The sequence below is a fragment of the Galleria mellonella genome, unplaced genomic scaffold (assembly GCF_026898425.1).
Source record: "Galleria mellonella isolate WM207_F2 unplaced genomic scaffold, CSIRO_AGI_GalMel_v1 utg35081, whole genome shotgun sequence".
Lineage (NCBI taxonomy): Eukaryota > Metazoa > Arthropoda > Insecta > Lepidoptera > Pyralidae > Galleria > Galleria mellonella.
In genome coordinates, this window is record NW_026442083.1 from 1 (window position 1) to 68,320 (window position 68,320).

General features: G+C 39.8%; 3 protein-coding genes across 8 annotated transcripts; all 3 read right to left on the reverse strand.

Moving 5' to 3' along the window:
- Window positions 1-1,182: 1,182 nt before the first annotated feature.
- On the reverse strand, window positions 1,183-7,090 carry LOC128201127 (signal transducing adapter molecule 1). The gene is made up of 4 exons (XM_052896929.1): window positions 6,896-7,090; window positions 3,392-4,075; window positions 2,953-3,063; window positions 1,183-2,021 (listed from the first exon to the last, which is right to left on the reverse strand). The coding sequence occupies exons 1-4, from the start codon at window positions 6,936-6,938 to the stop codon at window positions 1,669-1,671; spliced, it is 1,191 nt and encodes a 396-aa protein (XP_052752889.1). The 5' UTR covers window positions 6,939-7,090; the 3' UTR covers window positions 1,183-1,668.
- A 2,302-nt stretch (window positions 7,091-9,392) lies between these two features.
- LOC113509259 (uncharacterized) lies at window positions 9,393-24,649 on the reverse strand. 6 transcript variants are annotated; one of them, XR_008253084.1, is made up of 9 exons: window positions 24,351-24,649; window positions 23,052-23,089; window positions 22,846-22,976; window positions 22,437-22,676; window positions 20,765-22,183; window positions 18,982-20,157; window positions 18,646-18,823; window positions 15,820-15,955; window positions 12,558-12,694 (listed from the first exon to the last, which is right to left on the reverse strand). XR_008253084.1 is itself a non-coding variant. In XM_052896927.1 (8 exons), exons 2-8 carry the CDS (start codon window positions 15,944-15,946, stop codon window positions 9,484-9,486), a joined length of 3,186 nt encoding a protein of 1,061 aa, XP_052752887.1. In that variant the 5' UTR covers window positions 15,947-15,955; window positions 17,436-17,708; the 3' UTR covers window positions 9,393-9,483. The 6 variants fall into 6 exon arrangements, 4 of the variants coding, with proteins under 4 accessions (XP_052752887.1, XP_052752886.1, XP_026748376.3 ...); XM_052896927.1 differs by lacking the exons at window positions 18,646-18,823; window positions 18,982-20,157; window positions 20,765-22,183; ... (2 more) ...; window positions 23,052-23,089; window positions 24,351-24,649 and adding exons at window positions 9,393-9,607; window positions 9,695-10,873; window positions 13,430-13,663; ... (1 more) ...; window positions 14,964-15,007; window positions 17,436-17,708 and having other exon boundaries at window positions 11,300-12,694; XR_008253083.1 differs by having other exon boundaries at window positions 22,846-23,089.
- Window positions 24,650-27,226: 2,577 nt separating this feature from the next.
- LOC113509252 (uncharacterized) lies at window positions 27,227-51,087 on the reverse strand. Its single transcript, XM_052896931.1, has 9 exons — window positions 50,738-51,087; window positions 35,007-35,182; window positions 33,436-33,583; window positions 32,802-33,255; window positions 31,659-32,718; window positions 30,479-30,969; window positions 29,055-30,275; window positions 28,379-28,574; window positions 27,227-28,013 (listed from the first exon to the last, which is right to left on the reverse strand). Exons 3-9 carry the CDS (start codon window positions 33,524-33,526, stop codon window positions 27,909-27,911), a joined length of 3,618 nt encoding a protein of 1,205 aa, XP_052752891.1. The 5' UTR covers window positions 33,527-33,583; window positions 35,007-35,182; window positions 50,738-51,087; the 3' UTR covers window positions 27,227-27,908.
- Window positions 51,088-68,320: the final 17,233 nt, after the last annotated feature.

Consider the following 68,320-nt stretch of genomic DNA (forward strand, 5'->3'; position numbering starts at 1 on the left):
TTATTCTTTTTAACTGATTAAACAAACACTAACAGTATATAAAGCATACTGTATTAGTGATTAAGTTACTATGTAAGTTTTTATGATTATTTGAGATGCCTAACAATATTTTGTTTAATTGTTTAAAAAAAAAAAAAAAAATCTTTCTAAATAGGTTTACTATTATATAAATAAATTTGTTAAACTTGAGAATTGAGAATGCTTCACATTCTCATAACATGTATAGAAAGTATCTAATAACTTTATTGTAAGCTAGAGATAAGTAAATATTTTGTTAACCGATTTGAGATGCTTCACGTTATCAAATCGAGGCGAAGTGTTAAGAATGTATAAGTTTATGCTTTTACTTACTCTCAGTCTATGGTAATAAAAATAATATATAGATATTGTCTGTGGAAAATAAGTGAATAAAGAAACAGCATTATAAAATTATTAGTTATTTTATTATTATATAAATAAATTTCCACAATAACACTTACAGTTCTGTGTGCCTCATTTCATGTCTAATAGGAGTTTGCTATTTCTGGTCCTAAGTTGTGTGGATGTACATTTATTTCCTGTTCAGTATTTATTGCCTCTAGCCCACTTCCCTTATATAATTCTTCTATATACCTTTCTCATCTATGCAACACTTCTTCCAATTTTATTATAGACAATAATATTATAGATTTTTGATGATATACGCTATATTTGATTTCCCTATGTTGGTATACTCATAGTCTTTTTCTATATCCTTTTCTTTTTGTTGTCTACATTTAAGTGTTATTTTATTTGATAATTTACGATATTCTGCCATACTGTTTTCATCATATTTGTTGCGTAGTTTCCTTCGAGTGTCCATTAAATTTATTATTTCAGTAGTTAATCATTTTTTTCTTGGTTTTATTTTTTTCTTTTTTAAAGCTTACCTCTACACTCAATCTTATACTATCTCTAATATTGCACCATCTATCATTAATATTTTTTTTAGAATTGTTATTATTTTCCATATTATTACCATATTTCCATATAATTTCTTAATCTATTTTTTAGCTTTTTTCTATATTGCACTTTATTATCCCCATTTGTTTTTAGCTTACTGAGATCAATACCTTTGGTTTTACTTCTCCTAGTGTTTTTATGAAATAGTATGTGTCGCTTAGACTTTTTTGATGTGTGTGTTTAGAAAATAAAACAACGGAAGAATCGAATGTTTACTTATATTATAATTTATTACACCACATACAAATGAAAAAAAAAAAAGTAACAGATTATATATTATCAACAACTACATTAACATAGGTACTCTTCATCATCATACTTTATATTTTTATCTCCCAGGTGTAGATTTCTGTTAATTTGACAAGAGTCTGTCGCGTCTCGGATCGATTTCTTCCCTATCGATCGTTTCAAGAATTAAAACTACACGCGATCGAGCCACATTTTATCTGTACGCTCGCTGGCCAGCTCCCGCGACGGGCGGCGCGGCCCGGCCGCGGAACACATGTCCGGAACGGTGCGGGCCGGGCGGCCCGCGTCCGTCGGTCGTTGGGTATATTTACAGCGTGCCGTTTCGGGGATACGGTATGTCAGAGAGGGAAAATAAAATGTCGTCGGTCGCCACGTTCTAAGCCTCAGGGATAGTAGAAGTGAACTAGGTATGTGCGGCGCAGGACGCGAGCGTGTCGATCAGCAGCGCGGCGGGTAGACGGGCGCGGCCGCGGGCGGCGGCGGCGGCGGCGCGCGCATCAGCTCGTGGTAGAGGTTGAGCGCGTCCACCAGGTCGGCGCTGAGCTGCGTGAGGCGCGCGTGGCGGCGGTCGGCGCGCTCGAGCGCCGCGTCCACGAGCGGGCCCATGGCGTGCACGCGCGCCTCCAGCCGCCGCAGCGCCGCGTCCGCCGCGCCCGCCGCCGCCTCCGGGTCCGCCTCGTGCAGCAGCGCCAGCGCCTCGTCCATGGCCGCCTCGTCGAGCGCCGCCGCCTCGTCCGCCGCGCCGCTCGCCGCCGCGCCGCCGCCCGCCGCGGCGCTGCCTCGCGCCTCCTCTGAATACGGAACGACACCGTACAAATTACTACATTCTACTTATCCAACTTAAAATTTCTCCACAACACGTTAACTATACATTATAATTCTAATTATTCTAATGATAATAAAATCCAAGAACGGATGAGAATGTGCGTATCTGTGCGTGCGTACGTGTAAGTGCTTTGAATGTATGCATCTAGCGCAAGCGTGCGTGCGTTCGTATGCCTGTGTATGTGATGTGCGCATGCGTGTGTGTGTGTGTGAATGCATATCATGTGTGTCTGTGCGTGTGTGTGCGTGTGTGTACATGAGTGTGCGAACGTATTTGTATGCGCGTGTGTGTGTGTGTGTGTGTGTGTGCGTGAGGCGCATACGTATATAATGTGTGCGAGTGCGCGTGCGTGTGTGAGAATGCGTGTGGGTATATGAGTGCATCCGTACGTGCGTGTTTAAGTGTGCAAGTGTGTGTGTGTGTGTGTGTGTGTGTGTGTGTGTGTGTGTGTGTGTGTGTGTGTGTGTGTGTGTGTGTACGTGTGTGTGTGTGCGTATGTTAATAAATGCGAAGATAGCGTAGTAATGATAAATAGGTAGACAAAGTCGTAGCAGAAGAATTATTTTGTATAGTTTTTGATATGGAACACTAATCTGCACAACTATAAATTATTAGAAATAAAAAAAATATTTTTTTTTACGTGCGCGTATGTGAAACATCTGAGTGCATGTGTAAAGTGCCCATGCATATGCGTATGTGTGCGTACGTGTGTACGCGTAGATGCGTATGTTAATAAATGCGAAGATAGCGTAGTAATGATAAATAGGTAGACAAAGTCGTAGCAGAAGAATTATTTTGTATAGTTTTTCATATGGAACAAATCTCCCACAACTATAAATAAATAATAAAAAAAAAAAAAAAAAAAAAATAAATAAAAGAAAGCAATGATAAATTACCAGGGCGTGGCTCCGTCAAATCAGATGTCACAAAATTAGCTGGAAACAATCCCTCGCCACGATCGTTGTAGCCTTTCCACCAGTTGGGATCGCTGGAGTCAGTCACGTGAACTGCAATCGAAACGGTTCCTTACTATAGTATTAGTGAGCAGTAGCGTAAGTGGCGATGAAAGTAGGTTAGTTAGCTCATTATGACGAATTTCACTAGAATTAACCATGATGGTTTCCAGGAGGAACTGCACGGAGGTTTATCTGATAGTGTGTATTGCTAGCAATGGGTCAGCTAGATCTCAATACTAACAGTCTGTTCCCCCATTGTACTCATATTGTAAATAAATGTACGACGAGTTCCAGACGAATCTTTTAGTAGAAATTACTTGGTGACTCGTACGAAGCGACTGTAACGGACAAACGAAAACGACAAAAACTATCCGAGTACCTATCTCCCCGGCCAGGAACGTCAGCTCGTTATCCTCGGCCGCCTCGAAGTCGTACAGCGCTCGTACTTTGCGCGGCGGGGCGGCCTCCGCGGGCTCGACGCGCGGGTACAGCGCCGAGCCGCCGCCGCCGCCGCCGCCGCCGCCGCCGCCGCCGCCGCCGCCCCCGCCGCCGCTCGCGCCGCCGCTCGGCGCCGCCGGCGGGCCCGACTCGCGCAGCGACAGCGCGATCGCGCGCGCCAGCTCGTCCTGCTCGCGCTGCGCGGCGGCGGCGGCAGCGGGCGCGGGCGCGGGCGCGGGTTCGGCGGCCTCGGCGCGCAGCTTGGCGTGCAGCGAGGGGATGAGGTCGAGCTGCGGGTCGGCGCGGAAGTCGCCCTCGGCCCACTTGCGCAGCAGCGCGCGCAGGCGCTGCGCCACGGGCGGCTGCGCGCGCGCCAGCAGGCGGCGGAACTCGGTCTCGAAGTCGCGCGACGCCACCTCGAGGTGGAAGAGGCGGCCGCAGTTGGCGACGCAGGCGTCGAGCAGCGTGGCGGCCAGCAGCTGCACGTGCGGGTCGTTGTGCGCGAGGCGGCGCAGCACGGCCCGCAGGCAGTCGCGCGCCGCCGCCGCCGACGCTCCCGCGCGGTCGCAGATCTCCAGGATCAGCCCCCACTCCTCGCTCGTGCTGTTCTCGTTCGTGGCGCGCTCTGCGGTCATTGACCCGCGTTAGTCTCGCCGGAGGGAAGTATTTGGTGACGGAATATTACATTCAGTTCGAAATAGTACTAAAATACGTATAAGTAGAAACCGATTTTGAGATGCTATCGCGATGGTGTAATGATTATCAGACGACACATGACGATGATATATAGAATAAAACTTAATTTTGAATTGGCATGTATAACACTTGCGAGCTAAATATTTATTTACAAATTATATTCCCTTTCTTGTATCTATGTGTGTAATGTATGTAAACCCACATGTATTTTTTTTTATTAACTGAATATAATAGTTCTTTTTATATCCCGAAAGTGACAAACAAACATACAACCAATCTGATATTAAATAGTCACTATAGTCAATGGATGCTTGCCTAGTATGTTGTGCATGCAGTTATGAAAAAATCAGCTACTACTTTCTGCATTACTAGCTCTATTTTAGATGAAAAACAAGTACAAGAAAATATTAGACAGAAAATTGTGCTCAACACACCTTTCTTGTATTTTTTTTTTTCTTAATTTTATGAAAAAATGTTCTTTGTGACATGGAGTAATTGTCATATTATCATATTGTTCATTTATTTATTTTTTTTTTCTTTCTGCTTTATATACATATTTTTATAATTATCCCAACTGATTGAAAATGTAGAGAATATGTTAACACTTACTAATATAATTATGTGATTCATAGACTTTAGTGAAACAAAACACTTGACTATAGAGAAATTTCCAATATATATAACACCAAAAATAACTTGAAAGAGAAGGTCAAGATTTTCTAATCATCGTCAGCATCAACAGCTGTTAACTGTTCACTGCTGAACATAGACCTCCCTCTGTAAGAGGGTTTCGCCAATAGCTGTTACACATGGCAGCCAGGTTTGCAACTGTAGTTAGACATTCAGTGATGTTTTAACAGGGATACTACTCTCCACCCCTCGACCAATAAACACTAGAATTGTTTAAATAATAAAATAGATTTTTATTCTCCTGAATAGTAGCAAATGTGAATTGTACTGTTTCTCAGTAGAGGCATACAATTATAAAATTGAGACTGTATGACAATTTATTATAATAAAGATAAGATAAATATATATTTATTTAACAAAGTATGTTTGAATAAGCACAGAATTTATCATTGATTCCTACACTAGGCTGAGCCTGATGCAGAACAAATTTAAATTAAAAATAATAACAGTATTTATACACTATCAGGACTTAATGCAATGAAAAATTTTCGCCGGTAAAATAGTACCTACATACGATGGTTTGTCCTGTTGGAAAGTACGCCTATATATAATATATTATATAAGTTTTTTAAAAATTTTATTTTACAATTATTCAGGTAAATCAATTTTATCCCCTTCAAAGTACTCCCCCTGTGACATAATGCACTTGTGCCAACGCCGTTTCCACTGTGAGAAGGCTCCTTGAAAGTCCTCTGGTTGTAGGTTTCTCAGCTGCCCCGTCGAAGCTTTTTTTATCTCATTTATGTCCCCCAAATGAAATTTCCACAGCCTTTAGAGATGAAGTACCAATTTGGTTTTTGGGAACAAGAAGAAGTCACACGGGGCCAAATCCGGCGAATAGGGGGGGGGGGGGGGTGTTCGGTCACCGTAATGGAATTTTTACTCAAAAACACACGGACAACAAGAGAGGTGTGGGCAGGGGCATTGTCGTGGTGAAGAATCCCACGCCCCTCTCGCGCCAATTCTGGACGAACTCGTGCCACACGAGCTTTGAGGCGTCTGAGCACATCGACGTAGATTTTCCATCAACTGTCTGGCCTGGAGGGACGAATTCTTGATGGACAATCCCCCGAACATCGAAAAAAACAATCAACATTGTCTTGACATTTGAGCGGGATTTTCTTGATTTTTTTGTTCGTGGTTCCCCGGATGTCTTATCGAATTAGATCGGCAAAAATTTCACGGCCATTCTTGCCGAGTTTCGAGAGAAACTTGATTACGACGCGCTGCTCTTCAAAATTAGCGGGCTCCATGCCGACGGGGTTTCGTTAAGGAGAAATAACTTTTTTTCACAGATGGCGTGACAAGCAATAATTCGCACCACTGGCGGTCAGACCAGAACTGAAGCATTGTTAGGGACATAAGGAAGGGGTCCTGCGCTTACCTGGCCTCCCCACTCCTCTTTCTCGCATTCCAGAACACTTTTATACGAACTTTCCGGACAGACCTCGTACCTGCTACTTTAGTGGTGACATTTCGACGCGAATTGCACCACGTCCTGATTACGACGGAACAACATGGTGCAATGTGTTTACAATTCCCATTTTGAATTTCATAGGCCTCTCTTCAATAAATTACACATATTGACATAGTACATCAACAATATTATGTAAAATACTAATGTAAAGTCTTTATATAATATTCGATTGGAATGTAAGATGATGAATCACGTTCGGTCTCAGTGACAGCGTATCGAATATCCTTACATTTCAACCTATCATAAATATTGAAGTACATAAATGATTAAATTACGGTAGCAATGAATCACTTCACTTCTCGCCGATAGTGACCTACAGATTTACAATAGGATCCACTGCTGAGGACTATTATTGTTAATAATTTAGCGTTTAAATGACTCATTGAAGTCATCGATAGACAGCTTTACACGACAACAGTCGGTACTGATAATAGGTCATTACCTGGCGCCTACTTAATCCGTCACAAAATTTTGTTAATTTAGAGTTTTTATAATCTTTAAGATAACTTTTATTGACTAATTAGTTTGTCATTGATTTCGTGATACCTACAATATACAAATAGAAAAAAAAATATTACGTACCGACATCTTGGTCAAACGGCGAAGAGGTACTAAATAAACCCATAATAGTAATTTATTTGTGCTTCATTAACAATAACAAATTAACGAATAGACACTCATTGAAATAAAAAGTGTATTTCATATATTTTTTATGATAGTTCGCGTTATCAATAGAAAACAAAGAAATATACAATATAATTGTTTATTTGACGTGACAATAAAGAAATACAATATAAATGATCATTTACCACAGAGCAAGTACCTAACACAGATTAGAGAGTCGAATCAGTGTGTAATCGTGTGACATTGACATGACTAATTGACATACGAACTGTAAAAAATTGGAAATAAAAATTTTGTTTATAAAATAATTATTTTTTATTTTTTATGGCAATAATTAACAATTATCAAATATATTTCAATCTATCTGAAAACTTATTTTGGAATAATAGCGTGAAAATGTGAAAATGTAAAATCTTAACGTATTTTTACATTCTTTATATTTTATTAAGTTGTAGTTTGTTTCTCACAGTAAATATATTTCGAAGCGTAGAATACACTTGCATTTCCAAAATATATAAAAGGTGGGTTGTAATAATTGTTTAAAATAAATAAATAATCGATACTGTTTAAAATTTTGTAAGAAGTGGGGTAAATAGAAATTTTAAAGAAGTTGACAGAAATGAAAAAATAGAGCGATGGAAGCGCTAAGGAGTGAAGAGAAACCGCCTAAAGTTTAAATGCCCAATATAAGATTAATAAATAAGAGTATCTACTGACGTACTTAAACTTATAGAAGTGACCCCTCTCGTTTCTATTCACCCCAACTTTGGAGAGAAAAAGTACATTTTAGATTTTAAGGATAATATTTAACAAAATTATAAAGATTATGATTTCGGATTGTATGCCGATTTTTGTACTGTTGCTTAATTATCAAATGTAGATCAATCAATCAAATTATTGTAATATAAATCAAATTCAGATAGGTTAACTTGAAAAATGAAATTAAAAATATTGTTTCAAGTTATTCATATTCACCCCGTTCTATGATTTACACAATATGTAGATTCTCACAAAAAATTAGAAATGACATAGAAAAGTCAGCAAAAATTATTCTTAATCTATTAGACACGGCAACTGACGTAAAGCATATAAGTAGATACATAATGGATATCTAAATAATTTGTAATTCTTGACATGTTTATAAAATTGTTGACTAAAGCGTTAATACCAGCACTCTAGTCCTTAATTATATATATATATATATATATATATTGTAATTTGTGTGCTCTAAGTAATGCAAATGAATTATCGATCTATCTATTTAAAAAACAATGTACATTATGTCTGAAATTAAGTATAATCATAGAAAAAGCATTAAATAAAATTGAATATTACGAGTATTGAATAACAATAATAAATATATTTCAATTAAAATGTATCACAAATCAAAAACAGAATGGAAGCTGTTTATAACAATTAAAATTGGTCTGAGTTGTTTTGCAGGGGACGAGAATCATTACAAGATGATCCACGTGCTACCACGGGAGGTCCTGTGACGGTGACTACTCCAGATAACATTAAATTAATGGAAAAAAAATTGTTCTACGAGACCGGCGCCTAAATTTAAATTTAATTTAAATTTAATTTAAATTTAAATTTAATTTAAATTTAAATATTACAAAAATTAATGAAAGGTGGGTGCTTCGAATTCTCAGTGCAATGCAAAAGCAATGTCGAGTACAATGTTGTGAGTAATTTTTTGGACCTTTGCTGCGCGGATCAAGAAGGTGTTACTCAATCAATTGTAATGAGTGATGAAACTATGGTCTTTTACTATAATCTGACATCTAAAAGAGATTCCATGGAGTGGCATTGGAAAGGAGAGGCCGTGTGAGCCCGAACTCGAATTGAAAAATCCAATCTGTCTAATTTTCTTGGGGTCTTTTATTTTAAGGTAGGGCCTTGCCAGTCGGTCAGTATGTAGTATACTTAGTAACACTTTTCATACATATCTAAATAGAGGAGATGAATATTATTGAGCGTTTTATAAAGGATACGATTATGTAGTATTATAGTGTTTTTTTTTTTATAACGAGAAAAAGCACAAGACTGAAAATTATTCTTAGTAGTTACTTAATTATATTAGTGTGAGCACGGTGTCTAAACATCTTCTGCTAGATTAGCAAAATAGTATATTTTTTCCCTTGCCACGATTGACTAATAGTTTAAGTAATAGTCGCAGGCGACCAGTCCATTGCTATCAATCAATTGGCTACCCAATATTTATATTCAATGGTGATATTAGTCAATCTTAGGATTGACTAATATCACCATTACACATCTAAGGCTTTAGATAAGTCACAAAAACGCCAATCGCATCTATTAAATTTTTTAAATATATGTGTAACAGCTTCACGTCGTATTCTTTTTCATTGTGTAGCAAGAGGAAGAGGTGAGTCATGAATATGAATTGATTCATACTTTTTTTAGTAAACGGACAAAATATTGCAGCGGGTAACACATTATCGTTTTTTTAATCTCAATAAAAAATAAAATAAAAAAAAACATATCAATGTCGCCTTGGAATCGTTTGAGGGTTCAGGAAATCATGGCGTCATTCCCAGAGTAGGTGATAGCGCAAGTGGGTTAGCGTCCAGATAAGCGGCAGTTTTGGATGACGTAGGCCGCTGCTCGGGCGCACGTCGCCAGCAAGAGAGTAGCACGCCGCGTCTGTAATATCCAACAGTTGTTATGTTACTCATTCTACTGTAGGTGTTTTGGTATTAGATAAAAAATGATTGTGAAATAATAACTAACGTTTTTAAAGAGGCATTTGGAGGGAGTGGTGGCCGTCCTCCTGCGCTGACGTATCGTAATACGCGCAAAGGTGACCACGTACCGTAGGGACGTTCACCTAATGTCACCATTTCTAGCATTAATACGCCGAGTGCCCAAACATCAGTCGCAGGGGAAAACACACCTCTATCTAAGCTTTCTGGCGCCATCCATAGCGCAGGAAAGAATCCTCGACGTCGACATGCATACTCTGCGGCTCCGTCGTATTCCATTGTCTCTCGAGCCATTCCGAAGTCTGCTAGTTTTAGTGATCGCCGAGCATCAATTAGGCAGTTAGAAGCTCGTACATCGCGGTGCACTAATTGTCGTTTTGTTAAGTATGCGAGAGCCAAAGATGCTTCTCGAGCTAGTTTCGTGAGCGCATATGATGATACATGCATGGCCTCTTCGGGAATCTCACCGTCGACGTACTCGACGAGATGACGGCGCTCACGCAAATATCCCCGTAGGTCACCAAAAAACACATATTCCATAAGCAACAACGGAGGTCCACCTGTGGCGCATACTCCAATTAGTCGTACGATATGTTCGTGTCGAAGTGAAGCAAGAGTGCACGCTTCACCCAAAAACTCAATTTCTTCGGCGGGCGCTGCATCGTCTCGTAGCGACTTAACGGCAACAGGTAGGATTGGACGATTTGGTGCACGAAGTATTGCAAATCGTACTCTCCCGAATCGACCGGCGCCAATCTCTTGATGAAATTCCAAAGCAGTCCTGTCTACAAGATGGTCAGCGAGTTTGGCCGCTGCGCGTTCGCCTGATGCTGACAGGCCGTCTATATTCTTATGATTGCGATTCTTAAAATTTTTCATTCTAAGATGTCGCGCTACGTAGATACATGTCATTGATAGTATGATAATGATTACAGATATGATCCAAAATAAATCATTACAGTGTTGTACAAAGTTATATTCCGAGTTGTTTGTAAGACAGGGACGAGGTCCATCAGGAGGTTCATATGAGGGGCACATAGAACGTGTCATGTAAGAGCAGCTGTTGATATCGCATACAGCCAGCGGGAGTCGCTCTGTACCCCGCCATTCTTCCACAAAAATTATCGGTTCGGCAGCCGCGTACTGATTCGCATATAAATTTTGCGTTACACCGAGCACTGATCCTTTAAGGCTCTCCCAAATTAGACTGAAATATACAAGAAAAATATCGGAATAAGTAATTCTCAATATAATTTAATATCTATAATTATATATAGTTACAATAGTGAAATCCTTCCCTGTGAGTGTCGTAACAGGTGACGGAGGGAATTTAATGGTCGAAAGATCATCACCAAAATTAACTGCATTTGCCAATCCGTGCCAAGCGCGGCAAAATTACTGGTAAAGTCCTTCCATTACTGGGAGGTCCATGTTCAGTAGTGGACAGTTTATGGCTGATATGATAATGATGAAAGTGGTTGAATGAATATAGTGTGCAGTGATAAGAAAGGTTAAATGCAGTTTAATAACATGCTAAAAATGTTTTTTCTGTAATCTCTCATCAGGAATATAGCACATGTAGAACAAATATACCTATATAACAGTAAATTTCAGTTAATTTGAAACTACATACTGAGTAACGTTACGAGCGTGCAGATCGTATTGATGTGAGGGATATTTTTCAATGAAATTATTGAAGCTGTTCAGCAGCAAAATCAATCCGTCGGCTAAAGGCGCAGCGAGCCGCGGCCATGGCCTATGTGGCCACAAGTCGTCAAGAGCTAGACGCATCGCCTCGTCGCTGCTGTTCATTCGTTTTGAGTTCAAGTCTCCTCCACGCCACCAAAATGATATCGTGTAGAGGGTCATTCGATCGTAACACGTTCGCTCCATTTCCTTAGGTACTCGGTCTCCATACCACTCTCGTAGTATCCAAATATACCCAGAGTCTCGCGTCATGTCTCTTACAAATGCCTCGCATACAATCGACAACGACTTCTTGACATCAGTATTTAAGAAAATGATGCGAGCGTTGGCTTCGCGCAGCGAGTCTAACGAATATTCAAGAGTATCGTGCTTAATAGGGATATTATAAAGTAACAAGTCACTGTTCGCGACTAAACCATCGATTAAACTACGAGCGAGGTGCGAGTCCTCCGAGAGTACGCCTAGACGTTTCCAACGGCAGTCGGCGAGGAGCCGCTGCAGTGCGGCGAGGAGGTGGCGCGGGTGGGCGCCGAGGCCGCGCGCGTGGCGCCCGAGCGCGGCAGGCGGCGCCGTGTCGTAGCACACTAGCGCGACGTCCGCGGCGGCGGCGAATTGTGCGGCGGCCGCCACGCCTTCGCCCGCCGCTAGCACGCCCAGCGTCCTGGACCACTCCAAGCTCCGGTTCAGCTGCTGCAGGAGTCGCATCGAATCATATTCGCTCTCACATTTTATATAATATTTCCAAACTTCTAGACGAAAACGGGTCATACGGCGTTCCATTATTTTTGTGATTTTTAAAACGGCATCATCGTACTCCTCGTTCTTGCATAAGAATACGACCGCTCTGTATGCCGGCGGGTACTCTCGGAACCAACTTTTAAATCTATCACTGTCGCTTAGAGCCCAGGCGCAGGCGGCTTCCGTAATATTAGCACTACGTGTTTCGAGTTCAAGTACTTTTCGCAGATCGCTTGCGAGTGGATTGAAGCGTTGCATTACATTATACAGGGGAGGAGCAAATTTTTGCAATGTATTCGTAGCTAACCGGAAAGAGCAATCGGATTCCAAAGAGCTCTCACAGAATGTTCGTTCAGATGTTACGGCTCGTACACTTCGTACACTTGGCACGTCTCCCCATATATTATAATCCAAGAAAAGGAATGAAGTGTTTCCTTGTAGTAAACGGACTAGTTGATGGCGTGGTTCTGCGTTTGAATCGAGTAGGCGGACGGTGAGCCGGGATCCGACGATAGTTCTTTCATGTAACGCAGTGATATTCCATTCGGGTGGAGCATATAGGACTGCAGATTCAGATCCATAGCTGGAAAGCAATAAAAAAATTAATATCGCATAATAAATTAAACTGAATTAGGATTAATTAATTTCAGGCATTTAGTTCCCATATAAGAGTTCATTTTGACGAACCTTACCGCCCCGCCTGCGCTATTGGTGTACACTGGCGGAGCACCAGTAAGGGATGATAGATGAGGATGGAGCAGGCCAGTTAGCCCATCGTGACAAATGCAACAATAAACCAATCATAATGTTTTCTAGGGAAACCGCAAGGAGGTCGACCTGATAGAGTTTATAACTAGCAATGGGGTTGCTAATCCCCATTACTAACAATCCCTTCCCTCCCTGTTTGTTTATTACCTCATAGCGCCAACGGCCAACGTTAACTAATCGCTATGAAATTCGGTATACATGAACTAAACGGGATGGAGAAGGATATAGGCTACTGTTCATCCTGATCAATATACATATTTCAGTTACGCGGACGAAGTCACGGTTTTACCCGTGTAATTACACGCTAGTAAGTACTATATAAAATTTCATTTGTTTAATCAAATTACATATTACAGGATAACGTTTATTTTTGGTCGTATAAGAATTTATAATACACGAAGTTTCTTTTTCTATACCCATAATATGTATGAGTAAATTTTTAGTTTTGCATACGATCAACGCCTTTGACGATTGAATGTGAACGAATTCTAGAACGGTAGTACACAGATGTGCACTAATGAAATATTTACGCTTTATATTTGTAAGTTACTTTTGTGAAAACATGCAGAGTCGCAGCAAACTCGTGTTGCCATAGAAACGAGGCCAGCGAGTGGCGCTCGCGCAGGGCGGCAGGGTGCGCGCGCGCGGCGCCAGGCGCACGAGCAGGCGGCGGCCGGCCCGCGCCGCGCCCGCGCCCGCCACGCGCACCCTCGCCCACCGGCTCATTTGATCCCAGAACTCCTCTGAGCCGCAATGCGCTGCGAACGCCGGCGCCAGTGACAGCCTACGGGGTCGTTATCAGAATAAAACGTGTTAAATTCACCCTTCCCAATGTGAGACAAGTTGAAACCCATACATTATTTAGGCAGCCAATAATTAGATTTTGTTAATGATACCACATTTCTTGGCATCACTACGGTGGAGTACATCATTATGGTATGCATATAAAACTATATAAAAATGCAGATATACACACTATATTTGATATAATAAATAAATAAATATATTTGTATTACAAAAAAAGAGTCCTACGTTCTATTTATAATATGGGTTCAAAAGAATCTGTTCGAGAATGTTTTAAATAGACAAATATCCTTACAGTTGCTCTCAATACATTTTTGAAAACATAATGTAAGGAAAAACTTTAAATCTTTTACCAAAGTAACTGACTATAATAATAAAAACTTACGCCATAAGGACAAATTACCGTTGCTACTGTGTTGACAGAAAAAGGTTGGTAATTCATTTATAGCAAATTGTGCCAGATTTTTTAATAAACTCTACTAAATAACATTTTAATTTTGTAATGAGTGAGTATACTGATTGTCACATTCAATTTGGTATCGATACTATTGCCGTAATTGCGTATTTTGAAACAAGTCGTGTTCACTTTAATGTCCAGATAGGTGGCGGCGTGGTGGGCTGGGTTGTTGGGCTCCCCATAATATGGTTGAACACAACGACGGCTGGCTCATCCGTCATACTGGTCTGATTAAGAATACTGTGATCGATCGTAGCTTGGTAGCTTATTATTTCCTTTCTTTTTATAAATACGAAGTTTGTGATAGTTATTTTATTCATTCATAATTTTTTTTTTTTATTTTTAACTTATATTTAAAAAATGCTGTGTAAGAAACACAGTTATTGTTTCCAGCTGAAATCGCAGTCCGAAGTGGACGGTAGTTTCATAAAAGAATGACTATTCAAAAATGTTTATTATTAAGTTTACTTGCATAAAAATTATTTATTATTATCGTTTTTAAGAATGAATGAAAAAGATCGAAATTCGCTACATTATATTTTCCTTCCTTATATACATGTCAACTCTCGTTAGACTAGATACAATGTTTTTGTAGGAGTTTCCTGGCAAGCTGTTTAGTATTCGCTGGATGTCCATAGCAAAGATAAACAAGTAGGTAATGATAGTACGTGTGGGCGATGTGGTGGAGCGAGCGCGCGCGGCGCAGGCGCAGGCCGCGGTAGCGCAGGCCGTGGCGCAGCGCGGCCAGCAGCAGCGCGGCGGCGGCGCGGCTCGGCGCGCGCCCGTCCCACCACACCGACACGCCGCGCTGCCGCCCCTGCACCAGCACGCGCCGCCCGGCCCGCTCGGCCCGCCCGCCCCCCAGCTCTACACAGTAAACCATTGATTTGTTCCAGTCAAAACAACACCCAGTGCACTTTTGATTGCAAGAGCAGAGCGACTTTAAATAATTGCGACAAAATTAATAATTTATGGGATACTAGCGAGCCACCCCGGCTTCGCACGGGTGCAATGTTTGTTTGTGTAACTTGTTAAACTGTTCAACATATTTTAGTAAGGCTGGTATTTTGGTGAATGGGAAAGTAGATACTGTAGTAATATTCTCTAAGATTTTAAAATGAACGGCTTGTAAAATTTATTTCACTTTTAATATAAAAACCATCTTTTAGGCTGAAATATTAAACTTTCGCTTTGAAAGATGGTATGGTATGGGAGCGTAGTTACAGGGCACGGCGCCGGCGGCGTAACATGTTTGTTATCAGGAATGTCTACGCGCGGTGCGTTATCCAACGATGTAGGTACACGGTGCTGTTTATATGTTTTTTTTTTTAAAGGGTGATGATGGAATAGTAATCCCGCCTGCGGCCTGCGTTATCGGTATACACTGGCGGGGCACCAGTGACTGATGATTGGTGGGGACGAAAAGACAGGTCAGTTAGCTCATCGTGTTGAATACACTTGCAATTCAGCACGATGGTTTCTAGGGGGGACCACGTGGAGGTCGACCTGTTTGGGTATATTGCTACCAATGGAGCCCTTAGTTTCCATTATTAACAATCCCTCCCTCTGTTTATATGTTCATAGGAGACGGTTCAATATCAATTTTTATTATTTAGATTGTCCGTTTATTTGTCATTTCGATTAGTATAACACAAATAGCATAATTCATAAGCTGTTACCATTGTTAAGTTTGACATCGAGTTGATGGCAGTAGTCGGTGTCGGTGTGGGGAGCGGCGACGGCCGCGGAGACGGCGGCGGTGGCGAGGACGACGAGCAGCCGCCCGGACGACATGCGGCCGCTCATCGCCGCATGCTGTGGATATTGATCGATTTACCAATTTTCATTATACATTATATTATTGTCAATCTCAGTACATATACATGTTATTTTCTCTCCTTTACATCTCTTCTTGGTTGCCCTCTTTCCAAGTACTGGTGTATATTTAATTGTGATTTAGTGTTCCGATTTATTTGTGATGAATTAGTTATTCCTCGAAGTTTATTGAACTACGATCAGTGGCTAAACTATTTCAGTCAAACTGTGAAAAAACTACTTTCGGCCTACCTTATTAGTATATCTAGCAATAGGCATACAATCAAAATTTTTGTAAACAAATCGGTGTCTTATATATCCACGTATCATTTACGCGAGTTAAGAAAACCAGTAAATTTCAAACAATTTTAATTAAATATATTTTCAAGATCAAATTTGTATACGCACACGAAACGAATGTTCAAATACATAAAGCGTGGAGGAACGAAGACATGTAGATATACATATTCGCCCACGAGAGGTTGAAGAAACCGAGTCCTGATACAGGTACTAAAGGGAGACTTTGTACAAAAGTCGATTGCTTGAGTACCTCTACTCATTTGTGTTTTAACCGTAAAGCAGTTGTGTTTGCATGGCTGTGTTTCGGTTTAAAGAGTGGCATATGGCGTGAATTTACAGTGTACAAAGGAATAACACCTAAGTCCTCAGGAATGGCAACTCATGGGGGGTATCATGGGCGAAACTGTATACTCTGTTTTGTCCATGGTACTACTCATGTCTATAGGCGACGGTTACCACTTCCCATCAGGTGGGCCGTTAGCTTGTTTGCCATTCTAAGTTGTATAAAAAAAGAAAAAAAAAACCTACTATACGTACTCGTATTCAATTTCGCGGATTGAATATTATCACATTTGGTTCTTTATACTGTGACTGTCATAGCATGGTGTCATTATGAAACTTCGTATTCTCACAGCATTTTTTTAACACTTATCTGATTGAACTTTCCATAACGTATGTGTGGACTTGTGTTTTGTTTAATATGGTGTAAATATTACATCGGAATCAGTCCATCATTGTATTTATTTGTTTGCAACACACAAACAAATAGACAATAACCACACAAATAGAGAATAACTTTAGAAAGCATCGTTTTCGGTTCAGTATTGCACGTACCATGTCCACAGCCGCAAATTATAATGTTTACAATCTTCAAATAACGTGCTATTCATTTTGACTTGTTTCAATTTATTAACGACTAGCGACCCGCCCCGGCTTCGCGCGGGTACACATTATATTACATCACATTAGAAGTTTCTAAATTTATTAGCGTTTCTCTACAATATTATGCATGTATTACACATATAAACCTTCCTCTTGAATCATTCTATCTATTAAAAAAACCGCTTCATAATCCGTTGCGTAGTTTTAAAGATTTAAGCATACATAGGGACGGACAGACAACGACAGCGACTTTGTTTTATACTATGTAGTGATGTAAAAATAATAATTTAGTACATACCTATTGCTGTTATCCTGCAATGATAAAGTACTTCTTTCGGAGACAGTAACTATTGATAATATTCATTTGTATGTATACAATACAATGAAGAAGCGTAGCGTTTATTTAATAATTATGAACAGTTTATACGTAGGTAGGTTGTCCATTCACCAGCTACCGTCACAGCCACTACATTATATGAAATAACTTTAAATTAATAATGGCGTCGTTTGCTAGTAGGTGATATTATTATTTAACTACAAGGATAATGTAGGAATTTCAATTTTCCTTATAATAATCACTATATAAGTAACTCGTAATATGTATATGGAAATTTTGGCGTTAGACAAAGTTAGAATTCATAAAATCTAGTTATTTCAGAAGTAATTAAGTAGGTAGCAAATAATTTATATTATATCATTGTAAATTACCTGTCCCGCAAGTGTATATAACGTTATCGAAGTAAAATAAATTGTCTATGAAAGCGTGCTTAAAATGTATTATTTCGTATAATAGCGCTTTATTACATACATAAATTATACATGTTTAGGAAATATTATTTAAACATCAAAATATTTTAATTTTCATGAAAAATATACAGTAAGTAAATTAATGTTTTGACAAATTTATTAATTAGGTACATACCTAGTACTCGCGATGTCGTCTCTGAAAGCGGGACATGTTGACTGGTTAGGATAAACAAGTGGCCTAAATTCTTCTTCATCCCAAATACCATGCCATATGTATATATGATATGATGGATATCAGCCGTTGATTGTCCACTGCTTAACATAGGTCTCCACCTTGGAGAGGTTTGCCAATAATTGCCACGCTTGACAAACGGTTTGGCAACCATATTTAGATTGTGGGGATGATTTGTACTTTGTACCGCCACTTTGTACGCGGGGATTACAGAAGAAAGAATGCTAAAGAAATAATATACTACTTCTACTTCTTGTATCGAAATAAAACATACACCAGTTCTTAGGTTAGACCTTCAGGAATACAATGAAACAATAAAAAACGCATTCAATTTGGTGCAACAGTATAAATAATATATATAAATAAATAATAAACACAAATTTTAAAATTATTGTTTTGGCTTATATTGCTCCTTTTAAAACCTCTTATACTTTTTTTTAATATCTTCCATGTATAGACAATGCCCATTTACAATTTTATTATATTAATAAGATAAAGTTCTAGAGAACTGACTATTCTTTTAACTAACTTTCTACTCCTTTTCTATAAAGTCAAATCTGTCAATGACTGTATCTTCTAGGGATAATGTCGCCGTTTCTAATGCTGGTGACAAAGCGAGCGGGTTCGCTTCGAGGTAAGCTGTTATTTCAGCTGCTGTCGGTCGATGGTCTGTTACGCGGCGCCAACACGACAGCAGCAATCCGCGTCTGTAATAAAGTACAACAGTTACAACAAGGGAGCAAATTCTCATTCATAATCGTTTCTCTTTTCCCTTAATAAAGTTTTCGCTTTCTTTTTTCGCTTGACTAATTTGATTATATTATGATATATTCAATGAATTCAGACTCTATAGAATGGAACTTACGTTTTTAGAGAAGAGTCAAGGGGCAGCGGCGGTCTCCCTCCTGCTATGACGTAGTGCAGTACCCGCTGAAGTGGCCAAGCGCCATATGGTCGCTTGCCCAGTGTCACCAATTCGAGTATCAATACACCAAGAGCCCATATGTCAGTCGCAGCGGAAAAAACGCCGCGATCGAGACTTTCTGGTGCCATCCAAAGTACGGGGAAAAAGCCCCGACGTCGACAGGTATATTCAGCAACTCCATCTTTACTCGTTGTCTCCCGAGCCATCCCGAAGTCTGCAAGTTTCAGTGATCGGCGAGCATCTATTAGACAATTCGAGGCGCGCACATCGCGGTGCACCAGTCGTCGTTGCGTTAAGTAAGCAAGCGCCGATGAGGCTTCTCGGGCCAGTCGCGTGAGGGCGCGAGCGGAAACATGTGTCGCCTCTTCGGGAACTTCATCGTGCACATGTTCGATGAGATGGCGACGCTCACGTAAGTATCTCAGTAGATCGCCAAAAAATGCATGTTCCATGAGCACTAATGGGGGCCCATCCATGGCACATACACCAATTAGCCGAACCACGTTTTTATGTCGGAGGGAGGCAAGGATACACGCTTCGCGTAAAAATTCGGTCTCTTCAGCCGGTACTGAGTTCTCGTGTAAAGACTTAACAGCGACAACAACAGTCGATCGATTTGGAGTACGAAGAATTGCAAACTGCACTCTTCCAAATCGTCCATATCCAAGGTCTTGGTGAAATTCTAACGCTGTGCGATCGACGAGATATTCCGCAAGCGCGGATACATTTTCTCTAGCTCCTAGTGGACGTGAAATACTTTGTTTAAATAATGTAGCTCTTAATCTTTGTGTCTTATATAATGCTAACACTCCGAATGTAAATGTAACCGTAGCTATGATCCATGCATTATCATGACAGTGTGGTGAAAATTCATCTTTATTAGAACTTGTAGTTAGACAATATTTGCTTCCATCCGAAAGTGTTTCTTCGGAACATATAAAACAGGCGTTACGTCTATTGTTGCGATCTTTGCCAATTTGCCACGCAACTATAGGACGACGCACTGCGCCATGCCACTCATCAACAAAAATGACCGGGTTAACATATGTGTATTTCTTTGGATGTAGTTCTTGTGCAATTCCATAAACTTGCTTGTTCAGATTCGTCCATAATAATCTGTAATGAAAACAAATAATATTGAGATATTATTATGAATATTATGTAAGCATTATAAAGATATACTGCCGTGTGATCTCGGCATAAAATAAGCCATCTCTTTCTATCCCGTGGGTGTCATAAGAGGCGACTAATGGAGCTTGTCGAGGCATGGGCAGCAGCGCCTATTTGAAAACATCTCCAAAGCCTAATTGCGGTTGCCAAACGTGGCAGGCGGGTTTGGTCCTTCTCTGCTGCACCACTTCTTAACCATTAACAATATCTGTGCATCACAGAATATCCTACGGTATCTCTTATTAGTGTTATAAGTACGTTATTGTTACTAAAGATCATATCAGTAAAGTAATAAATAAAGATATATCATCATATCAGTCTGTAATTGTCCACTGCTGAATATAAGGGCCCTTTAGGGCGTTTTGTCAGTGGTTGTCATGCTTGGTAGGCTTTAGAGATGTTTTAAGAGGAACGCTGCTGCCCTTTTTTCACCCTTCATTAGTCGTTTCTTGCGACACCCACGGGAAAGGAAGGGCCTATTTTATGTCGGGACCACGCGGGCATAGTAAGAATTAATGGTTATTTAGAGAAAATAAATTATCAAAATGAATACCCAGTAGTGCCATCACCATGTAGATCTTGAAGATTTCGATTGCACCGTTCAACAAAAGTATAGAAACTGTTTATCAGCAATATTAGTCCATCAGCTAAAGGAGCAGCTAGCCGTGGCCAAACGCTCCCCTCTTCCCACAATTCATTCAGTGCTTGTAGCATCTCATTATCATTGCCGTTGAAGTAGTTAGTTTTAATTGTGCCTCCTCGCCACCAATATGATATGGTAAAATGTTTCATTACTTTGTATTGCTTAGAAGAATCGACACACGTGTAATTCTTCGCATGCCACTCGCGTAATATCCAAATATGTCCAGTATCTCTTGTCATATCAAGATGGAGTGCCTCACATAAAATCAATGTTGCAGTCTTGGCGTCTGTGTTCACAAAAAAGATACGTGCTTTATCTTTTTGTAATATTTGCAAGTGATCTCGGATTTCAGAAAGAGAAGTGTTCATTTTTAGAGTAATGTTACGTATGGCCAATGTGCTGTTTTCAAGGAGTGTATCTATATAAACGGAAGCAAGGTGTGTGCCATCGGAGAGCACCGCAAGACGCCTCCAATTACAATTAAGGAGGATTTGTTGCAGGGCGAAAACTAAGTCCGTTAGAAGTCCGCCGACGATTCGAGTACTATTTCCCGGATTTATGTCTGGTGTCGGCGTATCATATAATACTAGAGCAGTATCTATCTCCGTAGCAACGTATGCTGCTCCTTTAACTCCAGCACCCGTTGCTAATGCGCCTATCATTTCTGTCCATTTAGATTGCTCTCGGAATTTCAATAATTTTACTTTTAGATCGTGTTCAGATGTGCAATCGATATCTTCTATGACCTCGAGTTTTAACTTTATTCGTGTATGTTTGCTAGTTATTACATTAATAACTCGTTGTGCAACTCTTTTATATTGTTTAATGTCTTCATAATCTTTGCACATAAACACAGCTATCCAATACTGGGGTCTAAACTTTCGCGCCGTCTCAAGCCACGAATCAAATTTAACTTTATTTTTAATGGCCCAGTTGCAGGCAGCCTCTGTAATATTAGAATCAGTATGATTAGCTTCAAGTTCGAGAACTATTCGCAATTCGTTGGCGGTGGGTGCAAAGTGAAGAGCGACCTCATATAGTTGCGGTGCAAATTGTTTAAGTAGCTTGGCGTTTGTGTAGCGCAGGGTGCAGATGGGTTCAAACAATGATATGGGAGGTGATTCAACGATCTGAATATTTTGTGCGTCAGCCCATATATCATAGTCCAAAAAGAGAAATGACATATTACTACGTAATAAATTAAATAAAAAGTGACGCGATTCTGTTTGTAAAGATTTTATCGTTAAAAGTGGTATGATGTCGGCTAACTCTTGAGCTCGGGTAACTAATTCCTCTGATGTGAAAACAACAGCATGTTTCTGTAGAGCACTGTAGAAAAAAAGATTTTCCTTTAATTAATTTATTTACTCACTAGTATTATAAAATTGAAAGTAGCTTACGATTGCTTAGTAGGTAGCTTAGGATTGATGTAAATATAACTGTCTGTTCGTTGTACTCTAAAGATAAAATGTATCGTAGCCGAGAAGATACTAGTTTAACTTAAAAACTGACATTATGGTATCTGCATGTTTATGAAACGGTAATCAATAATGGTAATAATGGTTTTGTACGGCGGACTTACGTATGATTGGTTATCATTTGAAACGAACAGAGTTCTATCGCAGTCGAATTTTCAAAGAAAGTCCAGTGGAGTGCGTCCATGCAAAGCGGTTGTTTGCGAGCGTGCTCCACGAGATAGACGTGGAGGTGCAGTGTGGCCGGCGCTGCACCCGCGCCCACCGGCCGCAGCCGCGACACGCCGTCCGCCTCCTCGCAAATATTTATCGCATCGCATTGCACCGCTGATGGTATCACTGCAACACTACACAATAGACAAATACTAATCAATTAAAAAATGTTCTAAGTCGCAAATAGCTCAACATTATATTTTGCGTGAAAATATAAGAGAGATGTTGATGAGTTCAGCGGTAGATGATGAATTGACTGTTAGTAGTAATGACGATCATATGAATTTGAAAGCTGGTACCCACTCGTCGTAGTCGCCATTGTCGTCTTCACAGTTATAGGGTAGTTGGCGAACGAAATCGCAGAAGGAGGAGCGCGCGCGGCGCAGGCGCAGGCCGCGGTAGCGCAGGCCGTGGCGCAGCGCGGCCAGCAGCAGCGCGGCGGCGGCGCGGCTCGGCGCGCGCCCGTCCCACCACACCGACACGCCGCGCTGCCGCCCCTGCACGGACACCGCTCGGAGCGCCGGGCACCACTCAGCCTGTTGTGTCTCTACGATTGAATACAGACGACTCACTCGTGCACTGATGTTATCGACTAAACTAACATCTTCGTATTGCAATTTGACTATCAACCGTTAAGTCTTTTTTTTTATACAACTTAGAATGGCAAGCAAGCTAACGGTCCACCTGATGGAAAGTGGTAACCGTCGCCTATAGACATGAGCAGTATCATGGACATAACAGAGTATACTGTTTCGCCCATGATACCCCCCATGCGTTGCCATTCCTGAGGACTCAGGTGTTATTCCTCTGTACCTAGTAAATTGACGCCATATCCCACCCTTAAAACCAAAACACAGCCATGCAAACAGCTGCTTCACGGTTGAAACACGAATGGGACAGAGGTACCCAAGCAATCGACTTTTGTACAAAGTCTTCCTCTGGTACTACTACGGAAGTCTAGTCTACTGCGGAATCTTCACCCATGAGGGGTGGGAGGAGGATCCCTCCTCCTTCTACCCTTATGGGAACCGTTACGTCGTTAGGAGGGTTGCCAGTAGTTGCCACGCTCAGCAGGCTGGTGGGCAACCGCAATTAAGCGTTTGATGTTTTAAGCGGAACGCTGTTGCTCATCTTTCGACTATTAAGTTCCCTTAGTCGCCTCTTACGACACCCACGGGAAAGGAAAGGTGGCCTATTCTGTGCGGGGACCACACGGCTCGCACGGCATGGGTGGATGGAAATGTTGTATTTGTATAATCTAAGGTTCTTCTCTTAATCTTTCGACGTTTGTTTAGTATAATAATTTGTTAAGAGTGTAAGTTGTTGTTGAATTGCATCAACGAACACATATGATATTTTTTCCTGAATTGTTCAAGAACGAGACGGAACCCGATCTCAAAAATAATACGATATCTCGATAGTTGCGATGATACGTCACGACGGGAGGGAAGGATTCTTAGTAACGGGGACTACCAGTCCCATTGCTAGCAATATACCCTGCCAGGTCAACCATCGTGCTGAACACCAAGTGTATTCATCACGATGGGCTAACTGACCTGCATTTTCATTCTCACCTATCATCCATCACTGACGCTCCGCCAGCGTATACCGTTAGCGCAGGCGGGGTTAGCATTCCATTATCATCCAATAAAAAAAAAAAAATACGTCGCGACGGTTGCAGTTGACTCTAAGCACTTTTTAGCGAAATATTTAGTAGGTTGTGAACGATTGGTCAACTTATCGTCGTCTGATCCAATCCGGTGCTTGCGATAATATTTTTTCTCCATAATATGTCTAATAATACATACTGTTAGCGTAAAGCAAGTCTAAAATTTCACAAGCCCCTGCGCCGGCGTCGGTTGGCACAACAAACGCGAGCAGTGTGTACAGTGGCACCGCCTTCGCCCACGGAATTCGATGTTGCCGGCGACACCACAGCATGCCACTGTCTAGTACAATAACTCTGGCTCGGCTCATAAATGAGCCCAAAAACACTATATTATTATTTGTTATATATTTCTTGCGCACTATGTCCAGCCTACTGCGCAAAGCTGCGGTTTACAATTACATAACAAATAAGCATGTTGCTAACTGACTCACAACTATAAAGTGGTGTAACTTGGAAAACAACTACATGCCAAAGTAATATATTTACATAGACAATTAAAAAGTCTTTGTATAATAGAAAAGTTCTAGACTAATCTCTAACATTGAGATATGATGTCTTGACGTTTCCAAAAATTGTATTGTTTTGTTTTAGTGGGCGAATTGATAACTAAAATTTGTTAATTGATAAAAATCTGACAGCTGTAAGCAGAAGAGGGTCGTTGACCCTTCAGTCGACTTGTTAGAATGTATATGTTAATGTTACATGTCTTTTGGTCTCAATATATTATTTTTTAAAGCATCTAATTTTCCCTTTCAATCAGTCAATCATTTATTTGAATAAACGTAGGCACAGTTATAAGTTTGATGTTGTAGAACAATGCAGCTTAGCTAACTGACAAGACTTATTAAATAATCAAAATTCGTCTGTGTAATTTGAGAACACGAAGAAATCATATTACCATTTTTTGGGTTATGCTAATTTATTTTAACCGTTTGTTTCTTAACAAAATAGGTGCCTGTAATAACAATTCCAGTTACGTTATCATTTTCCTGTAAATTGGATACAGTTTAATCGTTAATTAGACGTCGCGTCGGTAGCTGTGGTACTATTATATTTGTTTGTTTATAACTACTCGTAGACAACTATAAATACACATTTTATTTATTTACTTATTATGTACCACATAAACAAATAACATACAAAACTTTTACTAATATAATAAATATATTAATGGCATTGTAAGTTTGTAATGCAACTACAGTACACGTAAACAAAGATGAAACAGCATATATTGATTTTTAAGATTTATGTAAAGAATGTTATTAAACGATAACAACAATAAATAAGGTTTCCAAAACAAAATTACCAAATTATGCATATAAACTATTAGGTCACCAGTGTATGCAGAGTTTTACTTTTTATTTACATGAAATACATCTCTCGCTTCATCTACGTTCGTAAAGATCTTGACTTTGAGATTAAATCCTGATTTCGTTTACGATCTAGCTGAATTACACACGCCTTTCTAGGTTAATACAATGATAGTATTTACGTTCTAATGAAATTTAATACCCAAGGAGCAGAGACAAAATCTTAAAATAATTACCTACCTATTGAAAAATAATACAAACCGCGCGCATCATCGATTTAATAGTAAAGAATATTTTGAGATTTTGAATCTGCAGAACCAGTGAGGGAGGTTTCTAGTAACACGATAGTTAAGTAAGTCGTATGTATAATATTCATCATTACACTTGGTATTCCAATAGCCAAATGTATTTGGCACTCAATATTTAGGGGAACGGTATTCCTTAGCGAAAAAAAGATATCGTAGTGATGGGTCGGGCACTCTCGAGAGTGTTTTTGGTAGATGTCACTATACTGCATGATGGGAACCTCGTGAAAGCCTAAACCGAGAAGAAGGAAAAATGTCTCGACTTGGGTCACAAGGTGACCGAAATGTGGGAAGTGACATCGACCGAAATCATCACAATCGTTCTGTCGGTGAAAGGTCTTATCTCGACTACTCTGGAACAACACCTCAGACAGTTGGGATTCCGAGGCGGCTCACTCTCGAGAAGGATGCAGAGAGCGGTGCTCTTAGATACTGCCCGCAAAATATGCCGGTTTCTCTCCCTGGGGCTCTGAACTATGGCCGACTGTGCTTCCGCCGGGGGTTAGTTTGCCAGATGGCAAACTAATCCCTTCTAAAGGAGAGGAGATCCTCTCCTTTAGAAGGGAGATGTGAATTTTAGTTTGAAGAAATATAATAATATTAACGTTTATTTAACAAAACAGCAGGCGGCTAGTTATCACTATACATCATACACATACAGAAATGAATGTTATCGTTTGTTAAAAGAGTCGCAGCTCAGCATTGTGCAGCAGTGGATAGACTACAGCGCTGATTATCAGCGGGGCACCGGGTACATTCACCGGGGTTTTACATCGACTTACGATCGCCTGTTCAACACGAATTGGGATCTTTCAAAACCGTTACATTATACGAAAATTGCAATGAATGTATATCTTGAAATAAAATTATTTAAAAATATTCTCAACCTTGCACAAAAAAAAAAAACTATTTTAAATAATAACAAATAACATAAAATAAATTAAGTAACCCGAAACGCCTGAACTGATCTTTATAAATTGTAGCTAAGAATTATCTCGGACACGTCAGCTTTCAAACAAAAAATAACCGCAACATATTCGGCCCGTAGGAACGTTAAACTTATAACACCCCTCTCTTTGCATTGCATTTAATCATATAATTAAATTGAGAATATCTTTTTTTAATTCGGTTGAAAGCTTTTTCTCGAAAAAGAGGTCTTATTTGTGGTAAGAAATAATGTTCAGGCGCCTGTCAGTTTTAAAACAGGATAGTCCGGTCGCTTGCGCGCATTGCTATTTGAAATCAACTGTTTTTAAAAATAGGAGGTTTTCAGTTTAATTTTTCTGTTAATTCTTTACAAATTTCCATTATTTATCCCCTTGATATGAAGACAGGATGAGGTCCAACTGCATCTATGGTCATCATGGTAAATAGGGATCTAGTAAGAAAAACAACAAGTATACAATTTGTATTTTTATTAAAATTTTATTTTTTACTAACTTATAATTAATATTTACAAAGTTTAACTAAAGTTCAGTGAGGTGGGAAGATACATGTGATATCATTTATTTTTTCGATTTTATATACGAAAACTTACTTATAATAAATAATTAAATTTTTTTATATAAATTAAAGTTATAAACAAGCTGATGAAAAGTGGGAACCATCACTTTTAAAGCATTTGTGTATGAATATTGACACAAATATTAAACAGTGAATAAGATATTTATCTCGTCTGATATCTCTATTACTCGTAGACACGGACAGCATACGATACACTGTTTATGCTAGGAACAGCGACGTATGACATGTTGGCATTCCTGAGGCCTAAGTTGTTTTTTTTAGTACTTACGTTACTATAGGAAGTTCAGTTTAAAATTTCATGCTTTTAAATCTATCAGCGAGGTGATCAGCTACTCTTTTGTTTTATACCTATTACATCGATGATTTGTATAATACTAAAGCATATTTTCAACGTTTGGCTTAATTTATTTAACTAATTAGTTATCAAATAAATGTACTTATTTCGTACAGTATCGACCCACCTTCACCACTAACATTTGCGAATTGACTAGAATATCTTGGAATGATCAATTGAAAATGAACACAGGGCGCCGGACGCAGCAGCGTGGGGCCGCGGCGTCAGGCGAGGAAGGCGTCCGTCTCGTCGGGCGGCGGCGCGTCCGCGCTCAGGTACGTGGTGTCGGTGGCGGCCGACGGCGGCGCCGCCCACGACACCCAGCGCGCCTGCGGACACCACGCCTCCACTTACCAAACTTATAAACTCGCGCGCCTCGTACGCACACATAACATTTAAAGTCAATCTTTAAAGTTCCAATGACATGACACGCTGAATAATGTTATGTGTGGTCAGTGTATCCGTCAGGTTATTTAGGACTGAAGCGGCCGAGATCCCGGGGAGACAGTGTAAAGAATTCCCGAGTCGGCCTCACGCATTCGGATTTGGAAAATTAGGTGTCAACAATTTTAGAACACGTGGGTTACATTCAGAAGGTGAACTACCGGGGCACGTGTTCCGGTCGTACTTAGCATGATTCGAGCAGGGTATCGAGAGAAGTGGCACGCGTAGGATGGGATGAGGAGAGCGGCACCTCTGCGCGGTCGGCGGGCAGGCGCCAGGGCGGCCAGGGCGGCCAGGGCGCGTCGCCGTCCAGCGGCAGCGCGTCGAGCGGCACGTCCAGGCACGGCGCCAGCAGCCGCGGCGAGTCCGCCAGGAACGCCGCCACCTCCGACGCGTTCGGCCGCGCCTTGTAGTCCTGCTGCCAGCACGACTTCATCAAGCCCTCCCTGGCATTGACATAGTTTGCTTTTAAATATTATACTAATACTTATTTGAAATATATTGTAAAAAAAAAATATTATTCTAAAACGTCGTAAAATAGGCAATATAGTAGTACAACAATGATTTTATTTTTATAGGTAATTTAGTTACCACTACACTGCACTATATTTTTTGGCCAGGAATAATACAGCATGCATTATAATATGTAGGAAGTTACAAGTAATTGTATTTCCTAGATACTGTTTACTAATGATAACTGTATGCTTCTAAGTAACATAAATAAATAATTTTAAAATTAAATGGTACTAAAAATATTTATAAAGGCCTCTGTAGTCGGTCAAGCAGCCCGTTTAAACACGATTTTTTGCCATTATTCAATAAAAATAAAATGATGATAGAGCGACTCGTCCATCTTATGATATTTAACTATATTTACGGCTCGAGTTGCTCGACCGTATACGGACCCCGTTTTATGTTGTACTCACAGCTGCGGCTTCAGCCCCGACGGTAGTTCGAGAGTCTGACCGGCTTTGACCCGAGTCAGTACTTCGCTGTTACTCAAGCCTTGAAACGGCAGCGAACCGAACGTCACGATTTCGTAGAGCAGCACGCCGAAGGACCAGACGTCCGAGGCCGGCGAGAAGACGCCGAGGGCGAGGCTCTCGGGCGCCATCCAGCGCACCGGCAGCATCCCCTTGCGGCTGAAGCGGTAGTAGTCGTTTTCAAAGACGAGGCGCGTCATGCCAAAGTCGGCAAGCTTAAGAACGCGGTGTGCGCTGACGAGGCAGTTACGCGCCGCTACGTCGCGGTGCACGTAGCGCAGCTGCGCCAGGTACGACAGCGCCCGCGCTGCGTCCAGCGCCATGCTGGTCAGCTGTCGCGCCGACACCTCCTCGGCCGCCTCCTGCCCCGCCTCGCCGCTGTCACCACCGCCGCCGCCGCCCGAGCATGCCAGGTGCCGCCGAGCAAGGAGGTAGTTTTTCAAGTCGCCGTACAGCATGAATTCCATCACGGTGCATACTGGTTCAGTTTTCGTGACCACGCCTAGCAAACGAATTATATTCTTGTGATCGAATCGCTTCATTGCTTCCGCTTCCGAGAGAAAGTCGAGTTTTTCCTCTGTGGTCGCGCCGGCCTTCAGCGTCTTTACGGCCACGGCCGTCCAGCCTCGGTCCTCGGAAAGCAAGGCGTGCCCGCCGTACACGGTTCCGAACGCGCCCGTACCGAGCTTTCTATTTATGACCACGCGTTCCCGGGGCACTTCCCACCGGTCGAGACCTCCCGGTTTTAGGCCAAATGTACGCATATCCAGGGCCGCGAGACGGGCTCGGTACTCCATTTCTGCGCGACGTTTGCAATGTAAAGCGACACCGATTAGTAAGCATATCAACGATGCGAGTAAAATCGAACTGAGCACTATAAACGCCGCCCGGCAGTCGCTATGTAGAAAATCGGCGAGCGGCTGGATACCGCATCGTTCCCCACCGTCGTCGGGCTGGCGACCGTCTGCGGTGTACCAGCGCAGCGCATTTTCGTCAATCGTAAGCGTGCCGTTCTCCCAGTTACCGACTCGCCGGCTCGTACCATTAGACCACTGTCGTAATACCAAAGGCGACGAGCGTGCTCGAACTCCACCGGCCGAGGTCCACTCGAAACGACCCGTCAGACCGACGTACTCGGTAGTTGTAACGTTTTCGATCAGCATTCTGTAAATGTAAAAAAAAAAGTATCAATAAACGTAAACGGCTCTTGAGGTACTAATATTCGTTTTACATGGATTTAATCAGGAGAAGATAAATTTACTGTGTAATTTTAGAACTATTTACTGTGACCTGGTCGTTTTGACTTATAATAATTAAATGAACGGGGAATCTGCAACAGGGTTGTGCAGCACGGTCCCGGGTCTCACCTGACTAGTTCGGGCCGGTGCAGGTCGTCGAGCGCGGCCGGGTAGACGGTTAGCACGTGTCGCAGGGCGCCGGCCCACAGTCGCATGGTGTCGTAGAGCAGCGCGGCGGAAGCGCCGGGCGCGGCGCAGGCCGGCGCGGCGCAGGCGGCGGTCCCGGCCGCGCCGCAGCAGCGCACGCGCCAGCGGTGTTGCCAGGCGGCGGCGCCGCGGTCGCGGTGGCCGCCGTCGTCCCAGTCGGCCTGCCAGCGCGGCGCCACGGCCACGTGCCCCTGCGCGAGGCGGCGCAGGCGCGCGCGCGAGCAGGCGTGGCGGTCGGCGGCGGCGGGCGCCAGCCAGCCGGGCGGCAGCGCGCCGGGCAGCAGCCACACGGCGCCGGCGGCCGGCGTCAGCCCCGCGGCGCCGCCCGCGCACAGCGCCGCGCGCACGGCGCGCGCGTCCTCCAGGCACGCCCACACCACGCGCACGTTCAGGCTCGCCACGCGCTCTGCCCACTGCCGGCGCAGTTTACTCGTGTTTAGACCAAGATCTGGATTATAAATTCCTTGATACCTATTTTATGTATGCGGAAACGGCGAGACGCTATCTGCTATTACTCTACTATGTTATAAAAGTGTACTAGTATTCTATTATCATCGCTCATGAAGATTCATTGAAAGCTACACAGGATAATTAGAATTAAACCGCGTAGTATATGCACTGTTGAACTATCTTTAATTTAATATTATACACCACTCCTCTTTCCGAGTAGTTCTGGCATGGAATAGGCCATTCGTTCCATTCCTGTAGATGTCATAAGAGGCAACTTAGGGAGGGCGAGGAATGGGCAGTAGCATCTCTCCTAAAGCATCTCCAAAACCTAACTACGATTATCAATTCGCCTGCCAAATGTGACAACTACTGACAGAACCCCCGACGGAGGGACAGTGGAAAGTTAAGGCTGATATGATAATGATGATGACTACTCTTTAGTACTGATAAAGGAACAATGCTGCTGTATATTAATTACAACTTAACAATAAATAAATTGCCTGCATGTTTAAAATGTCTTGAGAACTTGTTAGCTGATTTGCTCTTATATTGTAATCAAATTCTTAAAGTTGTTGCTAGTTAATATTTTAAGAAATTATCAGGCATTGGAGAATAGAATAATATAGATATTAATAAACAATAAAAAAATTACCCGTTTAATAAGCTCATCATGAACTTCAGTGCCACTGTCCGGCAACTCAACATGTACGATAATGTCGGCTTGAAGTCGTGTATCATCGAGGAAGGCTCGCGTGGCCGGTTCACTGATGACGGCTAGTCGGCGCCACCCAAAATGCTTTAAAAGGGACGCAAATGTTTCGGCGTAAAGACGCGCATCGCCAGCGGCTAGCAGTGTGAGTTCAGCAGCGGGAGGCGGCGGCGGCGCCTGCGCGGTGTACGCCAACACTGGCATCATATGCGCCGGACTTAGCCGTACGACGTCGGCAAATGCCGCGCCACAAGCCGGGCCTGCAACGGCCGACAAAGCTCCGTACTCGCCGGTGCCGAGAGCGTCTGTCAAGTACTTGTATGCCTGCGGAGCGGAGCAGCCATCATCTGTCAGTTCTGTTTTGAATCGCGCAACTTGGGGCGCGCTTTCTTCCTCGAGATCCTGCTCAGCGAGCGTCGCAGCTGCAATTAGCGCCCTCGCGTCGTACGCCTGTCGCGACGTATTCGAAGGTAAAAGCACCGCAGTGCGCACTTCCCCCGGTGACACCACTTGAAGGCGCGTATTAATGTAAGCTTTAGCAGCTTCTTGAGGTCCGCTAGTGCGGGCTTGAATGCTGAGTTCCCGCAAGTCTTGAGTATCGAGATGCAAGCGTGCAAGGATGCGAAGGGTGCTCGGAGATCGCGCTAATAAACGAGCATTTACGAGCTTAATGAGCCGCCGTGGCTCAAACGGGCATACTCTCTCGGCTTCGCAGGGCGGGGGACCGAGGTGGGTAGCGTTAAGGTAGGCCAGCTCGGTGAGATCGGGAGCATGATCACACACCAAAACAGGCCGGTGAGCGGCCAGAGCTTTAGTGATAGTCACGAGGTATGGTCCAAAACCGATCACGCGAGTATGCAAATTTCGTTTTTTAATGACGTCAGTCAGTATTTTGACTTCACTGTCATCACTGGTGAGTATCGTCGCGCAAGTAGAATTTTTTTCAATACAATGATGAGGTGTGAATTCCGCTACTGTGCAGTTTGAAGATTCACAGAAAACTCTGAAATGAAAATATAAGGCACCCAATAAGAATAAAATAAAATTCTCATTTTTAATACAATATTTAATTATGTAGATACTCACTCGGAAATAGGGGCGAGGTGTTCAGGCAGCAGGCGGTACGCGGCGGCGGCGTTCTCATCGGCGAGGTCCAGCAGCGAGCGCAGCGGCGGGCGCGTGGCGAGGCAGGCGCGGCGCGACGGCGGCGCGGCGTCGCCGAGCTCCTCCAGGCCGCCGTCGCGTAGCTCGGGCGGCGCGGGCGCGCCGGTGGCGGGCACCGGCAGCAGCGCGGCGTGCAGCGCGCCGCCGGCCAGCGCACGCAGCGCGGCCGTGAGGCAGGCGGCGGCGCCGGGCGCGGCGGGCGGCGCGGGCGCGGCGCAGGCGGCGGGCGGCGGCGCGGCGCGCGCCCGCACGCCGGCCGCGCGCATCCTCAGCGCCGCGAACTGCGCCAGCGCCTCGCCGCTCTCCCACGTGCCGTCCGCCGACACCGCGCTCACTATTACTGTCGACTCGTCGTCATCTTCTCCACCCTGTAGCCCTGTTTAAATGTATCTATTAGTATTTTAGTGCTCTTGTATGCCCCTCGGAATGACAAACGAGCTTGCAGTTCACCAAATTAAAGGTTAAGAGGCGGCATAGGCCATGTTTGCCATGGGCCACCGCCCACGGCCTAGCGGTCGACGGGACCTCTTTTAGAATTTTACGTTATTAGACATACCTGTTCCGGAGGTGGTGCATGTTAATTGCAAGAGAAGAAGTAGCGTGCAGGCGCTGAGTGCGAGCGCGGAGGACCGCCGGCCTGCGGACATCACGTGACCATCGGCCGCTCGGTGCAGTGGCCGCCACGCAATACATTTACTTCAGCGCTGTCCACATACACATTATATTATTATAACAATAGACTTAGGTAGGGGGGAAAGGGATTGTTAGTAATGGAGTTTGACAGCCTCATTGCTACCAATATGCCTATATATTAGGTCGACCTCCACGTAGTTCCCCCTGGAAACCATCGTGAACAATTCTTGTTGAATTCGTCACGATGGGCTAACTGACCTGCTTCATCCTCACCTATCATCCCTCACTGGTGCCCCCCCGGTGTATACCGTTAGCGCGGGTGGGGTTACCATTCCATTATCACCTATTAAAAAAAATATATACTTAGGTAGTTAAAATATTTCATGGTAATTGTATATAACAAAAATATTTTAATTTCTTACAAATTTACTGTGGGCACCGCGACTCTTCCATCAAGTAACTTACATGATAGAATCACGTTGCCAATCAGAAACCGGTTTGACCTTTCTGACCGTAAGAACACAATGCTATTAGGTATTGAGTTTAAGATATGCTTCGCCAGTTCGGCACTATAAAGTTATTAGATCCACCTTTTTTATTTTACATTTGACTCAAGTATAGTCATATCAGCTTTAGAAGTTGGGTCCGCCATATTGAAAACATCCCTTCTTTGTTGGTTGGAAAAAAGTGATCCCACTTGAAAGTTACTGTAATATATACGGGTATTTTTATAGTTTAAAACATTTTACTGATATATATTGAAAGTCCTACATATTTGACAGTACCAGATAATAGATATTCCACTAGATCCTTGTGGGGTAGGCAGAGAGAATTTAGAGCTAAAGAGCCTTTGTCTTGACCTACGAGGATGTTTCTTGCTTCAACCACTTTCTGATGATTTGTAATATAACTTGGAAAGGCGAACACGCTGACGGCTGAACTTTGATGAAAAATATTAACTGTCGTTAGAAATATTAATGTATACAGAACTATGGACATCACAGAATTGACTGTAATGCCCACGATATCCCTTGTGCGTTGTGGTCTCTGAAGACCAACGGACCATTCACACACGTAGGTACCAATGCAGATAAATTTTGCGTATTGCTATCAAAAAACTTTCTTCTATGGTAAACAATTAATATCACAGAACAACATGACTTCTGCCGTTACGAGTGACGTGAGCAAAGCACGGTTTGTATTACTGGAATACTCGCTCCGAGTGCTGTAGTAGCACTCGAACTCGAGTGTTCTCCAAGCACGAGCTACTAACGCAGGTGCTACTTGAGAGTTTAACCAAATCGTTTACGAGTGTAATGCAATGCAAATACGCGTACAAATTATTTTACAGTTCTAGCCTACTAATATTATAAATGTAATAGTAGTACAAGAATCCTCTAGTAATATTAAAAATATGCAAGTTTGAAAAGACATTGGTCGAGTGCCAGTGAAAGTAAAAAGAACAGTGATATAGGTGGTGTGTAGATAGGTAACCTGTGGCGAAGTTCTGAGGGCGCCGGCGTGCCTGGACCTGCCGAAGGCAGCAGCTGATGCGACCAGGTATGTGGCAGAAATCCAGTGGAGTGGAGCGTCGCAGGGGGCCGGCCGTGCGAGTGGCGGGCAGAGCGCTCGCTGCGCCCGCGCACGCGCTGTCATTCGCACCGCAGCGCCTGTAATGATTGCATATAATGATAAAATCGTAAATTTAGTCATCGGCCCCGAAATGTAAAATGGACGATCGATAGAGGCACTATCGACGGCAACCACGCGTCGGTTATTTCATTGGTTAAAATCCACGCGTATGTACAAATGTCGTGGGCAACAGCTAATTTCTCATACGAAATGTGGTTCTATTAAGTAATCAGTGATGAAATATTGTACATAACTTTTCGATATTAATCATGTAGTATTAAATATGAATTAATTGTCCATCAAACTAACGAGCCATTAACATTACAGATAAATACTATAATGATGGAAAAATACGTATTGTAATTAACAGCAAACAAAAAATACTGTTAGATGATGATAAATAAATCATTAGAAAGTATTATAACTAAATGGAGTGATTACAGCTTTGTTCTCATCAGAACACAGGCTGATTGCTATTGATTAAATAATGTGTTGTTGTAAACATTGTATATTTACCTAATGGCCACTATGCTAACATAGTGTTTGTAGTTATATATCGTCACCTTTATGGTAAACTTACGAAACTGAAAAAGATACACTTTACAGGGGAACGTTTTGGAACATTAGAATGCAAATAACTTGTGACCGAAGACTACTGTAAAAGATCATGCTAACATTTTAGTTTTAAAATCCTGTTTTTTATTGAATGCGCATAATTAATTTTTATTATATTACAAGTATCAGAAATAAATGCATATTCGTTACTTTGCACCTTCATACATGAGAGTTTGTAGGTGGTAGAGCCACGCTGTAATACCATATGGTATTGCAGCATGAATGGGCCGGCTCGACCGGGGAAGTACCACACCCTCACAGAATACCGACGCTAAGTGGCTGCACTTTTAGTGCGACCACATTCCGTATGGTGAGTGAGGGAGTCCGAGGCCCATCCTATACCCATCCCTTTCCTTATCCTAAAATCCTCCCCCAACTCCGTCCCCCCATCTTTCAATACCATGGCAGTGGAATTTAAAAAAAATAACGTACCCCAGGGAGGTACCAGCAGCCATGTTGCTGGAGAATCCTCCCTCGAGCAACCACGCTCGGGCTGCCCTGCGTATTCGGGGGGGGGCAAAATTCCGCTCTATGGGACCAAGGGCAAACAGAGCAAGACTTCTGCGGCATCCCCTTTGCTCAATGTGAGCCTCTGTAATATTAGGGAATTCATTCAAACCTGAACGCTGTCCACCACCACCTAGAAACGGCGCGGCCGGCATTGCTCTTCCTCACGGAGACACAGATATCCCCTCCTAACGAAACATCATACCTGACCTACCCGGGGTATAAGCTTGAACATTGTTTTGTTTCGCGTGCCGGTGTATGTGCGTATGTCAGAGAGGATATCTGCTGTCGACGCCTTGGGACTCTTGAAGGTACGGACCTGTCCATTCTATGGCTGCGCGTAGATTGCAATGACCATCCCCGCATCTATGCGTGCCTATACAGGTCCCACAGCGGTAACACTGAAACCGACCAACTCATTGAGCACGTCCAAATGGCTACAGATTCCCTGCTTGAGCAGATTCCTTCCGCTGAAGTCGTGATTGTTGGCGACTTTAATGCCCACCATGCCGAATGGCTTGGTTCGCGTACAACCGACTATGCGGGAAGATCTGTTCATGACTTTGCTTTGGCTTATGGTCTGACACAGCTTGTTTCCTCGCCTACGCGAATCCCTGATGTGTTGGACCATTCACCTTCACTGCTGGACCTTCTGCTTATTAAAGAGAATAAAGAGAATTAGCAAAGAATAATATATTTTATGTTACAATCAACAACCATATATAAACATCTAGTTACCATAGCGACCTAAACACAGATATATAATTACACTGATTTAAGATCACTAGACGTGCCACATACTGGAAGTGCTTCCATAACATTCCCTCTCCTTTTTCAAGCCAAACTCATTATATAACTTTATTAGCCTAGGCTTGTAAACAGGCTTCGTAAGAATATCGGCAAGCTGTTCTTCAGTTGGTACTTCTTCAATAGTAAATTCTCTTTCACATACACAGTGTCTTACATAGAAGTGTATCAGCTTTATGTGTTTTGCTTTATGGTATAGTTTATGGATTATGTACTTATTTGACTGTAGACTCAATGCGTAGAGTAGGCATATTAAGATTAATTTTTAATTTTAAATACCCATTTGCATTGTAATCCTTTTCTGTTCTTTAGCAAATCTGTCATTTTTAATGTCTCATTCTCATATGATGAATTTATTTCTTTATTCATTGCCTCAATCCACTTATCCTTTTCAGGACTGTTTAAGACTTTTTGGTATAAAGATGACTCAGAAACAGATATAGCCTCATTAATAACTTCCTCAAAATTGAATCTCTCAGGGAGTTTAATTCGGTTACGATCACGAAGTTGTCGCCCCATCGTTGCCTCTATTTCATTTTCATCCCTTTCATTATCTTCTTTAAACGATTTAATATTTTCATCCCTACCATTTGTCTCTATAGGTGAATTTAAATGAGTTCCACAATTTGCACAAGGTATTGGTAGTACATATGTTTTATTTCCTACTGGCTCTACATTAGGTTTTTCTGGAGGTTTGTCAATCTTGCGTTTTTCTAGTAAAGATTTCTCATCAAATACTACATCACGTGATCTCATCAATTTCAGATTTTTCACATCGTAAACGCGATATCCTTCATCTCCATCATACCCAATAAGTATTCCTTTCTCGGCTTTACTCTCTAACTTTTTCAATCTTTTCTGTTTTGGGATATGTACATAGCAATTGCATCCTATAATTCTGAGATGATTTATTTTTGGCTTTTTATTATACCATAGCTCATGCGGTGACTTTCCATCTACTGGAGTTGGCCCCGTTCTATTGAGTATATAGACTGCAGCTTTAGATATTTCAGCCCATAAACCTTTTGGTATCTCATTATGAGCATGCATAAGTGCTCTTGACATCTCCACAATTGTACGATTCTCTCTTTCAGCAGAACCATTTTGTTCAGGAGTATATGGCATTGTCAACATTTGCTTTATTCCAAATTCTTTCAAAGTATTACGTACCTGTTCGTTATCAAATTCTCCTCCATTATCGCTCAACAACCCTTGAATGACGTGTCCAGAAGTATTAACTTCAGCTAGAAATTCCTTCAAGCGAGCGTGTACCTCTGACTTGTGTCTCAAAAAGTAGATCCAACGATATTTCGAGTATTGATCTTTAAACAGAACATAATATTTAAATTTTGAAATTGAATAAGAAAATGGTCCACATACGTCTGTGACAATTAGCTCTCCAGGTTTGGTAGCTTTAGGTCTTTCTCCGAACTTCTTTCTGTGGCTCTTGCCGAAGAAACAGCCTTCACAAATGTCAGCAGAACTGGAATCTAGCCTTATTCCAAGCTCTTTTTGTATTAATTTAGCTACATGACGACAATTTTGGTGCCCTAAGCGTTCATGATACAGCTGAAGATTCTGTAGCGTCCATAACTGGTTTGCTTCATTTTTAGGCATTAATAGTTTTACATTTAATTTATATAAACTACCATGCTCCTCACGATTTCCAACTAAAATCACTTTACCATTATTCTTCATACAACATGATCGTTGTATACTTGGTACATACCATACATTAGTCAATGTTATCAACTGTTTTTGTCCATTTATATCAGCTTCAAGTTGGATAGAACCTTTGCCAATGGCTTCAATTCCGTCCCCGTTAGCAGTCGTAATTGTATGAGGATCATGAAAGTACTCGAAAGACTGAAATACATCTCTCCTATTAGTTACGTGACTTGTCGCGCCGTTATCTACGTACCATGATTCTTTATGAAGATTTTTATCATTGCAAGCTAGAGCTAGACCTGTCGACATTACTGCATTCGTAGATTGCTTTTGAGGTTTTGGAGGTCTACCATCCGCAATCCACTTTTTACATGACCTGACTTTGTGAAACCCTTCTCCACAATAGTTGCATTTGAACTTTTTCTTCTTACTTTGCTTCTCATTACGTTTCTCACCTCGTACCATAAGAAGTTCATTGCTACTTTCACCTTCATCTATATTTTTCTTTAAAGACCTTTCATATGCGCACAGCTGAGTAGTCAAGTTCTCTATCGTATGATCATTCACTGACATCAAGGCCCAACTAGATTTAAAATTGAAGTACTCCTCAGGAAGTGAATCCATAATTTTACATATCAACAACATCTCTGGTAGTTCGGTTTTACCTTGTTTCATTAAGATCAGATTTACTTCATGCCATAAATTCTTTGCTGTAGTCAAGTGTGTCCCCATATCGTGAGTAGGATCAAGCTTGTATCCAAAGAATTGCATGCAGACATCATAAAAGCGATCTTGCGATACTCTTTCATAAAGCCGGTTCAGTTCATCCCAAGCTTCTTTAGCTGTAGTAAAACGCATAACTTTGGCGAGCATTTTCTCTGTCATATTGGTGGTGAGTAGTAAAAATGCAGTGCTATTGATTCGCTCATAAGCATCGTACTCTGCATTATAAGTCGATATAGCTCCCGGTGTAGCAGTGGTACTTGGATGTGTTGGCTTTGTGAGTGTCCCTTGAACCGCTTCCAAGGCTCTGGCGTGTGTTCTCAACAGCATCAACACTTGAAATTTCCAAGTGGTCCAGTTAGTTCCGTCGAACGGTCGAATGTCGAGTTTTACATTTGTAGACATGTTTACACTCTCTCCGAACCTTTGTTCTTTACAAACTATCTATTTACCGAGGTCGCGAACGCTCTGCTACCATATTAAAGAGAAATAAAGAGAATTAGCAAAAAATAATATATTTTATGTTACAATCAACAACCATATATAAACATCTAGTTACCATAGCGACCTAAACACAGATATATAATTACACTGATTTAAGATCACTAGACGTGCCACATACTGGAAGTGCTTCCATAACACTGCTGACCACCCACCCAGACAACTGTGTGATCTCCGTCGAAGCCCCGCTTGGATTGTCGGATCACTGTTTGGTGCGGAGCGAAGTGCCTCTTACGAGTCCAACTCCACCTCGTTCTACGGGTAGACGTCGCATTTGGCACTACAGGTCGGCAGATTGGGATGAGATGCGGATTTTTTTCGCATCTTACCCATGGAGGCAGGTTTGCTTTACACTGGATGATCCCGACGCCATTGCCGATTCCATTGCTGATGTGGTGCTTCAGGGAATGGAATTATTTATTCCTAACTCTGTGGTGCCCGTCGGCGGGAAATCCCAGCCCTGGTATGGAGCCTCCTGTAGAACAGCATCTCGTCTAAAACAGGAGTGCTTCCTAACTTGGGCTAAAGGTGTGGCGTCGCGAGATCCTAACACCAGTGCTCTTAAAAAGAAGTATAACTCTGCCTCTAGGTCTTTCAAAAGAGTTATAGCCACAGCGAAGTCAGAGCATATTAGTAGAATTGGCAAGAGATTGGCTAGTTTGCCCTCTGGGACTCGAGCTTTCTGGTCTCTTGCCAAAGCTGCACAAGGGAATTTCTGTAAGTCATCTTTTCCACCTTTGCGCAGGGAGGATGACTCGTTGGCCCAGAACGCTAAAGAAAAGGCCGATCTTCTTGGATCCATCTTTGCGTCAAACTCGACATTGGATGACGGGGAGAAACCACCACCGATCATCACGTGTTGTAGGAGCTCTATGCCTGACATTAAATTCACGCATAGCTCAGTGCGTAGAGCACTTTTCTCCCTCGAAATCCATAAGTCGAGTGGGCCTGATGGTATTCCTCCAATTGTGCTTAGGACGTGCGCACCAGAGTTGGCTCCGGTTCTTACGCGTCTTTTTCGGCTTAGCTACTCATCGGGCATAGTCCCAAAGTTTTGGAAGACTGCTCTGGTGCATCCGATCCCTAAAAAGGGGGATCGCTCTGATCCAGCTAACTATAGGCCCATAGCTATCACTTCCTTATTCTCGAAGGTTATGGAATCCATCATTAACCGTCAACTGCTCCGGTACCTAGAAGAGCACCGGCTGATCTGTGATCGCCAGTACGGCTTTCGACAGGGACGTTCGGCCGGTGATCTTTTAGCTTACTTAACACACCGATGGGCAGTGGCAATCGAGAGTAGGGGAGAGGCCTTAGCAGTTAGTCTGGATATTGCGAAGGCCTTTGATCGGGTGTGGCATAGAGCGCTGCTTTCAAAGCTACCTTCATTTGGGTCGCCAGTTTTCTCAAGGAACGTAGCATTAAGGTCGTAGTCGACGGAGCATGCTCTGATTTAAAACCTTTGAATGCTGGTGTCCCGCAAGGCTGTGTACTATCTCCGACTCTGTTTCTTCTGCATATCAATGATATGTTACAGATAAGTAATATTCATTGCTATGCAGACGACAGTACAGGAGATACATTATATACCGGTCATGCAAAGATCTCGCGAGCACATACCGATGAGTACCGGAATAGACTTGTGTCTGAAATCGAAACTTCACTCCATCAAGTTTCGATCTGGGGTGAACAAAATCTTGTCCAATTTAACCCCAAAAAGACACAAGTCTGCGCGTTTACCGCAAAAAAGACGCCGTTTGTCGTATCTCCTCACTTTCAGGGCACTTCCCTTGATAAAAAGTCGAGTCTAGGAATTCTGGGCGTTGATATATCTTGCGACGTCCAGTTTTGCGGTCATCTGGAGGAGAAGGCTAAGATAGCTTCCAAAAAGTTAGGAGTGCTCAATAGGGTGAGACGATATTTCATGCCAGAACACCGCCTGAAATTATATAAAGCCCAAGTCAGGCCGCATATGGAATACTGTTCTCACCTGTGGGCAGGAGCGCCACAGTACCAACTCCTTCCGTTAGACCGCATTCAAAGTCGGGCGGCTCGAATTATCGATAGTCAACGCCTTACTGTCCGACTTGATCCACTGAAACTGCGCAGAGATGTTGCATCTCTGTGCATCTTCTACCGAATTTATCATGGGGAGTGTTCTGAGGAATTGTTCGGATTGATACCTGCTGCTGATTTTCACCACCGTACAACCCGCCACAAACTAAAGTTTCATCCCAATCATCTGGACGAGTGGCGGTCTTCCACCGTGCGTTTTTCAAGGCACTTTCTTCCACGCACAACCATTCTTTGGAATCAACTTCCAGCAGCAGTATTTCCGAACCGATACGACAACATAACCTTCAAGAAAAGAGTATATTCCTTTTTAAAAGGCCGGCAGCACACCTGCAATGCCGCTGGTGTTGTGGGTGATCATGGGCGGCGGTAGTCACTTACCATCAGGTGAGCCGCATGCTCGTTTGCCCCCTGTGTTGTAAAAAAAAAAAAAAAAAAAAGTTTCTAGGTATTGAGTTATACAACAGCAAATCTACGAAAGTGGCAGATTCGTAAGTTGCTAAAGAAAATCGTTTATTTTAATATCTGGCAAACTAACGAAAGTGGCACTTTCGTAGATATACCAAGGTATAAATCACGTGTTTTGGAAAAAACTTCAGTTTAAATAACAACGTTATAGCAGTCATTCATGTAACATAACTAAATTAGAAAAGAAAAATTGATAAAATAATTATTGAAATTTTCAAATTAAAGTGTTTATTATATATATATATATATATATATATATATATATATATATATATATATATATAGGAAATACTATAAAAATATGCTAAGTAAGTTTACTTTTGGGTATATCACAAAAATATGGAGATTCGAGCTACTCGATTTCTTCAACCGTTAGAGATAGAAATTTGAAAATAAGCCACAATAAGTAGTATGATGCAAAATGTAGATTTTTAAAGAAATTTCAAATTTGAAAAAACACTGCAGATTCGTAAATTTGCCATAGAGGTGACGATATAAGGACCTCCCAACCCGTCCTGAACAAGTTCAGCTGTTCTACAATTATCAAGCTATTCACTAGTGTTAATCTCTAGTCTAAATTAGTGTGAATTTTATACTCTTCATTAAAACTTATAAATATTCTTCGGCGATCTTTTCTTCTGACGACCCGAACATTACAGTATTAGTTCTTTACGTATTCTTCAGTGCATGTCTAAATTAGTGTTTCGCCATAAGACGAAATTCATATTAAAAACTTCTCTCGATAGTTACATCGTAAATGGATTAATCAATTCACATACACATACATACTAATCTAATACCAATAAACATAAACATTATAATTGAATCTACATAAATATACAAAACACATATAATATATACTTAACATACACTTATAGTATTCATTAAGACGAGATAAACAAATAAATGCGTTCAAGCATCGCACGTCGGCGGCGGCGTGACGAATAAAAAAATATTTTATTTGTCACGCTCACGATTATAATCTCCAAAGGGGTAGACAGAGGTATTTGTCGACTGCTGTTGCAGTGAACGTAACACTACGTTTTCGTAAACATATGCATAACTACGTCTAAACAAATTATGTAACCAACTAATAATATACCCTATCAGGTCGACCTCCATGCAGTTCTCCTTGGAGATCATTGTAGTTAATTTTTACGGAATTCGTCACGAAGGGCCAACTGACCTGCTTTCATTCTCAACTTTCATCGCTCACTGGTGCCCCGCCAGCGTATACCGATAGCGCATACCATTCCTATATCACCCATTAAAAAAAAAACTCGTCATGAAAACCTTCAAAAAAAGAGCGCATTCCTTCTTAAAAGGTCGTCGATACACGTGCAATATCTCTGATGTTGCGGATGCCTACGGGCGGCGGTAATCACTTACCATCAGGTGAGCTACATGCTCGTTTGCTTCCTATATTGTAATAAATAATGGATGGTAATGGAATAGTAACTCCGCCTGCACTATCGGTATACATTGGCAGGGCACCAACATGGGGCGATAGACGTGGAAAAAGCAGGTCATGGATATCATCAGATAGTGATGGGGTTTCTCTCCCCAGAATCGTGTTTTTTTATGGATGAGATGAGGATGCAGTGATAACTCCGCCTGCGCTAACAGTACGTATACACTGGCGGGGCACCAGTGAGAGATGATAGGTGAGAATGAAGCCGCAGCTCAGTGAGCCTATCGTGATGAACACACCTGGAATTTAACACGATGGTTTCCAGGGAGAGGTCGACCTGACAGGGTATATTTGCTGGTAATGGAATAGGTAGTCCGCATTACTAACAATCTCTTCCTCTCCAAGAATCGTGTACTATATTAGTTATTGTGCTTCTTAGTTTTAGAATGCACTACATTACTACTTTCGTGGGGGGAAAGGGATTGTTAGCAATGGAGTTTGATAGTCCCATTGTTAGCAATATGCCCTATTAGGTCGATCTTCACGTGGTTCCCCCTGGAAACCATCGTGAACAATTCTTATTGAATTCGTCACGATGGGCTAACTGACCTGCTTCATCCTCACCTATCATCCTTCACTGGTGCCCCACCGGTGTATACCGATAGCGCGGGCGGGGTTACCGTTCCATTATCATCCATTAAAAAAAAAAAATATTTCGTCTTTATTAAAGGCTCTTTAACCTATTTAATCAAAGTGGGTTTCGAAGGACTAAAAATGCTAAGGTTTCTGCGTATCCGCGAATAAATCCGCGAAGGGGATAAAACAGATATTAAAAACTATAGACCTATTAGCATACTTAACTGCTTAGCAAAAATTTTTGAAAGTATAGTTTATAAACATATTTATTTTCACATGAAACCAGTTATAAGTAGCAAACAACATGGTTTTGTTACAGGCCGTTCAACAACCACCAACCTTTTGACATATATACATTATATCAATAATAGTTTTAATAAACATGTGCAGGTTGATTCGCTTTACACAGATTTCGCGAAGGCCTTCGATAAAGTTGACCACAATATTCTTTGCCGTAAGGCATATCATCTTGGTATTCACGGAGATCTTCTAAGATGGTTAAATTCTTATATTTCTAATCGAACACAATTAGTAACGGTTCAAGGTTATGATTCAATTCCCTATGAATCCACATCTGGAATTCCTCAGGGCTCAAATTTGGGACCTCTGTTATTTATTGTGTTTATTAATGATCTTGTAGAATCAATTTCGTGCAAATGTATTGCCTATGCTGATGATATTAAAATATATAATGAAATTTCAACTATAGAGGATTGTTTTGCTTTACAGAAAAATCTTAATAAATTACATGAATGGTGTATAAGTAATAATATGTACTTAAATATTACAAAATGCTACCTTATAACTTTCACTAAAAAGAAATTTCCGATTCAGTTTTCATATAATATTAATAATGTTTTAATGAGTCGCCAAACTGTTGTCAAGGACCTCGGAGTATGGCTGGATTCAAAGCTGAATTATTCACATCATTACGATTATATTGTCTCAAAAGCCAATAAAATGACTGGTTTCATTTTCCGAACCGCAAAACCTTTCCGAAATCCAATTAGTATATTAATCCTTTATTTTGCGCTTGTTCGAGCAGTTTTAGAGTATAATGCTGTCATATGGTCTCCCCAATATAGCACTCATATTGATAGATTGGAAGCTGTTCAGCGGCGCTTCCTTCGTAATTTAAGTTCAAAGCTTGGCATGAGACGTAAGCTATCTACATATGAAAGTCGACTAAATTTTTTTGGTATTACTACGTTAAAATCTAGACGTTCAATCCAAGATTTGAACACGCTATATAAAATTATAAACGCAAAGTGGGATGCTATCGATCTATTAGGCCATGTTCCGTTTAAAACAGGAGGTAATAAGAGAATATTAAAATTATTTCATGTACCTTATTGTAATAACAATGTAACTTTTAATGATCCTCTCTTCCGCATGTGCAGACTGTATAATGATTGTAATGAATTGGACATTTTTGCTTATAATTTAAATTCTTTTCTTAAAATGGCAAAAGAAGTGTCTGAGTTTAATATATAATTGTTCTCATTTTCTATAGTTATTATATATAATGTTGAATCTAGTATAAGCTAACGCTGTGCGTAGCAATTAATGGTATACAATTTTAAAACAATTAATTATAAAATTCATTATATTTAATTTAATGTGAATTGTAATACTGTTGCTGTGCCCAAATAAATAAATAAAAAAAAAAAAAAAAAATACTGCGTAGAGCAATTCGAACTGAGACCAATAGAGTGATAGGTGTATGACTTGACTAGGTCCGTGTCACTTTGAACAAAAACAATTTTGTGTGAAATGTATGCAACCAGAGAACTGATTTGAAAATTTAACATGTTCACGCCGGCGCGGGCCTCCGGTGGCCCGCGTTAGACTGTCTCATTGGACGGCGCGTACCACCGGTGGCCTGCACTAGACTGTCTTTTCTGGCGGCGCGTACCACCTATGGTACGTATTCGATGATGAACCGTAGCATCAATTAGAACGCCACATCGCAGCAAAAAACATTAGTCGGCCCCGGCGTGAACGTGTTAAAGCATCTAAGAGTTTTACAATACCTTTCGATATTCATATTTAGAATAGAGCCATATTATATTTTAGTCAAAACTAAGTGTTGTATGAACACCATAAATATTCATTATCATTATATTGTGTTGATATTTCTGAGTGTGAGTGGTTACTGGTTACATAAGCATGGGAAAAAGGTCATGTTTAAGCCATCTCCTTGTAGCATTATTAGATGACTTGTGTTATTTATTATATTGTAATACTTATGGAGCGTATCACACTAGACACGATCACATACTTTTGTATTATTTAAAAACATATACAAATAATTATATTAAAAGTACAGTCAATTTGAACATTAGAAATTAATTAAGCAACGTTGATTGAGCGCGTGTCTGGATGGGTAATAATTCTATTATATTTAATTCTTCATAGTCATCTCGAATCATATTTTAGATTATAGAAAATGAAGAGTTTGTACGTACTTAAAATCATAGAATATGGCATTATTTTCATTTATATTCAATAACTTTGAGACCTTATGCCTATAGTAGACGCAAGCCAATTATAACTTTATTGCATCGCTGTTTGACGTTTTTGCCTTATTGGCTTGTTATAGTGCGTTTATGGTATAAATAACATTTTTTTGCTATTACAGGTTTATGATCGATGGTTGCTATCTAAGTTATAGTCATATGAATTATTTTTTTTTATAACACAGGGCCAAATAAGCAGGCGTCTCTTTTGATGGTAAGTGATTACTTAGATACACCGCCCAACAGCATTAAAGGAATTTTAGGTGTGATTCCGGCCCATTGAAAAGGCCTTTTCTTGAAGATTAAGATTTGGTATCGGTTCGAAAATACTACTGCTGGTAGTTTTTCAACCAACCAACAGACGTTCATGAAGTAGATAAATACATATGTCAGCTTAAGAATGACAGTGCTCCCGGTCCAGATGGGTTAAGGCCCACCTTACTTAAGGCAATTAGAAAAGAAATAGTGGTTCCATTGACTCATATCATCAATCTCAGTCTATCAAATGGAATTTTTCCAAAACAATGGAAAAAACTCTGGTAATTCCGATACACAAAAACGGTCCCAAAGATTGTCCAGAAAACTACAGACCTATATCGTTGTTGACTATGTACTCTAAAATACTTGAAAAAATTGTAAATAAAAGGTTAATGGACTTTATTGAAATTAATAAAATAATCAGTGAAAAACAATTTGGATTTAGACGTAGTAAGTCAACAGAAGATGCAGTTAAATTACTTACAGATCTTATTTCTAAGCAACTTGATAACGGAAAAAAATGTGTTAAGGTATTTTTAGACCTCGCCAAGGCTTTTGATACTGTGTCAGTGCCTATTCTCTTGAAGAAACTTGAAAGCTGCGGTGTTAGAGGTATGGCTCTGGAATGGTTTCATAGCTACCTAAGCGATAGATGTCAGTGTTTGAGAGTTGGGGAATCTGTGAGCGAAGAACTATCCATCAATTTCGGCATTCCACAGGGAAGTGTACTTGGTCCGACGCTTTTTATTCTGTATATGAATGACATTCACTATGTAATCTTGCCTTCTGCAGATATCATTTGTTATGCCGATGATACAGCAGTAATTTTTAGTGATCACAATTGGGAATCCACAGTAAAAAATGCGGAAATAGCCGGATAGTAAGGCGCTGATCATTAATAATTCGAGCTGCCTAACGTTGAAAACGGTCTAATGGCAGAGGTTGGTACTATGGTGCTCTAGCCCAGAGGTGAGAACAGTATTCCATATGTTGGCGGACTTGAGCTTTGTGTCGACGTGAAATATCGTCTCACTCTACTAAGCACAACTAACTTTTTGAATGCTATCTTAGTCTACCTACTCACAAATAATCGCTAAACTGGTTATCGCTGGATATATCAACGCCAAGCATCACCAGACCCATCTTAATATTAAGGACTTCCATTAATGTATAGATTTGAAACTGGGGTGATACGACAAACGGTGTTTTTTTTAAAGCCTGCGCGTTTATATTTCACAAAACTTATTATTTCTTGTAATACAGGGTATATAATGGTATATTTTTATGAAGTAATCTAGACTATTGCGCGGATGAAGTCGCGGACACAATTAGCGTTATAATAAATAGCAATCAAGTCCACACGTTTGTAAGGCCGAGGTGTTCCCTGCAGTAGGCTATATATGTTAGGGATATTAATACCACAGATAATATAATACTATACTAGCTAATACTGACTACAAAAACTGATTGACTACGTAGATATATATTTTTGAGTGACAATGGTATGGTAACCGCGCCTGCGCTATCGGTATACACTGGCGGGGCACCAGTGATGGATGACAGATGAGGATGAAAGCAGGTCAGTTTGCCCATCCTGACGTAGTCAACTAGAATTAAACACGAGGGTTTCCAGGGGGAACCAAGCGGAAATCGACCTGTTAGGGTATATTGCTAACAATGGGGTTATTTGACCCCATTAATGACAATCTAAGTTTAGGTATACAGGGCTCTCACTTTTCAAGGCGCCTGAAAGAAATTGCTGTTCAGCGATAAGGCCGCCTTCAGTTGCATATTTATCTTACATGTGTGTAATAAAGTTTTGTTAATATTATTCATTTTGTTTGTGTACGTATTGTTATTGTGTAATCTTTACAACTAGTATAATTTGTAATTGTTAAACACATTAAACGCTATTATAATTTATAATTATAAACAAATCTCTTTCCCCTGCACGTAGAGCTGTTGACCGCTCCCGTTAGAGATTATAACTGATGAGGTACTTTTAACGAGACTTTAATAAGGAGCTTCTCTCTTTTTAAATACATTTCAATGATTCATTTTATAATTGAGACTGTGTACTCCTGTGTTGGTTCCATATTAATGTTGCCACGATTGAAGTAGGTACCCGGTAATTGATTTAAATTAAGTAGGTAGGTCGTTACGAGATATCATAATTGATTAAATCATTTTCTAGGAAAAATATCGTTCAAATTAACATATTTCATTTTATATAAACCTGTATATATTTATATTTATGACGACACGCATAGATAGGTACATGCAATGACAGACTGTTAATTTCAAGTAAAATTCCACATGCAAATTGTCTAGTTTCACATACATAGATAAACTAGGTAAGTATTTGGTAATTAAAACAATAATTGGCTCTTTTGTATCCAGGTACGTTTCTTGTTATAAGGCTGTCCGTGTACGACCGTGAGTACTAATGTTTTACTGTAACAGAGTACTTGGACACCTAACGCCACAGATAATATACTACTACTACTAACACAGATACTACTAACGCCTACCAAAATGAAAAAAAACACTATGAGTACCATCCTTACTGGTTATGTATAATAAAATCGTAACTGGTCGCTATCTGTACATGGAAGATATATAAGAGAAACTATTATAGGATAGAGGTTTTATGAACGCAATAGAATCCAATACAATGATTTTTTTAGAATTTTTGTTTCTCTGTACGTTTGTGCACGCTAATCTCAGAAACGGCTTAACCGATTTGAATACGGTTTATAGTAATGCATTGCGGTTTGCTCCGCTTAACATTTAGTGTTTGTTTTATTTCAATTGGTTCATAAATAAAAAAGTTATATCAATCTAAAGAATCACATTTGAAATGTTATGAAATAACCGATTAGTAAAATTGGTTGAAAGTTTATGAACGTATTAGGTACGCCATTGTCATTTAAGTATATAATACAATGAGGACTGAGTGATTGTTTAGAGGTCGTAGCTCTAATGTAAGTTAAGCAACCCCGGCCGTGGTTCCTACTAGGATGGGTGGCCACTATCCGTACTATATGGGATGGAGGCCTCTTTTTATCGCGGTCAGTAAATACGTCCCGGCCATGCGGACCAAGTCGCGGGCGAAAGCTAGCCCTGTTATAAGGACGAAGTAGCGGGTAAAAACTAGTTGTGTATACATCAACAATAATTATCGTAAAGATCCGAAGAGTGCAGTGACATTGCAGAGTTACGCTTATTACGCACATATTCAAAAGTTACGTACGAATTAAAATTCTGCGTAATAATGACAAATAAATAAGAGAATTTATTTTGATACTACTCGGCCTTGTTTCATAAAAACACATACATTTTGTTTATGATTAATATACTTGGCTCTATACATAAAAAAACAAAATAAACAACGTAATTATACTTACAAATGACACGAGAATGTTGCAACACTTGTAAGATGCAGTCGAGTAATTACACGAGTCACTAATTTGTCAACAACAACACTTTCAAGTATTCCGAACTCGACGAGAAACAGTAAGGGAACTGTCCGCTCCACTCGTGATTGCAGTCGATGTCAATCCAATTCACGGCCGGGCACTGGTGCAGGAGCAGAGCGGCCGAGCCAGATATCTCGTCGCGCGGATATATCGGAGCGCGGCGATAGAGTGCACGCGTACGATGAAAACGAGCGGCGCGTGTGCAGCACGACGTCGACTGCGCGAGACGCGACCCGAGCGGCGCGGCGCTCGCCCGCTCTACTCTCCGGAGCACGTGGCGCCCCTGGCCAATACTCAAAGACAAACAACACAATTATATCGACGTAACTAATACCGATTAGACTTGTTTAATTATAATTGTAGCATCCGCGTCGCAAACGCAAATGATTCCCTGGGCCGCTACGTCATCACCAGTGTCCACACAAACACTATCGCTAGCATAGCAGAGCAGGGCCATAACTAATACGATGCACGAGAGTGTCTCTTCTAGATAAAACTATAGCAGTGTCAAACTTCGAGCCGACCGAGAGATCCATTCAAAAAATTGTATATATGCTGGTTTTCAACGAATTGTCGTGTATGACTCTAGTGCAGATGAATCTCACCGAAGTAGAACGTGTGTTAGTCAGGATCATCGCGGTGCACGAGGCTCCGGTGGCTGTTCACGCTGTACTCTTCAGGCCGGCGTTGCGTGTATGGTAGCTGTGGATATAACGGTCACGAGCTCGCCAATCCTTTGTTGGCGCGGCTTGGCATAATACGCCATAACCATCCATGGCATTGAACTTGAATAGTAAGCGCGCTAACTACGAGTATTGGTTACAGACGGTTGGGGAAGTTATGTTAAAGACAACGTATATACGCTTTATTGTTAAAAATTTCGTAAGTACACATTATATTTTAATATAATGACTACTGGTTCAACTAACGTGTAATTTTATCGAGAAAACTCGACTAGTTTCGGAACCATGCACAACACTTAGTTTTGAGCGGCTGTGACGTAATAATAATATGTAAATTAAACCGGTAGTTTCTTCTCTCAATCGTTGACCGTATTATGTTCACTCACCCACGGATTCTTCAAGCTTAGCGTGAAAGATCACTTTCACGCTAAGCTTGAAGAATCTGTGGTTAAAGATTAAAGGAAGTGGTCACGGGAGAGGCCATTCTACAGTATTACGGTAGAGTTCACATCGAAGTTCGCAAGCTTATTAGTATGCAAGCATAGGGTTGCAATATCTGATCCATCCACTTGGCGAGACAGGGTAAAATAAAATAAGGGAATGTTGCTTTTCCGAGCACCTCCTATAAAAATAGTGCAAGGAGACATTGAGAGAGACTACAAATGTACGTAATTGTAGTTTTTTTTTTTGATGGGTGAAAATGGTATGGTAACCCCGCCTGCGTTAACGGGATACGCTGGCGGAGCACCAGTGAAGGGTGAAAGATGAGAATGAAAACAAGTCAGTTAGCCCATCATGATGAATTCATCAGGAATTAACCATGATAGTTTCCAGGGAGAACCGCAAGGAGGTCGACCTGGTTGGGTATATTGCTAGCAATGGGATTCTCAGTCTCCATTACTAACAATCCCTTTCCCCCCGTGTAATTGTAGCAGTTCCAGAGTACTTACCATATTTAAAAGTTTTTACCAGACCTAAATTAAATGAATGAACGTTATCGTTGGGCTTAATGACAAATCTAAGTTTTAAAATAGGTATGTACTTAGAGTGTATTACAGAATACAATATGAAGTTGCATTTTGTGCCCCGGTGTCGTCCGGGAGGATGGTGCAATACTGTGTTGCGTATTGAGCTGCATTTTGTAAATCGCTTGTCGAGTTCCTCTACTTTTAAGCACATCATTATGGTCCGTCTGTATATTTCTTTCTTTTGTTGCCTTGTTTAGTTTTGTTTTCCAACTTTCTCTCGCGCTACTTTTCGCGCTTATTACTTCCTATCCTATTGTTTGTTTATCGTTGACTGGAAGAGATTGCTATTAGTGAGTTTAGTTGTTTCATTGTTACTTCTTAGTGCCATATTGCCATAACCGATCACTATGAAATTTCATATACACGTACCATGTGGGGTGGAGAAATAGATAGGCAACTTTTTATTTCAGTCAGTCAATATGTTCTCGTCACACGAACGAAGTCGCGGTTAAAAGTTAGTACCTAATAATGTAAAGTGCCAAGAGCCGACAATCACGAGCTCACAAACGAGCAGAACTCTTTGATCACGCCATTAATATAGTAATATAAACTACCCTCTTTCTTACGTTTTGTAATACAATAAAATGTAATTTATTGTAATCATTTTAGATTATAATAATAATACGTAATTGCATGTTAATCTTGAGAACTTCTAGCAAGGGGAGCGGACATAGTTCTTAGACTTATCATTAGAGCCACACATTGTCCACTGTTTAATATAGGCCTCCCTCATGTACAGACACAAAAACCACATCGTAGGAAAGGCCCGGGGGAAGGAGGAGGGGGGAGTTGATTATGGGGAGGTGAAGGGATTATTAGCAATGTTGTCTAACAGTCCATTGCTAGCAATATACTCGAACAAGTTGATCTCCTCGTGGTCTTACTAATCCGTATAAAATTTGGGTGACACGTTCACGTGCAAGGGACAAGGCAACAAGTTAACCTAGACGCGATCGGTACACGTGTATAAGTTTAATGACGTAAATAAATTGGAAGTGGTGCGCCTATAGAGCGGCGTTGTTGTATTGACATGATATATTTATACCATTGTTATTAGGCTCGCGGTAGACGCAGACGCCGCGGGCGCGAGCTGGCGCCGGCGGCCGGCCCCCTCCGCTGTCGCAGCTAGTAATTAACGTTGCAAAATAAACGCCTCTAGCAACATTTCTATGTACATTCAAGGCTATGTCAAATGACTTCCCACATGAACACCGGTACCGTAATAATATAAAAAAAAACAAATAAGTTTGAGTAGAACGCGCATACCGGGGCTGTGGTATAAAAAATACATTACAATTAAACTAATTGATTAAGTACCTATTTAACCTATAATTTAGATTCATTGACTTAATCTACGTACACGAGTATTGTTATAATTATGTAATAATCAACTAATTATTAATGTTGCGTTGAGTAACCTCTTACTTTGTTTCTGTCTCTATTGTTGTGTACGGTTTTTGATAACTCTAGAAAACTTTGTTCGGTTAACAAATCGTGTATCTTTCCTGTAATATTTATATATTTTACATCATTTATAATTATTCATTAACTCAATGTCACGTTGTGTTTTTGAGGCATCATTTTGAACCCTCTCGTAAATAAAATAAAAAAAAAAATCCCACAAAGTTAGATGAATTATGAAAAACTATTCTAAATCACAAACCGTTAGCATCGGTAATTGGCAAAATATCGACAAAATACCGATACGACATCATAACTTTAAAGAAAAAAGCATATTCCTTTTTAAAAGGCCGGCAGCACACCTGCAATGCTCTTGGTGTTGTGGGTGATCATGTGCGGCGGTAGCCACTTACCATCAGGTGAGCCGCATGCTCGTTTGCCCCCTGTGTTGTAAAAAAAATATAGCGATAGATAGAAATGGAATCCTATGACGCATATTATGGAATTATCCACTTATAATTAATGAGAACACAATAATGCTGGACTTATAAGTGAGAGTGTTGTGTGTATGTTGGAACAGGTGGCAGTGGCGGCGGGCCCGTCACGGCTCCACACAATAATTCTGTCACTGTGACACCATCTGCTTCAATAACATAATAACCACCTGCGTATGTCTTCATAACATACGTTCAAGACGTAGATCGCACTCATACGCTTAGTTGCAATTACATTAGGCGGTATCTGGTTGTAATAACTTTTACTTGTGCGTCTTTGTACAGTCATTCGACTTCTTCAGTTTTGTTATATGTATAGATACATACATACCTACCTATCAGAACATAGAAAAGTCACTGTTGAGTACAGGCCACATATATTATTTATAGCTATATATTATTATTTACCAAATTCGAAATTGACACGCGTATCTATTGTTTCCTTTTGGCTTTCCTTCTCGGCCCTAGTCTTCTAAGTTCCTTTGACTATTACATACATATTTCCAATTTCCATTCCTGGTTTCCTTTGTCGTCCACAGTCACTGTAAATGCGATAAACAATTAAAGAGTTATAAGAAATTCGATATGAAAGAAATAAAGAAATATTGTTATTGAAGTAAACTTAGATTTAAATATTTTTGAATAGTCATTATTGTTTTCATTACCGCCCATTCGGAACGCAATTTCAGCCAAGAGGAACGGGCAACAAACTCAGCTGTGGCTTTTTTTAAAACTTTAATTATATAAATAATGAATTTGTGTGAATACAGATTACTGAAATCAAAATATATCGGTACGAGAACATTTGATCGCCACCAGACATGTCCAGCCACGCACGTGATAGACATTTTTAAATGGAATTGTGTGAATGCAGTAGTTTCTACGAACTGTTGGTGTGAGTGCGTCGTAACTCGCAGCTACGTTGACGTACTGCATACGAGTATTATTCAAAATGACGCGTGTCATTAGCATATTTGTTAAAATATTTCTTATATTTCTAAAAAATAAAAATATTATCACTTCTGTATTTTTTATGCTACTGAGGTGGCAAATAAGCACACGGTGCACCTGATTAGTACGTAGTTACATTAGCTTATGAACGCTTTTGCATTTGCTTTATTTTATTGGATTAGTTACAAAATGACAAAGTTATAGTACTTTATTGGAATGGTTTGCTCGCACTTTGAAGAGCCTAAAGATATTTATTGAAATTATTATATCTAGGGTGAATAATCTAGGATGACAAAAAAATGCCAACACGGGTACAATTCCCTCAGCTATAATGTATTCTTTATCGTTTTTAAATTTGTTGAGTAGTTTTTGAGTTATTCGTGAAAAACTTTTATATTTTTAAACCTTTAAAAATATTCCTTTCACTCTACTTACCGGGGTGGAACTTTTTTTTACAAAGTCATCCTTTTTTTAATAGATAATAATGTAGTGGTAGCACCGACTCTGTTATCGGTATACGCTGGCAGGGCCCCAGTGAGAGATGACAGGTGAGGATGAAGCAGGTCAATTTGAATAGGTGATAATGGAATGGTAACCCTGCCTGCGCTATCGGTATACACTGGCAGGGCACCAGTGAGAGATGATAGATGAGAATGAAAGCAGGTCAGTTAGCCCATCCTGATGAATTCAACTTGAATTAACCACGATGGTTTCCAGGGGAACCACGTGGAGGTCGACCTGACAGAATATATTGCTAGTAATGGGCCCCATTACTAACAATTCCTTTTCCTCCGAAGCAGGTCAGTTGATCTATCATGACAAATTCAGCAATAAATCAATCATATTCCCTGGACGAACTGCGTGGAGGTCGCCCTGACAGGGTATATTGCCAGTAATGGGGTTGCTAATCCCTACTACTAACAATCCTTTCGCCCTCTACAGTCATCTTCACCTGATAAATAACTATGTTGCATTAGTTTCAAATTTTCCAGAGGGAGACTTTGTACAAAAGTCGATTGCTTGGGTACCTCTGTCCCATTCGTGTTTCAACCGTAAAGCAGTTGTGTTTGCATGGCTGTGTTTCTGGGTACGGAGTACGGTTTACTGGGTACAGAGGAATAACATCTGAGTCCTCAGGAATGGCAACGCGTGGGGGTATCATGGGCGAAACAGTATACTCTATTATGTCCATGGTACTGCTCATGTCTATAGGCGACGGTTACCACTTTCCATCAGGTGGGCCGTCAGCTTGTTTGCCATTATAAGTTGTATAAAAAAAATTCAGCAATTATTTCTACTTTTGATGTAGATTTCTTGTATTATGTCGAGAGTAAACGAAATATCCAAGTGGAATCTTTGTTGTTCCGCGATACAGTGAGAGAATGACCAGATAGAATTCAATAAGAAGTCGTTTTCGTGCTTTGTTGGAAATATAAAAAAGTGGCATGACTGAACTCGACAAAAGGTGAGTGTTCGATTAGACGGTCCGATTTCCAGTTCAGTGTTCAATGTTCCGTTGAATTAGTTCGTAGTGTGACGCCCATGTTTCGCCGGGAAATTTTCTTATGGATTTTGATTGAAGTTCACGTTGAAAACAACTTTAAAAGAAAATACTTAGTGATAGCTGGACACCGTGATGGTTTACATATTTTTTATGCAATATAGAAAGGCAAACAATCTAGCGGTCCACCTGAAAGTGGTTATAGCCACCTATACACATGAATAGCGCCGTGATGCCACGTTCACTTTCGGTATTTCATACATAATGTACTACAGCGGTTGTTTATTTATTAAAATGTTGTAATTTTTATATAATTATGTTATAATTGTGAAAAGTAGGAATTGAGCATTATTAATCAAGTTTTGTATTATCTATCTACATATATAAAAGTGCAGTTTTAGATTCTGTCACTGATTTCAAATCCTGCAAATTACAATGCTAAGACAGTTACTTACAAATATTATAAGCATGGGAGCACTTACATATACAGTGAGTGTAAAAAGTATTCGTACACCTAGGGTTATAATAAAAAAAATACGAATTTGATAGACTTTCCTCTATTTATTTAATTTAAATCAATACTGTTAAATAGTTTAACATTCCCGCACTTTGTTTATGATAATTTTTGTTTTTTAATAAAAATAATTATACAACATAAAAATATTTTTATGTTAACTATGCAAATAATGACAAACAAAAAGTATTCGTACATTCATGCTTTTTTAAATTAAATTCTGTATAAATCATTTATTCAATCGATATTTATCATATGCCTACAATGCCAAGGTAATTTTTAATACCTACGTATAGGTATTAGACGTTTTAGTTGCACTCGTGACAAGTATAGACGTGTTTAGTTACAAAAATGGGTTGTAAAGGAAAAGAAACGAGTGAAGAGGAGAGAAAAATAATTATTAATTTGCATAATCAATGCAAATCATTAAGTGAAATTGCAAAATTTGTCAATAGACCACGTTCAACCGTACAGACTATAATTGATCGGTTTTCTATTACTAAAACACTAAAAAATAAACCCAGAAGTGGGCGTCCATCAAAAATCACGCCTCGATTGGATCGGAAAATTTTAAATTGTGTAAAAAAAATCCAAAAATTAGTGCCCCTCGAGTGTTACAAGAAATTAATAATATCAATGATTGCCATATTTCTGTCAGTACCGTTCGGAACGTATTACGTAGTAACGATTATCATGGAAGAACTGCGCGTAAAAAGTATTGGGTAAATGATATTAATAGAAAAAAAAGTTTAGAATTCGCAAAAAAATATATTAATGAAAAAAATCATTTTTGGCAGTGTTATTTACTCAGATGAATCGAAATATAATATTTTCAAATCGGATGGACATCATATGGTATGGAGAAAACTTAATATGAAATATAAGAAAAAAAATTTATGTCCAACGGTAAAACACGGTGGTGGGTCAGTTTTTGTATGGGGTTACATGAGTGCTTTTGGGGTGGGAAAACTTGCATTTATTGATGGAATTATGGATCACAAAACGTATATTAGTATTTTAAAAGAGAATCTTCTCTCTAGTGCAGTTCAAATGGGTTTTAACAATAATTGGATATTTTTACAAGATAATGATCCTAAACATAAAGCATGGCATTATAAAGCATGGATCCTGTTTAACGCTCCAAAATACCTAGAGATTCCTCCTCAATCACCTGATATTAATGTTATATAGCATGTGTGGGATTATCTCGATAATAAAATTCGAAATCGACCAATTTCGAGTAAAGAACCACTAAAAATTGCGCTTCGCGAAGAATGGGCATTGATACCGTCTTCTTATATTTTCAAACTAGTTGATTCGATGCCGCAGAGACTCCAAGCTATCATCAATGCTAACGGTGGTCCAACAAAGTATTAATATTTTTTTAATATTCATTTACTTACAAATTTTATAAGTGTACGAATACTTTTTGTTTGTCATTATTTGCATAGTTACGTAAAAATATTTTTATGTTGTATAATTTTTTTTATTAAAAAACAAAAATTATCATAAACAAAGTGCGAGAATGTTAAACTATTTAACAGTATTGATTTAAATTAGATAAATAAAAGAAAGTCTATCAAATTCGTATTTTTTTATTACAACCCTAGGTGTACGAATACTTTCTACACTCACTGTATCTGTAAGACATCTCTTGCAGCCAACCAAATTTAGTTAGAAACCATGTAGTTAGCGGGCAGCTAAAGTGCACGGGTGCTGCACGAACGACATCAATACTAATACATAAGGCACAAATAAACAGTAAAATTAAATAATATTATATATTATTATATTACAATAGATATATAAATATAATACCTACCTACCTATTTATAAAATAAATGATAAAATAAATAGATATACTATCTATTTGGTTTAATAAGTTTACGATACGACAGTTAAATTTGAAAAATGAAAAATAAAGATTACGAAACGATTACTAATTGCGTGGGAGAAAAAATGATTCTAGAATGATGATAGAGACAATTTTCAACTTTTTCTTGATAGTAGGAAGGTAGTTTGTTCCATAATTGAACAGTTCGATATGAGAGTTTCATATAAAATGAATCCTACACAAAGGAAGTTGAAGCATCTTGGATTGAACCGAACAGGCGCGATTAGTACGGACTGGTGGTGGCAATAATTTAAATCGGGTGCGGTGGTACGATAGAGAATTAGGATCATTGATAGGAGGATTGGTGGGATAGACAGCCACATTAACTTTAACGAAGACGTAATTATATTTACGAACATTAAAGATAAATCTGATAGCTAGATTTTGTAAATGTTCCAGCTTCTTTAGAAGATTGTCAGTCACAATCAAAAAACAGATGTCAGCATAGTAGAGTATCAGTAGTAAGAGAGATTAAATAAGTTAGGTAATTTATCTCTAAGTTAGTCTTGTATTGGAATGTCTTGGTAACTGTTGTTCTGACTGTCTTGTAGTATGCCGACAAACTATAAGTTTATGTGTATTCCTATTGTTATTATGTTCTGAATTAGTATTTATATTAATATTCCTCATTGCCTATTGTGAGATGCCATATTCTATGATGTAAAGGTTATTTAACACAATGATTTTCAAAGAGTGACCGCTGAGTTTTTTGTAGTTTCCTTTCAGCGGATATCTACACTCCGAAACTGTATTAAATACATAAAACAAAATATAGTGATAATGAGAAAGAGATAATAAAAAAGATTAAGTAATGGACTCAGTCTATCTTTATTTATTCACCTTTAATATTAATTAAACTGTAAGTAGTGTTTCATTAAGACTTATGTCAATATACAGCACCATATGCATACTTCTTTTGCAATAAAGAAGCAGGTATGTAGGTACTATTTATCAGCTGAAGTTTTACAAGTTCCGATAGTGTGTTTAAATAGGTGTAAACAACGGGAAACATTAAAATTACATTTAATTCTTTATTTATTCTCTTATTTACTAAAGTCTAACACGTGCGTTAACGAGAAGGTATCTGGCTTTTGGCTACAACAAAACAATATAACTGAGTTGTAGCCATTTTGTTTTACCGTGGCTCACACGAAAAGAGAAAAAATATGTTACTTTCTTTTATTTATTTTCCTTTTTTTTATATATTATTCTCTTTTTGTGCATGTCTCTCTGTGTCTGTTGTTATTTGCGTACTGTAAGTGATTACTTATATATGGATGCTTGGTTTGTTATTTGTATGTGGTTGTTGATCTCGTGATCGTAAGCCAGTGTGATCAGCAGTCTGTCAAGAGTAATGCAGCAGGAGTAAGTCCGGTGAACCCGGGTGGCGGTGGTTCCTAAATTCTAACAATATAAATTCTTTCCACGGGGGACCACGTGGAGGTCGACCTGATAGGGGTCGACTATTGCTAGCAATAGTACAGGTAGTCCGCACAACTACCAACAATCCCTTCCACCCCCTACTAAAATATAGTTCGTGGTAAAACTAAGTTGAATATGTCAGGGTCTGTACCTGAGTTATTTTAAGCATATAATTTTATTGATTTATTTTAAATTGTACTTCGTGTTATGAGTACTTCGGTAGCGAATTTTATTTTCTTGCTACTGAGAGGTCCAATTGGATTCAGATCACAAAAAAATTTAGAAAATATATTACTATCTATTACATACTGTGATGTAATCTAGAAAATGAAACCTAGAATCTAATAAAAATGTATTTTATTATATTGCAGGCAAATAGGAAGGCACATAGGCCACTATGACAATAGTATACTATGTACCTACGTACATAGATACTTTATGACACTACTTGTAATAGACGTCTCATCAAGAAGCCATAAAACAAACGAGGCGATCGAACAATGAAGTATCAGCGATTGATTTTTTAACAATAACCAATAAGGCATGTGGCTCGGCCACAACAGTAAATACCTTACTGCAACTGCTCGACGTCGATGCCAAGTCTGCTACGTCTTACACAAAGTTTTTTTTTTTTTGCAATATCGCTAATAGAAATAAATTTTTTTCAAACATGCTTGGAAATGTAAGCATTATTTTGACAATCTTCTTCGAGATAAATCAAAATTGCCGTACTGGCCAGATACATGCGGGCAGCGGCCGGCAAAAGTTGTATGAAAATCCATATCTGTCGTTTTTTGCGGCCAGATAAATTACTATGAAAACTCATATCTGTCCTGTAATTTAAAAATGGAATAACCTTTTATTTCGAAACATGGCTACCAAGGAGGAAACTAATAAAAGGTTTTATTTAAATTGCGAACTGGCTTGCAAATAGAAACTGTTTATTGAAAAAAAAAAACAAAGGAACATTATGGCGCCTAAAAAATTATTATTGTTCGTTATTCGTCATTGAATTTAAAAAGTAAAATTGTGTTTTTAATTTCCGCGCATTGTTTGAGAAAAATACTATACAAGCCTTGGCCACAACTAGGCATTGATGGACTCACGTATGTGTGCCTCGGCTACACCTCGGTCCACATTTGCACGTTCGTCCATCAATGCCTCAGTTGCTGGCCGCTGCAGTAATGTACTAATGTTTCCGTTTCTGCGAGACCAGAAAAATATTTACAATGGATTTGCTACTGCTCTACCCTGACACACTAGTTAAGCAATATAATAATAAAAGCCTGAAACACATGTATGTATACGTGTTTTATAAATTATCTACGTATATTAGTGTTTTTTAGTTGTTATATGTGTGTATGTTAACAATTATTTATCTTATTTTTATGATATTTAGAATGGTAAACAAGTTGACGGCCTTCCTGGTGGAAAGTGGTGTATTGGCCTTTTCATAGAGCAAGACAAGAACAAAGCGAAGTTAATTTTATATGTATATAAAAAAATAATTATTCATTCAAAATGAGATGGTGTATTCGATTTAAATGCACGGGCTATTTTGTTATACCAATGTAGAATCATAAAATTAAGAGTGGCTGACATCTCCGCGGCTCGGGACACATTGGCGATGAACCATCACTTTACATACCTATATGAGTACTAATTGCTACACTCCTTGACAGTATAACGTTCCTGTTGTAAGGTCATTACCAAATTATCTGTTGAAGGACGAATATAAGCGTGTCAGCCGATACGACAAATTGGATGAATATGAACTGTATGTAGTGATAATCGATCACAGCTGTTACGTATGCTGTTAGCGATAGTACATCGTGAGACTATAGCTGCATAGGCACGTCTACACACGTGTAGTGGAGCCTTATTAAAACAATGTTAGTACAGCTGTTATTGTCGTGGCGAAGCGAGTTAGTGGGCATGACATGTAAGCATTAAGGAACTTACGGTCGCTTGACTTGTTTACAGCGGTAAACAACTCTTGTTTATGTTTTTTATCGCAATGTAAAATGTTATATTTATTATTTTGTGACGAACAGAGGGATCGACATCGCGTCACTTTCGTATGTGTTCTGAATTTCTATTTTTGTAACGAAACACTAATTTGAAACCGGCAAAGTGTGAGCCGATATCGGCTTTCGAGCTGTACAGCGTACCTCTGCGGATTATATTGTAGTATCTGTTACTATCCAAATTAAACACAATGAAGTTGTTACAATATCTATGAGCAGCAATAATTATTGAAGAACTTCTGAAACGGCAAATTGTATTTTTGGTGGCGTCAAAGAAAATAAACACTGAATCATGATAATTGAGAAGTGGGCAGTCCTGTCGGTACAGACATAGGTTGTTGTTATTTACATTTCCATTTTACATTTATTTATTAATTTTTAGTAATATGTTAGCACATTGCAAAGACCAAAGTATACTAAAGTGTCAATCAGATTATACTATTATTTTTATAATATTATTACATTTATATTATTATCAGTTTAGATTAAATAAAAGATATTAACATTCTTATGTAGAGGTGAAATGTATTGAAATAGATTAAATTAAATGGAAAACCTGGTCAAACATGATTGTAAACTCATACGCTGAGGGTTCCGTAAATAAAATATTTTCTAAAAATGTTTTTGTTTTCTTTAAACAAAATTGAACGTGTCAAAAGTTCGCAATTATCATAATTGTAAATTTTAGGTATTTAAAATCATAATGCTAGAATATTAACATTTTCTTGTTAGAACATCATATCGCAATCGAAATTTTAACAACGCACAACCAACAACACCCGAAATCTATTGGAAGGTTAAAAAAGTGCAACAATATTCAAATGTGTCTGTTAAAAACTGATGCGCTCCTACTTTTAGACATGTTTCCTGTGTTTTATCGTCTCACACCATTACAAGTACGAGCAGTGTGTCTCTCTGTCTAGTGGCTGGTCGTTCTACATTGCGTTTGCCGGTCGAATTCAGATTCTCCTTATTTATGAAGTCAACTGAAAAATTAACTGTTTCGTAATTTTTTTCAGATTGTGAATTCTCCTGTGTGAATTAGGTCAAAAATATATTATGTGATCCGAACCAATGTGTGTCAAATTTCATTCATAAATCGATGTAACAAATGACGAAATATCTTTAGACTTTCTCGTTTATAACAAAAGGTTCTGCGTACAGCGTGATTACATTTTCGTGACGAAGCCATTTTTTCTGATAGTCAGTGTAACGAAACAATCATTTCGATCTCAACGAGAATATTAGGGGGCCGGGCTCGCCGACAATTGTTACATCGTCATCATCAGACGTACTTGTGGTTTTTACCTGACTACCAAATTAAAGAGCGCAATATTTTTGTGGCTACGTACGTGTGTCAGAATTTTTGGCGATGTCGCAGCTTAAACTTTGAGATGAATTTAATAAAAAAATATTAATACATTTGTTTAAATATTGTCATAAAATATTATTAGTATTAAGTCCGCAGTATAAATGTTATGTATGTACTGAAGAATAAATAAATATTTAAACAAATCTACGAGTAAATTGTGAGAATATTTGTTTACTACAAGCGCCGTGATAATACCGAAAGGCGATAAAAACTTGCGAAAATTTTTTATTAACCGTCGGCTAATTTACTCGATCATTATTAGTCAATGCCTAAATAAATGCCAACGATTTCTCATCGGTGGTCTGGCCCCTTGCACATAACGAAGCATAACTTTCGGTTTGAATTTGCAAACGACTCTAGAAGGAGGTTCTAATCCCGTTGTATTTTTTGTATGTTTGTTAACTCACAACTGCGACGATTATAAACCGATTTGGAAAATTCTTCTGTATCTTACAGAGTGGTTCCACAGAAAAATAAACAGAATCGGTACAGTAGTTTAGTTCGTAATAATAACGATATTTGTTTGTTCCAAAACACGGTACACAGATGACGATAATATATTATGAACATTAATTAAACTTTAAAATTTAAACATTAATATATTATGAACAAAACAATAATTTTGGCAAAAGAGTCATGCAACATTTAACTGCAATAATGTCAGTAAACAATTGACATTAGTTAGTTAATAATAATAATAATTCAATTGCAAAATACAATAATAATTAAAATAAATTGAGTATTCTGCAATCAATTATTAATTTAGAAAATTTTTCACTTTATAAACTCTGCTTAAATATTCATATATATATAGCTTTTTGTGAATATTTTTATATTACACATTTTTATCATATTATAAATTTATTTATATTAAAATAAATATATTTTCGTGGAATACAATTTTATTAATTGAGTAAAAATATGATAATAAAGGAAACGAGCAAAATGTAACTCTTTTTAAATTTTATTACTGTTTCGTAACGTGTCCACTTTCTGGTTACGATTATATAATCAATAAAAAGTATAATCCGAATTATACTTAAAATACATACAATATGCCTTATAATATTCAGGTTCAGCGACCGGTATATTAATTCCATTGAAACAAAAAAGAATTTTGGTTGCACGAAAAAAGTAGCGTCTAAATACAATCGGATTGAGAGAGATTTTATTTTCGAAGTTGTTTCATGTCATTGTGTGTAATGGTTTACTGTCTACTTTCATTTTTATTTACATACAACTTTATGTATAGCAAAGGGTGCGGCGCCTAAATATTTTTACACTACACACTAGGGGGCAACACTCTCACACAGAGTGGCAGTAGTACATACATCTCTGTACGTATAACGAAACTCTAAGAATGTATCTGTGGTCGCATCATGTTGAATACTGCGAGATGGATTTCGATTAAAGGTGTATGTTAAGTAAGAGTATTTTTTTTAATGAGTGATAATGAAATGGTAACCCCGCCTGCGCTATCAGTATGCGTTGGCGGAACACTAGTGAGGGATGATAGGTGAGAATGAAAATCTAGATCAGTTAGCGCATCGTGACGGGTTCCACAAGAAATGTTCACGATGGTTTCCAGGGGGAACCACGTGGAGTTTGACCTAATAGGGCATAGCATGCTAGCAATGGGGCTGTCAAACTCCATTGCTAACAATCCCTTTCCCGCCAAGTAAGAGTATTTAGATAGTAGCAGTATAGTACTGCGGTAAATGTGTCATCCTCACGAGCAAGTGCAATGTATTGTCACGTAAACTACGTTGCATGCATAGTCATAGGTTATAAACAAGAATTACTTGAAGTTGTCTTTATAGAGGGTTATTATTTATACTAATAGTATAAAGAGAAAACATTTCGTTTTATATATATTTGTTTGTAACGAATAAACTCAAAAACTACTCAAACGATTTTAAAAATTCTTTTATCTAGAAAAATCAACGAGTAACACTGGCTATATATTATTTTCAATGTAATTAAATTAAATACAATAACGTAACTAAAGGTGTCAGAAACTTACGTAAATTAATTTATTCTTATACTCTATGTACTCGTGCGAAGCCGCTGCGGATGGCTAGTTACGAGTATTATTATACATTTTGTGATAGTGCCGAGAGATACGCCCTGCGACCTCCCACTCACGTTTTAATGACCCCCGTGGCGCAGTGACAGGGAGATTGTTTTCAATTTTCTCTCGGGTCGATTTAGATAACGAACTGATTGATACGATATTGAATACGAAATATCAATTAGAATTGGCATGTCCGCCACGTCCGCGTCCGAGCGATACATGACAATATCGATGTACAAAATATCGATCTTTTGATATCGCAATCGGATAGAATCGAAATCGGAAATCTTACTCTTTGATCTGTATGTTCTGGGCTGGACTCTATTGACTTGTTATTCAGTTTTTTATTACACAAGATGTCCTCACTTGATGATCGGACGAGTCAAAGCCTACGAATACCAGATAATAGCGGAGGGGGTGGGATTGTTAGTAATCCGAACTACCAATTCCATTGCTAGCTATATATCCTGTCAGGTCGCCCTCCACGTGGTCCCGCCTGGAAACCACCGTGCTTAATTCTAGGTGTATTCGTCACGATGCGCTAACTGACCTAGATTTTCATTCTCATCCAACATCCCTCATTAATGTTCCGCCAATGCATACTGATAGCGCAGGCGGGGTAACCATTTCATTATCACCCATTAAAAACACACCACATTGAGGTTGCTCGAACACGACACATGTTGTTGCAATATAAATTATTATTAAACAAATATTAATTAGCTGTTAATCAGGAATGAAACCATTTAAAAATTTTAAAATATAATTATCGCACATAGAGTAGTTTCAGAGGAGTTTCTTCCCGCGAACGATCAGTCTGTGGAATGAGTTCAAAGTTAAACCCCATTACCAACAATCCCTTTCCCCCCGAACAGCCACGGTTATGTAGCAGCATGATGTCGCAACTCGCAACATGTCACATTGAACGCGCCACCGCCGACCGCAGGGTGACGCGTGGACCCGCGCGTCGCCAATCGCTCGACGGCACGTCTCGGCACTAAGGGAGTCTACTAGCAGTGTTGCCAGATTGAGTACTTTTTTCACAATTTTTGAAGAAAAATTAAATTGCTTTGGATAATTATGGATAATATATTTGGCGTAGAAAGGGGTGCTTTTTTTCCTTCGCTCGTAGCAGTGGTTAATTAGTAAATAGTAGTGAAAACTGAAGAAAGTCTCATTGGCTAAAAGTGTAAGAAATAGTATCATTTCGCAGAAAAAAACTTTGAAATATTATATAGGGAGGAATAAAAATGTCGCACCTGGCAATACTGGACTCTATTCACTCATATGCTTACGGCTATAAACGCACCGCGAGTGGTGCTCACCTCAGGTATTTCAGATGTTGTTGTAGTATTTGCCAAGTAATTTATTAAACGAAATCCCTACTCGGGAACAACACACGCAACTACTTTGATCAAATGACAGCAATTTGGCAACTTCACTTGTGTACAACTATTTTTACTCGAGACTTTTTCGTGTTTGTATTACATTATTTATTTTAATTGTGTAAATTGTTGGCGGAAACGGTGCGGTGGCGACGGCCTCTACATTTACCATCCCCCTCCCACGACAGACTGGATCGGACGGGATGGGACGGGAGCAGTGTCTCCTACTTGCGGTACAGCTATCCAACCGCTCGGCCGCTAAATGTGCGATGTTCCATTCACACGATCGCGTAATCGCTCACACGTAATTAATGATTGGTTTTAAGATAAAAACAAAGTAACTCGAGGAACCAGTTATGGACGTGGGCCTCTCTCGCTCCCTCCCTCCCATAACGTATAATTATAATAAACATGTTTGTTTTTGAACCGAGCCTTGTGGCCGTGGCCTTCCGCGCCGCTATTGCATTGTAACCGCACTTGTTCCAACCAATTCAGGTATTGCGCAGTTTGGAAACACGACGAGTAGGTACCTACATGTATCTAGATGAAACAACTGCCGCATATATACATACTTGTATTAAAATTTATTCAATTTCAAATAAAATCAGATAATAATATAAAAACTATTATTTATTTTATTTGCTTTTTTTTTTAATTAATTGCGTGTAAATGTTCGAATTCGCCGAGTCGATCCCGGCAGAGAATGTATCACCCCTTCCTTTCCTGTGGGTGTCGTAAGAGGCGATTAAGGAAGCTTATGGTGGA

Bases quoted from the DNA above. Each gene is read 5' to 3' on its own strand.
- LOC128201127 (XM_052896929.1), bottom strand. From the start codon at position 6,938: ATGGGTTTATTTAGTACCTCTTCGCCGTTTGACCAAGATGTCG. The intron at 4,076-6,895 runs GTACGTAATATT...CAATGACCGCAG, and splicing joins GCCGTTTGACCAAGATGTCG to AGCGCGCCACGAACGAGAAC. The intron at 2,022-2,952 runs GTAATTTATCAT...TTCCGTATTCAG, and splicing joins TTTGACGGAGCCACGCCCTG to AGGAGGCGCGAGGCAGCGCC.
- LOC113509259 (XM_052896926.1), bottom strand. From the start codon at position 15,946: ATGAGCGGCCGCATGTCGTCCGGGCGGCTGCTCGTCGTCCTCGCCACC. The intron at 12,695-13,429 runs GTAACTTACAAA...ATTGCTTTCCAG, and splicing joins CTCTGCATGTTTTCACAAAA to CTATGGATCTGAATCTGCAG. The intron at 10,874-11,299 runs GTATGTAGTTTC...TGTATATTTCAG, and splicing joins CACGCTCGTAACGTTACTCA to TCTAATTTGGGAGAGCCTTA.
- LOC113509252 (XM_052896931.1), bottom strand. From the start codon at position 33,526: ATGTCCGCAGGCCGGCGGTCCTCCGCGCTCGCACTCAGCGCCTGCACG. The intron at 30,276-30,478 runs GTGAGACCCGGG...TTACATTTACAG, and splicing joins CACCGGCCCGAACTAGTCAG to AATGCTGATCGAAAACGTTA. The intron at 28,014-28,378 runs GTGCCGCTCTCC...TGGTGTCCGCAG, and splicing joins TGCCCGCCGACCGCGCAGAG to GCGCGCTGGGTGTCGTGGGC.